Source organism: Thalia democratica, chromosome 5 (genome assembly GCF_965202585.1).
Source record: "Thalia democratica chromosome 5, ktThaDemo2.hap1.1, whole genome shotgun sequence".
Lineage (NCBI taxonomy): Eukaryota > Metazoa > Chordata > Thaliacea > Salpida > Salpidae > Thalia > Thalia democratica.
Window position 1 is genome coordinate 41,290,150 of NC_139169.1, and position 72,089 is coordinate 41,362,238.

Sequence of the window (72,089 nt, forward strand, 5' to 3'; positions counted from 1 at the left end):
TCACCCTGACCAAACTGAGGCTTTAGATGTTGGGTCACCAACATCGGTAGCCCACAATGGCGTCCTTTTAAGTAGTGAGAACTACCAATCTTTGAACCAACAGTTAAATAAGTCAGAATTTGAAAAAAATAATCAACATTCTTATATGGGTAATTACAGTCAGCACACTATACATGAAAATGTGCAGGCCAATAGACATAAGCAGTCTTTAGATTATGAAAGTTCACTAGAGGTGGAAAACTTGGATATAGAGGAGCTTACAAAACTAGTAGCCCAAGCTAGAATTTTAGAAAAGAAAGCCACCTTAAAAAGGGAATTGAATTCAATTTATAATAGATTAGATAAAGGTCAAAATAAATCACAAAATAAGATAAGTTACATTGGTAGTAGTCCTGTATATAATTCTTCCCACACTGTAGGGGCTACATATAACAGCAGTTTGAAACAAAGGACTTTAGAAAATTGCAAACTTTTTTCCCAGATTGAGGCCATAGGGGACCCTGTCATTGAATTAAGATTTTTTGAGGATAGGTGTAGTACTTATGGCATTACTGATGATACTGAGAAGTTTGAAATACTTCAAAGAATCTGGCCACGTCCTGATATTATAGATTTTTTTGAAGCTTATGATGAGGACAGAACATACTTTAATCTTTTCAAGTTTTTAGAAGGCAAAGGAAGTAAATTGCCAAAAATCTTAGGAGCCCATCCAACATGGGAAGGGCCAGTAAAATTCCAAAATTTATACTTGTCAGCAAAAAAGTGGGCAAAATCAAATGAGCAAGATAGAATTAAGTATTTCATGTATGTTCATGCTCCTGATAAATTAAAAAAGAAAATTAAGGAAAATTTTGGGTTAAAGTATGAGGAATTTTTAAGGCACACAGAATCTATATGTGAGATAGAAGAACAGAGAATTGTTGAGCATTCCAAAAACATTTCATATGAACCTCACAAACCATACCATGGTAGGTACAGAAGTAAGAGTCACAATAATGTAGGTTGGCAGCAAAACCAAAATCTGTTTCATAATAACCACAGTAGTAACCAGCCTAATCAAGAGCACTATAGGCTGGGAGACAACCAATGTACAAATAATGGCAGAGACCACTATAACAACAAACAAAATGAAGGCTATCTAAACCAAAATTTTACCAAAGTACATGGAAAAAATGATAGAACAGTAAAACACTGTAATTTTGCAACCACAAAAACTCCTTTAGTTTATTCAGTCAGAAAGGCACAAAAATTTAAACCTCAAGCTCCAAGAAAAATTATAAAATATGGAGTAACAGGCCGAGTTGTGTGGTTTAATGTCAAAAAGGGATATGGATTTATTCATTGTGATAATAAGGACAGTGATGTTTTTGTTCATCACACTGAAATTACTAAAAACAACCCTAATAAGTTTTTAAGGTCACTTGCTCAAGGTGAGGCTGTTCAGTTTGATGTTATAATGAGTGAAAGAAATTTACCACAGGCTGTGAACGTAACAGGTCCTAATAAAAAACCAGTTAAAGGTTCCAAATATGTCCAAGACAGGTGGCCAAGCTATAACCAGAAGGTTTACAGGCAACAGAGGCCTCAACAAAAATGTTATTTTGTCAATGACTATTATAAAGTAAGAGAAAAACAGCAAAGAGAAAAGCAAAACTGTTATGAGATAAAACACAACCACCAATTAACCCACCAGGGTCAAGCAACTGATGATAGACAATTTGCAAAAGAAAGCACCCAAACTAATTGTCCAAATGATTCATTAAAAATTAGCTCAACAGGCTATCAACCTATTAGCAATGAACAAGAACAGGTTGAACCTCAGAGTGAAATTCTAAAATTAATTTCAGAAAAAGATGAGTTGATTAAAGAAGGCTTAAAAATTGAAGAAAATGTTGAAAGTATTAAACTTAAAATTGACAAATTAAGAAATAAAGTATTAGATAGGCTGACTTAAAACTCTTTGTATTCTAGGGTTAAGTTAGGCATGATAGTTAAGTGATGTATCTGTATGACTAGACAAATGTTTTATTCTTTTTTTTTGTGAAAATATTTTGATCTTAAAACCCATTGATACTATATTGCTAAAGATTTTTTTTTCAGTTTAAAATTTTAATTAAGAGTTGTTTATCTATTTATAGTAAAAATAATATTTGGAATTGTAACCGTAAATTTATTGATATTTCATTTTATTTGTTGTGCAAATACTATTATGTTGATACCATTTTTTTTTTACCATGTTGTCTAAGATTTTTTTTACTGAGTTAGTTATTCTGATAAAACTTATGTTATTATATAATTTTTTTTTTTATTATGTGAAAACCAAATACTTAATTTTACTCTCTCCTATTAATATTCTACTTAAGTTTGATTTTTAAATCAGTTCATGACTATTTTGAATTTATTTGTTCTTTACACTGTTCCTTTTATTTTGTTTTTTTGCTGTTTACCAATTAGATTTAGGTGAACATCACCTTAGAATTCTTCTAGCAGGAGGCAAGCAGAGGATAGAGTGATAATCCTCTTCAAAAAAAAGGACTACAGAAGATAGTGTAATGAATACGTGCATTATTCATTATTCAAAGTTGAGCTCAGAGAATATTTTGAGTTTGACACGCTTCATTGCACTAGCCAATAAGAATCATCTGACGTGTTTCAAACTAATTCTGATGCAACTAAATATCAGAATTAGTTTGAAACACGTCAGATGATTCTTATTGGCTAGTGCAATGAAGCGTGTCAAACTCAAAATATTCTCTGAGCTCAACTTTGAATAATGAATAATGCACGTATTCATTACAAAGTTCTTACTTTACTAATTTTTATATTTTAAATACCTTGGCAGTTTATGTTTATTTGTGTGACAACATTTTTTAATACAGTTTAGATGTCATACAATAGGAGACCAAGTTGTTAAAAAAGTAAATAGCCACAATCATGAAGTTGATGTTATTGAAAACTTACGAGATGCAGTGATACAAAACATAAAAACTAATGCATGTTAGTCTTTAGCATTTTTTTTTACTAAATAAGTTATAAACCTTTTTGTTAATATTGCTATAGCTTTAGACATTGAGCTTAACATATCCTTATTTTTGAGTTTTTGATATATATAGTTAAGAAAATTGAAAAATGTATTGAACATAAAAGATGAGACAAGGTTTACCTAAAAAATAATAATTTTAAATTTATTACATGAAGTTAACAATTCAACATAAACATTATCATAGGTATTAGTTATTATGTTGAAAATGTTTCTTTCATTCAAGCACAAGTTTATTTAAGCTTTTTAGCTATGAAAATAAAAGTTTCAATAGAAGTTCTTTTATATAAAGAATGTATAAGAGAGTTTTTATTTTGTTTGTTTATTTATGAACATGCTAGTTAAGATTTAAAAATATATGTTCTGTTCATTACTTCAATGTTACTTCAAACTTTAGTACTAGTTCCTAGTGCAAGTCCAAAAGGACTTGTAAGTTCAGCTATTAATGGAATTCCGCTGTCAATTAAAGGCTCATTACCAAAAGAAAAGTGTTTGAAAAGAGCGGCAATGTAAGTAAAGTTTATTTTTTTAGTACAGATTTCAACCTGCTTAAATTAATATCTTTAGGACTTACAGTTGTTATTTTAGCAAAGTGTGTGATTTTTATGTAATATAGAAATAAAGCTTATAGGTTTCAGGTTATACTAGTCTATATACTTTAGATGTAGGGCTTATATTTTTTAAAGTTATATTTTTCTATTTATTTTGTATTTTCATAGAACTAAAGATCATTTTAGTATAGGTCTTAACTTATACCAGTCAATATCCTTTAGATGTAGAGTTTTTATTTTATTAAAGATTATGAGTTTTTGTATTTCTTAAAGGAACCAAACAAAGGGATTGCTAAAATTTTTAAGTGTAAGCTTTTTTAGAACTCTAATAAAAATTTCAGACGTAGAAGAAAATCACATAATCTTCATTAACCAATTGCAGATAAAGTAGAAGATATCGAAATCCCAGAAAACATATAAGTATATAAAGGTAATAATACCACTGAACAGCTTCTGCTTGGGGACAGTGGGAATGTCCCAAACAGAATATTGATTTTTGGAAGGTAAATTTATAATTTTTTGTTTAGTATAACTAAAGTATAGTTTGCTATTTAACTACTAATATCCTGTAACAGAGAAACTTTACTTGATATTCTAATTGAAAGTGAATGCTTGTTTATCGATGGAACCTTTAAGCTTTCTCCGCTAAACTTTTAACAAGTTGCTGACGCCATAGGGAAGAAGAGAGAACTGGCGGTACCTGTACTGTATTGCTTGTTGCAAGTTAGACTACTTTCAACAATTTTTAATTGTAAAAAATAAAACTAGTTTTAATAAGTGAAATTTTAGTTAAATAACTTTATTATAAAAAAGTAAATAGATACTACTTTAAAAGAATCTTTTTATATTAAAAAAAATGCCAATAACACTTTAGAACAAATGGGAACGAACATACATTGCAATGTTTCAAATGATCAAAAGCATTATTCACGGGATCCAACCACCGGCCGTTTCCTGCGATTTTGAGCTCGCATTAATAAATGCTGTAAAAGTAAGTCGTATTAACTAAAAGTTTATCGTAAGACATTTAGCTATACGTTAATATGTATACTTCAGATCGAGTTCCCAAGCTGTAGTGTTAGAGGGTGTCTCTTTCATTAAAGTCAAATTGTTTTAAGAAAATTGCAAAGGTCTGGTCTACAATCAAGGTTACTATTTTCTTTACCAAAACAAGAATTATTTTATTTATAATATGTACTTCAAAAGAGTAGTTTTATATCTGTACTTGCTGTCATTAAAGGAATATTTATGCCGTTTAATTATTGTACATATACTTATAACTAGTTTATGTATTTTTTAGGTTTCAAACAGATTCTAAGTTTGCTAAAGATGCGAAAATGATTCTCTCATTGGCATTTCTACCAACAGAGAAGGTAATCAACGGACTAGAAGCTCTTTTTGCAAATGTTTCTGAAGAACTAGTCACAGTCTTGGAATGGTTCCGTTACTATTATGTTGAAGGTTAAGAACATCTTAATTAATTTTTGTACTAATGTTTTGTACACTTCAACTTATTACCTAAAATTATTTTTTAGTACGTTTAAATTAAACTATAGTAAAGTATGTTTATTAATAATCTAATTGTAATACTTGTAATTTAAATTTAAGCTTTAAGGTTTTACAGCTTTAAGGTGATATTGATAAAAGGTTTAATGACGTTTTTGAAGTAATCGTCCCGAAGTGAATTATTGATCCCTTCGAAGCAGATCTTTTTGAAGTAGACGTTGACTTACAGGAAACCTTGAACTTTAAGTAAATTTTTCCGAAGAACGATATGAAAGCTTTTGGACTCAACAAAAACTAAGGGAAAAGTATCCCATCATTTGGGAGGAAATTATTTTGTTGTTTAAAGCTTTTCATTCTAGCTGGGTTGTTGAGAAAGATTTCAGTTCAGTTATCAACATCTTGAGCAAAAGATCTAATCTAGATACACTTAGTAATATAGAGGTAACTTGAGGCTTTATTTGACGGATTCAGAACCAGGTGTAGAAAAATTTGCAAGCAGTTGATAATGACAAAAAATTTTTTGTTTATATAATATATTTTTGAGTCAAATTGAAGTTTTACGACTGAACATGTGAAAATTGTTGGAATTCTAGATCTTTTTAGTGATTTTTGTTCGAAATTCCAGGTTTTTTATTCCTAAATTGTCAAATTCCAGGTTTTTCCAGGTAAAGTGGCAACCTTGTAAAATAAACAGCTATATTTAACAGGTACGTAAAGCTGTTGAAGAGCTTAAAAACAAGCAAAACTGACATTGTAAGCACAGAAAACTCTGTTATTAGATCTTTGGAGACAGCTGAGGAAAATTGTGGAATGCAATTACTTAACAGAGATGCATTAAAACAAATAAGTAGATCGAGAAGAAAGCTGGAAATGATCTTCCCAAACCAACCAACTTGCAAGAATTGGTATTGCCGGAGTCTTTAACTAGGTTAGATGACGGTACCAACTTTCTTCTGCATGATTCTGTAAATGAAGTTGATGGCTCAAGGATAATTATTTTTTCGACTCAGAAAAACGTTGATTTGCTTGCTAGGTGCAAAAAGTTAATGTCTGATAGTACATTTAGTACAAAGAACAGCAATGTAAGGTAATAGTATTGAGACTGAGTGCTTGTTTTGAAAGACCCTCGAATGCTACTGATGTATTGTTTTGTTTCTTTTTTTGATGTTACTGTAGCTTTATAAATAATGTTATTGAAAAGGAAACAAAGCAATACATCAGTAGCATCCGAGGGTCTTTCAAAGCAATTAGAACTGGAGGGTTTTTCATAAAAAGATTTAGGTACTTGTCATCAGCAGCAAAATCAATGTTCTGAAATTATAACTCAAAGAAAAAGCTTAAATCTTATTTAATCATGGCTAGTTAAACAACAGTAAGAAACAAACTGGAAATGTTTTTTTTTAAATGAAAATAAAAAACTTGAACATAAAAAATTTGAATATAAAGTATAGTAATTTGAAACTTCAATTAAGTAAAAAAGAAATAGAAATTTATTCATCTCACTTGAAAGCGCTTAAGATAGATATTGATTGAAGACTTCAATTATATGTTCTAAAATGCTTTTAGAGTAAAATATAAAAATAACACAACTGTCATATGCTTTTTTCTCTTTTTAGGTTTTTTTTTTAAACAAGTTGTTTGGTCCATTAAAACTTTAAACTGCAAACTTTAAATTTAAAACCGTGCCAGAGAAATGGAGTCAAAAGAATTTAAGTAAAGCTTCTAAAACTTTTATTGTTGCAGAGGGGAGAGCAAGTACTTTAGAAAATCAATAAAACTCGCTTGAAAACACTTAATTGCAATTTTCTTATTTCCATATATTAATTTTTTGTTAATTTAGTAAACTATCAGAAAAAAAATGATATACAAATATTCATTGCTCTCTTTTAAATTATTCTTAAATAAATCATTGCATGTACTGCAAAGGGTGCAAGAACAAGTAAAATATTTTAGAGGTGCGGGGCGTCAAAAGATTGGGAACCACTGATTTTAGTGTTTAAAATCTTTTTATTAAAAGAGAAGTTTTTAATCTTCATTTGCATTTTTCTTAGCAGATGATACGCCTTTTTGAAAGTTTACTTACTGTAATAGTTTTAAGATATTTAGTTAAAGATGAGATCAAACAAAAACTTTAGGGTAGTTTTTAGCCAAAAAAATGGAGAGCTTAATGAATTTTAGATGGTTAACTTATTTAGTTTAATTTCAGGTAATAATTTAAATAAATTAGTTTGTCAAACATATGATGAAGCATTAGTCAAGTCTTGAAAACATCATAGCATACAGACTGGATTGAAAAAAATGTTAAGACTTATTTTATTCATTGACATCCTCAACATGCAAATTTTTTTGCATCTAATGCTTGTTATTGTATTTAAGATGCCCATACGTTTTTTAATAGGGAAGGTTAAACTTTTTTCAAAACCACCTGAAAGATGAATTTTTACAAAAGTAATCAATAAAAATTTAAGAATCAAATGTTTTTCAAGTTGCTTATGTTACAAGGTTCGATTATTGAGCTTTCATATTTTATACTTTTTTTGCAACTTTATTGCGGCAGCATCCTTCTAAGTTATCGATAAATGAAAGTTCTATATTAATCAACAAGGTCTGGAGTGATAAAGATCTACTTTTACAAGAAATTTACAGCTCCTACTGGGGAAGGCACAAAACTTATCATCGTATGAAAGACATCTATCAAATATAACACATCATAACAAAAATAAAAACAGCCCTAATAAAAAGATAGAATATAAAAAAGGACATAGGTTCTGTATTTCAGCTTTTGACTAAAATAACCTTTAGAACAGGAAAAAATTTCAAGCACTGTTCCATTTATTTATTTATTTTAAAATAACCCAGAATTTTTGAGAATAATTGACTTGGTTTTGAATGAACTTTAAACTGAGAATTTTCTTTGAAGACACAGTTTAAAAAGCTTCTCAATTTAAAAAAAATGGTTAAGAATAATGAACTGAAGTTTTCACAAAATTTAATCATCATAAAATTTTTGTAAACAGTCAATAAATTTCATTATTATTTAAACTTCATCATACACTACAACCAAAATAAAACAAAAAACTTCATTGACAAATTTAATTCTTAAATACAACTATTTAGAAGTTCTCACAAAAATTAAATGAATAAATCTTTAAATCTTGTTGAAGATGCAATTGATAATATAATGGTTAGACTTAGTCAGAATTTAGAACTGCTGGTTCAACAGCTTAATTTAGATGGATATAATAACAATGATTGTATTACATTGTACAAGTTGATTTTTATAATAGTTGTGAGCAGTTTTACAAATGATTTTTCTTTTTATATATACTGATATATTACTAATTTAGTTGCAATGAATGTGACTCAATTCTCTTTTAAATTAAAATTTTAAAAAATTTAAATTTTATAAAAGTCAGGAGAATCATTGCTTATTAAAATTAGTGCTAAAAATAAAAAGTACAACAGTAGAATGAAATTAAAAACTATTTAAGATTTATCAATACTGACTTGTAAACATCAGGGTGGCCACTGGTTTCTTCCAGATTTTTGAAAGTACACGTTTTTGGATAAAGTTGTGAACCTACTTTAAATGTGTTTTTTATTAAAAAATGTTGATGATGACAGAATTAGTAACTACTTAACATGTAAAGATTGCTTTAAATTCAAGGTTTTCTAGTTTTTTTAGTGATTTTTGTTCAAAATTCCAGGTTTTTCCACTATTCTAAGTTAAGAGGCGACCCTGATACATGTTTTAAAAAGGTAAATTGTATTTTTTGACAATATAAGTAAACATCAATAAAAACATTGGCGAAAGTCAGCAGAGCAGAAGCCTGGGCTTTGTATGCTGTGAGACAAGCTCAAGTTTAACATAAGGAGTTGATCATACCAATTCGATCATCAGACTACAAGTTATTGGTAGACTGAGACAGGTTTGAAAAACATTTGTAGATTGTGACTGACTGATGAGTTCTAATCAGGACGAAACCGGTCTTAGTCTACAAAAAGCTTGTGGTTTGATGATCAATTTGCTGTGATTTGTATGATCAACCCTTATATAAGTAAACATGTTATAAAAAATACTCTTTTGTAATTGATTTAAGGAAACTAGTTTTTCTCAAACTTGAAGTTTTTACAAATACCTTAAACCAAAAAATCAAACCTAAAGAAGTTTTGGAAATATATTCAATTTGTAAAACTTAATTAACGTTTAAGAAATACTAGGCCACAAAAATCTGACATAACCTATGTAACACATAATAACTAAAGATATGAAATAAATATTTCTAACCTTTTTATTTTAACTGAAAATAATTTACACCCTTATATGAGCTGGGAAAGTTTTTTTTTAATGGTTTAAAAATAATAACTCTCAATTATTTGCATCCTCTTGATTTGGTTAAGTTAATTTTATTGAAAATTTAAAGCAAAAAATCTTAAATTTAGTTGTATAATAAATGTTTCTAACCCATGTATTGTAACTCTCATTGCTTTGATGATACTTGTCAAGCTGCCTTAGAAGTTTGTCTTAACAGTACCTCTAATTTACCTCGGCTTCTGCTTCTGATTTGGGACACATTGCTTCAATTTTGTTTCTTTTAACAAGAAGGAAAAGGAGGGGTATCTGTCGCAAGGATTTTTTAATATTTAACTTTTTTTGTTTTTGTCTATTAAAATTTAGTTTTGGCTGGTTTTTATTTTCAGTTTTATAAAATGTGCTACTACAGAATTTTTAAATATTGCAAGGAAAATATCTTATGAATATAAATATTCACAAAGTTTAAACTCTTTGAATCAAAAAAACTTTCCTGGATGACCTTAATCATACTGAGGTGTTTTCAAGTCTTTATGAAAAAATTATTATTATCAAAACAAATTTATATCAATTTTTTTATATAAAATTGATTATAAAATAATGTAACAATGATACTAAATTAATAATAATCATTCAACACTTAGAAAAAAAATAATTATTAAAAAAACTTAAAACTATCCTGAGACAGCTTAACTTTAAAGTTAATAATCAAGATATCTTGAGTATTTTTAGTGTGTGGCAGCCCTGTATTTATCTTTAAAACATTAGCAGGTAGATTTTTGGCAATTTAATTATAACAGTTACAGTTTGCTCTTTTCTTAAGAAACCCATTATACTCTGCAACCTTATCTGGTTTTCTATTTTTTGAATAAACTGTAAAAAAATCATTATAGCTCAGTCAAAACTCTTAAAAAGTTATTTAACTCCTCCACTTATGAACTTGACAAAATTTTAAAAAACTGAAATTTGTAATAAACAAATAATGCTAATGTTATTTAGCATAGTTTTAAAGTTAATGATTATATGTTAACAAAATTCTTTGTTGTGAGAACTGATTTTTTTTTCAGAATTCAGGACATAGTACAATTGAACTTCTAAATCTTCAATTTTTTTATAAATAACCACATAAAGGGTTGTTGTGTAATTTTTGATTGTTTAAAACATTAAGTAAAATATGTCATTAACCGTTTATAATCAGTCTTAATAGAAATTTACAAAATTTAGAAGGTTTTTGAGCTCTAATTTTAGTAAAATTATCAAACTTTGGTTAACTTCTATTTCTAATAAAAATAAGGAAAAAATTATCTGCGGTCATAGTTTTGAACTGAGGTTGCAACAAATTAGATTTTAAAAAATAATTAAAACTTTTTATACTGTTTTTCACCACGTTTTTCAAATTTCAATCACCAACCAAAAAAACATAATTTATAGGGATTTCTAGGGATTTTCTCATTTTTTCAATTTTTTCTGCGGACTTTTAGGGATATTTCAGAATATTGTAAATTTCTAAGGATTTATAGGGAATAATAGGGATTTATAGAGAAGTAGGAACCCTCGTAATAATGTTTTTTTTTTATAATGTAGTAAACAGGTTTGCCAAATGTTTTTGGAAAATTTTCTCCAGGTTTTTAAAATTTCCTCCAGGTTTTAATAAGTACACATTTTTGGGTCTATTTTAGTTTAGAGTTAGGTTTAAGGTAAGAAACTGTTTTAAATAGTATAAAAATATTGATAAGATAATGTAAAGCTATTTTAAATGTGTTTTTTTATTCGAAAAAATGTTGATGATGAGAAAAAATTTTAATCTATATGAAAGAATTTTGTGTCAAATCAAAATTTTACTACTGAATATGTTAAAATTGGTAAAACTTTCAGGTTTTTTTCAAAATTTTCTCAAATTCCAGGTTTTCCATGATTTTTTATCCTAAACTATCAAATTATAGGTTTTTCCAGATTTCCAGGTTTTTTGGCAACCCTGAGTAAAAGACTTCAATCAGAAAGAGCTTTAACAATTAAAATCATCACTGTAATAAAAAAATGTTTTAATAGTAAATTTTAAGAACTTGGAGCAAAATTTTTGAGATTATAAATTAAAGTAATAAAAACTTGAATTCAAAAAATTATTTTAATAAACTGAATCTTGAATTAAAACCCTTAAACGATTCTAACTTATCTTGAACTATTCGAAATTCTTAAACTGACTTAGATAGCTTGATTTTCCAAAGTTCTTAGCATCCTTGTTTCAATTTTTTGATTTTTTATATATTTATCAGAAACTAAGGGCATAAGGGGGTAAATTGCCTTTTTCATAATCTAGTCTTATTTTTTTTAGTTTTAACTACCAGTTACTGATATGAATTTTTAAAACTGGAAAAAAAAATAGATATAGCCTGTCAAAGTTGGAGACTACAATAGGTTCCTTATGGGAGGCACAAACTAAACAGCAAACAACAAGAAATCACTAAAAATATATCTCCTCTTAGGTTTTTTGAGATAACTACCTCAAATTTTCAGGAAATGTTACTTGCCATATTCAGAAAATTCTGTCAAAAAAACTTTTTTTTTGTTTATTTGTTATGTATATTCTTTTATTTTTTAAATTTATAAAATTCCTTGCAACAGAATTTTTTAACTATTGCAAGGAACATTTCCTGAAAATTTGAGGTAGTTATCTCCAAAAACCTAGGAGGAGATATTTTTTTAGTGAAATAGTTTATTTTTGCTCTTTTAGTTTGCGCCTCCCATTAGAAACCAAATGTTGCCTGTGACTTTGACTGGCTATATCTTAAATTAAAAATTATTTCAAACATTCAAACTTTCAAACTCTGTAGCATATTTTAGCTTAGTAAAACCTTTTTAAAATAAGATCAAATTGTGAAAAAAGTGATTTACCCCTTATGCCCTTAAAACCATTAAATGGCAAGTTAAAATACCACAAGTTTTGTGTGCACTGAGTAAGGAGACCCTGTAGAACTTTTTTTGACTTGTACATTGCAAGATTAAAACCCTTTAGTCGTAAATATTCAAAAAAATATAATCTATATTACTTACTGGACTTAAATACAGGGTTGCCAAATGCTTTTGGCAAAAATTCTTCAGGTTTTAAAAATTTTCTTGAAGAGATACTGTAAAGCTACTTTATATGTATTTTCTGTTATAAAATGTGGGTGTTAACAAAAAAAATTATCTATATGATATATTTTTTTTTGTGTCAAATCCAAATTTTATGATTTAGCATGTAAGAATTGTTTATAATTCCAGGTTCATCCAGATTATTTTTCAAAAATTCTCAAATTCCAGGTTTTTACAGGTTATTGCAGGTTTTTCCAGGTTCAGAAGTTTTTTGACAATCCTGTAAAATAATTACTACATGCAAAAGGAAGAATTTTAAAAATCAACATTTAATCATTGAAGTATAAAACATCATGGAAGTATAAAACATCATTAAATTATAAAACATCATAAAATTATCTCCATTTTTACTTTGATAATGTTTTAGTAGGATTTAGAAAAACTAAAAGTTTAATTTTACTACCCCTCTAACATTTAATAATAATGGTAATCATTTTATTCATGACAACAAAATATAATTGTCTTCTCAATTTGATTAGTTTGTTGCAGATCATTTATTTAGCTATTAAAATTAGTTATAAATTGAGAAGTAAAAAGATAGAATACTTAACACGTAGTAATTTAAAATATAAAAATGTATCACAATATTGATAAACTGACCTATATCGAGATGGTGGTTTTCTTCTGGGCAATATGCATTAGTGTAATGACTAATGAGCAGTGTATGCTGGACTAAACTGGAAAAGAATGGATTTCTTGGTGATACCAAATATACTTTTTAAACTTTTTTATTAAAAACCATAAAAGTACATGATCATAGCCTTTTTAATAACAAATTGAAAAAAAAAAGTTTTAATGTAGATGTAAATTTTTCTTTTACTAACAATAGCTTTTGATAAAAATAGAAAACTTACTAGAAAAGCTTTTTACTAAAACTTTTAAATCAGAATACTTTTTTACTTTTACGAAAAAGAATATTTATAAAGTTTTTATGAGGATTTTTTGAAGTAAATGTTATGTATATTTTTAAAACACTATTGAATAAAAATATTCTTGTTAATTAAAATATTCTAAAAGAAAAGTTTTATAACACATTTTCTTAAGTTTGTTTTCATTTTTAGTAACTTTATCTCATGTATTAATTAATTTAAAAAACATTAGGAATAGTTTATTATAGCATTTAGTTAAATACTATTCGAAAGTAGATAAAAAGGGAGCTCAACAATAACTCCGTGTCGTTTATGATTATAACAACGAGTTCCAGTCCGAATTCTGTCCAGTCGACGTTATCAAAAACAAGTCAGAAATTTTATCGTTCTGACGAGATGAATCTACGCGGTTGTTGGGAATATTTCTATTTGCATATTGACATTTACAAATTTTATTTTATATAAAATAATCTTTATCATAATTAGAGCTTGATTTTTTTTACTGTTTAGAAACGGATAGGTGTCAAAATTGCACAGCGCACAATTGTTACTTTAGCACGTGCGTCTTTTTTGCACTATTTTGCACAAGTAAATCCTGAACCAGACGTCAAAAGGTATTTAACTGGTGTGCGGCTCGATAACTGAAAGGTTTCTTCGTACACCAGGTCTTTAAACAAACTATTTGTCGTTCATTAAACACAGCGTCATTTTAACAAATTGAGTCAGAATTATAACTTTTTTTATTCAACGGATTTTTAAAAGTAAGTGTAAGTACGCTCTAAATTTCTTGAATGCTTAAGCTTAAATTGTAATACTGGTAAAAGATTAATGAATAATTAAAAACTTTAGTAATTTTACTCAGTTTCAAATTGTATTTAATGACTAATTTATTTAGTTGTACTTCTATATGCAATAAACAAAGATAAGCTTACAGTTATATTGTTTGTTTTTCTTTTTCGAATATATATTTATGCAGTGTAAAATTCTTGGTTAAAAATTACTTTAATATTTTTAAATATTCAGTAAAAAATTTCACAAGCAATTACTCAAAGTTAAAAAAAAACTAACAAATACGTATTTATTTGTTAAAATGCTTTGTTTTATTGATTATAAACAAATTTTATTAAATTAAAAACAATTAAGTAGTAATAATACTACTACTACATATAAACGGAATATTATACCTAGTGTGGTAATCACTTACTATACATGAAATATACTATAGTATTGTAACACAGTTTTGCAAGTAGAATTGTTTATAAAAACTATCGGCGCTATGCTCAATCTCGTTTTTCCCTCTTCGGAGCGGTCATTACTACATCATAGATAGAACCCTTTTGAACTGAGACTTTTGTAATTTTTTTATAATTGACGCTGTGGTGCCGTGCCATTCTAACTCGTTCTTGTAAATAAAAAAATAAGTTTTTGCTTATAAACTAATTAGTTTGAAATCAATTGTAAAAAAAAGCGAAGATCACTTTTAGTTGTAATCCGAAACGATTGGTGTAGCTTTAAAAGAACTCAATACTTTTATTTAAATTTTCTTGCTCTTATACTTTTGGTTAAGTTTTACCTAAAAGTAAAATATTGACTTGAACAATTAAATAAAAAAGTAATTACAGTTTAAACTATGTTTATTTTATATCAGACTAAAAACTTTTTTAACAACTTTAATAACAAATTTAACGTTTTTAAAACAATTTTAAATGTATGAAATTCTTAGTTACATTATAAATCATAACAATAGTTTATTGAAAACTATTCATTTATTAGACACTCAATTTTAAATTTCATGTGTACATTAATAAACTTTTTAATTTAAATTATTCATTATTTCTTAAAAATAACAGCTTATACTATGTTTTTATTGACTTTTGGATATAGTTTTAGTTTTATAAACTTTAGTAATATTTCAGAAATTTATTAAATAGATCTTTTTCTTCTTAATTTATGTGTTGAAACTTAAAGTAAACAATTAACATATGCGAAATTCCAAGCATGTCTAAAATATTCGATACATTAGGTATTTATACATATAATCTAAAACCAAATGAACCCAAACACAATAGTTGTTTCTAGAAAGTTGGTGCTGAGTGAGGCACTGCTGACTTTTAGTTTTAGGTAAGAAAAGAAGAATGAACTGAATTTAAAAAAGAAGTAAGAATAATTTTATATGACAGAATTGTATTTTATATACGTCCTTTAGATATATTTCTCTTTTTTTCTGTACAGTTTTATCTTAAAACCTAATGTATTATCGATCTTACATTTATGCTACAAGTAGTATACGTAAATCTAATAAAAACAAAATAATGTATTGTTATAATAAGTCGACTAATGTTTAAAATTTTTAGTTTTAACACTTTTATGGCTGTTAAACTTAGAAAATCTTTATACAGCTTAATATGTAGATACTATAAATTTTCTTGACTTTTGCACGCTTTTGTTTATTTCAAAATCGTTTTAAATAAAATGTTTCAGAAAAAGTCGTTGTATAAAATTATAAGTATTAAGATGTACGGTAATGCATGTGTGTAAAACTTTAGTTAACAATAAAAAGGTTTATTTATATACAAAAGTTGAATTTAATTGATTTTTTTTTCCTCTTTTGTACGTTCTTTTATTTGTATATAGATTATTTAACGTTTATTGTTAATTCATTGTTTCATAGCTGTTTAAACAAGGTTGTTAGCTAATTAGTCAAAATTTTACTAGACTAAGTTTATTTTGTCTATTTACAACGTTTTAAAATTTTATTTTAATTTTATAAAATCATTCTGGTAAATATTTTAATTTTTGAAAAGTTGTTCGTGCATTTAAAAAACATTGACTTTAATCAGTAAGTAAATGTTTCGTAAACTAATGCTAATAAGTTTGAATATTATTTAAAATCCGTATTATTTTTTAATAAGTTGCATGGTGTTTCTTATTAACAAATAGTATTCTTTTTGAAACGCTGTTCTGAAAAACATTTATACTCCAAATCAAAAAGAAAGAATTAAAGATTTAAAAAAAATATATATTCTTATTTTCAATAAACTACAATCGATTATTTTTAAGTTAGTTCGATGACTTATGGCAAATCCTAAAAAAAGAGTTTTATTCTTCAAGTTTCAAGAAAAATTTAAGGTTTAAAACGAATTTTTACATCATGTGCAATTCAACAAAATGTTCATAGTATATATTTTTAGCTTATTTAGTTTTTATCAATTATGGTCTTAATTAGGAGTAGGAAAGCTATATATGTCTTTTCTGGAAGTACTAAAAAAAATTTGTGATAAAAATTTTCAACAGATGTGCTCTTGACTTAATAATTAGTGCTTTATTATTGCATTTTTTATGACATAAACAGTTTTAAATAGTAGTATTAGTTCAGTATAAAAATACTATTAATGAAAAACTTTTGGCATTTTACTTATAAAGGGATGTAGACTTATGGTCAAAGCAAAATCACTTGGAAATTTAGGACTAGATATTGATATTGTTTACTCTTTAACAACATTTGGTAACGATTTTCTTTTTACTTTGCTTTATTGCAAATTAAGAAAGATTTTAATGCTTTTAAAATTTTAGAAATTCGATAGTTAACTATTAAGATAGGCAGTTCAATTAACATAAAATTAATATTTTTTAATTGCTTTAAAATTATTTTAGTTTAAGGTTAGCATAATAATTTTTTACATTATTTATGTTCTCTTAGGAAATACATAAAGATAAAAAATGATATGTACTATAGTAATAAAATCTACACTTTATATATAACAAATCAAAACAGCTTTACCGTAAAAAATTTTTCGAAATAAATGTAAAAACATATTTATTGAGTCATGCATCCAAATTAAACAGTATTTTAAAAATCAAATAGCTAAATTACCGAAGAAGTTGTAAAAAAAAAATTTTTTTTGCTTTAAAAATTTTTATTTATATCTTCCATAACTTTCAATGTGGACACTACTAATGTTTCACAAAAATCTGCTACTTTTTCATCTTGTGTCTTGTCTCATTTTAACAAAATTTGTAGACATCTTTTTTCAAAAATCTGATGAGCGTATTAATATTGCAATCTACACGCCCCGCTTGCTGTACAAAGGTATTTTTCATGAAGTAAGATGATAAAAAAATACGAAATACTACTTCATAGCACAACGACAAACTAATGAGCTAAAAACTAATTTAACATAAAAAATTTAATCAAGAAAATTTGAGAAAATATCAATCAAGCTTTTTTGAAAAGCCTGAAAAGGTTTTAACTGGCAAGTGTTGATCAGTGAAGTTTTAAATTATGTTCAACGTATCCTGGATTTTCGTGTTTAGAATGAGCTTAGCATAATGAATATTTTCTGTTGAATGACCTTACTAGATTTTTTCTGCATAAATACTTTCAAATACAGGCAATTGTTATGTTTTCAAAAGTTAATTTCGAATTTTAAACTTAGCAGATTTAATAAAATACTTTTTTTTAAATCAGATGAACAAATGAAAAACGCAACATATTAAAAAAACTTAAGTTGTTAAGTTGTTTTTTTACTTTAAAATACAAAAACTTATTTACATCCTCAGATTTACTCTTAGCTCTCTTTATCACAACTGATTCTATTGATTGATTTATGCTAAATTAGAATTTACTTTTTAAATAATCCTTACAAAAGTTCCTAAACAGTACCAAATTATAAACAATTAAAATAGTTCGGTATTTTTAAATATTCTGATAAGGTTTTAATTTCACTTAATAAAAATTGCCATGTTTTGAAGCAAAAAACCTTAAGTGACCAAAACCATCTCTGCATTGGGACAAGCTCAGTTTTAACCCAAATCAATTCCCACCCAAATCAATTCCCATCCTAATCAATTCCCACCCGATCAATACAAAGTAAATAAGTAGAATAAAGAATTAAAACACTGACCAAGGATTAAGGGTAATTTCTGCAAAGGTAGGGTAATAGTAATGTTGTTAAGGTTATCACAGGAACAAATATATAATCAGAGAAACTGGTGCGTACTTGTAATACTTTTATAACTATTTTGTAATTGTAGGACTTCTAATAAAGAGATTAGTTTAGTTAATATGGAAAAAAAAGTTTAAGTATATGCTTTTAAATGTTTATGAAGTTATAACTGTTTTTATTTGTAAACTTGGAATCCGTATAACTCGATTGTCAGGTAATACTAGAAGCAACGTAACTTTTTCAGCTGCATGACATTGTGTTTTTTAAGTTAATTAGTTATATTTGAGTAAATAAATTTAAAGTAATTTAGTAAGTAAAAGCTTAAAACGTTAAATTTTTAAATCGTAAAACATAACCACACAGTAATTTAATAGAAAAACAATTATTTTACTTACTAAGTCATATACTGTGTTCAAAATATATTTTATAGTATCAAGTATCAAAGTTGAGTTTGATAAAATTCAAAGCAAAAGTTAGAAAAACAAAAAAAAATTGTTAATTATGTTTTTATTTATTAATTAAGAAATTAAAGGTAAGGTTTAGTACTAATTAAGGTTAACTTAAAAAAAATTTCAATGTTCGCTAACATAGTTTAACATTAATTTTGTTAAATCTTATAAATAACTATATCAGGAAAGGGCACATATTCATAAAAGTTTACGCTTATTTAAAATACTTTTGTATATTGCAAGTAGTTTAAAAAAATTATAACCATTTTGTAGAAAATGTCTATTTAAACAAATTTAGCTTGTTTACTTATCCAAGTTTTATTATTTTATATCATTTTAGCACTACTACTAGTAAACATTGGCAGTATTATGGCCTGTTTCTAAATAATCTGTGACTCAAAATTTAACAGAACAATTTAAGGTTTTTTAAAGTAAAATTTATTTTTATTAAAAAAAGTTCTATAGACTACTGATCATGTAACTACTTGCTTCTATTACTTGTTATTTTCTACTTTTATTTTAAACAGTTCTCTTTTCTAAAAAAATACAAGTAATTAATTAAAAAAGCAAAAAAAAAGCCATAGTCTAAAAAAAGTATTGATTTAATGTTTTGTTAAAGCTTGTTAATTACACAAATAAATTAATTATTTGTGTTTACTATATAACAAAAACCCTTTTTAATTTGAATTAAAGTCACCTATTGTGTACCTTTCTCCTTGAACCAGGTTATACGGCTGGTGCGCAGTTAAAAGCAGCTTCAAACTTTTTGCTCGAATTAATGATCTTTTATAGGCTCAGTTAACATAGTAATTATATAATTATATATATACTAGTTACTATATAATTATATAATATAATTATAGTTTATATACTAGTTACTTCTTTAAACTTAATTTTTATCTATATCAAAAACAAAATTTTACAAAATATTAATTAGTTTCGTGGCAATTTTAAGTACTTTTTGTTTTTATGTTATGTTAATAGTATTTTATATAAAACTTATTTTCTAATGAGCTTCATTATGTTGCAAAAATTAAACACAAAAAGTATATAATTCATTTATAAAAACTGTGCTCAGTATGGTTTAAACAGCTATTTTAACTTGCCTTATAAAAAAATCTAGAACATTTAAAGTTTTAACTACTCTAGTCTATTACTTTTGTTTTAATATTATGTCAATAATCTTTTATTTAATACTAAGTTTTTTAGTAAGCTTCGTTTAGTATTTGTTTTATATAGTGTTCAAAAGCAAATGCTGCAAATTGTTTTAGAAAAGCAATTTTTATTTAGTAGTGATTCTTTAGTTTTAGCATACAATTTCTAAATTTTGTACCGTTTTGGTTTAAATTGCTAATGATATAAATTTTTTGAGTGAAAATAAAAAGTTATATCTTGTATAAGTTGTCTAAGTAGCTTTTTACCTTCAATTTATGTTTTTAAGTTTGATAGAATTGACTAAGGTATAACATATCATTGTAGCTGTTGTAGGATTAAAGTATATTGCTTAAAGTTACTTAAAGTATGTAAACTAAATAAGCTTTATTTTGAAAAGTCTGATTAGCACTATTTTGTAATTTATACTCGTTTAATGATAAACGTAAGCAAAAACACTGGCGATTGTAAAAATATAGCATTTATTAGAAGTCAACAAAGTATATTCATTAAAAGTATACAATAAAATTACGCTTAATATTACACTATAAAATGATTAAGTATTGACTTAACTTCAGCCAATATAAGTTATTATGGATAAAAAAATCATAGAAAAATCAATTATTAAAGAAAAAGATACAAAACAAAAGTTAATTATTGTCTTTCTTTGATGTCTAAATTTATTTTAATTCAGTTTAAGTTGGAGCTAAAAATAAGAAATAAGACAATTAAAACTAAAAAAAAAACGGTTATTAAAATATAGAAAGTAGAACTAAGTTTAAACATGCACAGCTAATTAGAGGCGATGTCAGAAAAGTTCAGACGAACAAAAACTATGAAAAATTAGAAACTTTTATTTCATCGCAAATGTAAATGAAACAAATGTGGTATTGTTATCAATTAGTAACACCAAATCAAACTTACTCTTTAATGAGTTTTCATATTTTTTTTGTATCTTGATTCTTTTTATCTTTAGACAAGTTTCTTTCTACTTGGTAGTAGCTATATATTGTCTGAAGAAAAATAACTCAAATATATTTTATTTTATTTTCACATATTGTGAATGCTTATTGAGTTTAAAATGTGTCGCTCTATTATCTTGATAAAACGACTTTTTGTAAGCTATAATAAAAAAAAATTAAAGTAGTTTGTGTTTTCTATTTTCAAATATGGTAAACGAAACTATTTTTTACCCATGTATATATCTAACATTAACTTTTGTTTACTTGGAAGCGATGTTTAATCAGAAAGCTTAGAAACCCTAACTTTTTAAGGCTTAATCTTTTATATATTTTTAAATAGGAAATAGTTCTATTCAAACAACTATATTTTAGTTGTAAATCTGTAACAGGTGTTATCAGTCAATTTCAAATAAATTAATCAAGGTCTATTTTTTATTTTTAACTTAGTTTAAACTATACTGCAAACACTTAAATATTAATTTATAGACTTTTATCTTCGATCAATTGATAGGCTTTAAGGTAAAACAAATATCTTATAACCAAAAAACTTTTAAAAGTAATTTAAAACATAAAAAATTAGTTAAAAATACTTAAAACACTCCACAGTATTTACAAAAACTGATGAATAATATTTTGATTATAAATTAACTTCTTATAATTTTCATAGTCATTAATGGTCTTTTTAAACATTGCGTTGCCAACAACTAAATTGTTTAACTATGTTTGCAGGTTACTTTGAAAATAATTACTGATACCGAAAGTTTTACCGAATTAGTAACAATAACATAAGTCAGTTTATGAATAGTACTTACTAAGAACTAATTTTAAATAAAGAATGAACTCGTTTACTAAACTGTTCGAAAATGTTTTATATGTCTATCAAATGCTATAAATGTATTGTCAGCTCCCAACTTGGTATTGTTTAAGCTTTAAAAGCTAGGTTGAGTCAAAAATAAAAGTTTGTTTATTCAACAACAAACTTGAAATTATTAAACTCGTTTCAAGTGACTTCAAACTGCTGTATAACTTGTCTTTTAAACAATGTTATCTGACAACAAGTTACTTAAACAAATTTTATAATAAAAAATGATTTTGTACAACACTAAAATACTAAATAAGCAACAAGCTAATTACAAAGTTTTCAAACATAAAATTTTGTTTTTAATTAAAACAGCTTAAAATGTGTTCGTTAGTATAAAATTTAGAGAAAAACATTTAGTATTTTTTACCAAAACAAAAAATAAATTCTTTATTTCATACAAAAATAAATATTTTTTATTAGCGCGTTTGAAAAGTTCTTAATAGTAAATAAAATTTTAAGCAAATGTTTAGAAACTTATTTCATAAAAACTATCAAAACAAAAATGAAGTACTCACACCAAAAACAAGTTTCCACTAATTAATGATTTTAAACAACCTAATTAATAGCTCAAACAAATTATTCAAAAAAAAATACTTTTTTGAATTTTAAACAATTCTAAAAAGTTATAACACGTCAGTTTTATAAAAAAACAAGTATATTTTAATTCAAAAAAAAGTTCACAAAAGAATTTAACTTATACAAAAAGTAAAATTTCTAAAACCGTAATGCATTTAAAATATTTGTTTTACGAGTTTTGACTAACATATTTAAGTTATTACATCTTTATTCTTTCTAAAATTTCAAGTTTTTGTTAATCATTTAAATATGTTAAACTTAAATCATTAGAAATTATAACTAATGTAGCTATCTTTTTAAACAATATTTGTAAAAATGAAATTATACTTCTTTTTGCTTTTAACTATTAGTTCTATTTAATTTGTTTCGTTTTGAAACTTTCATCTTATTTTTGAGAAAACCTTCGTTAAAATTTCAGATTATTTTCTAACGTCTTTAATGTTAACGTTTGTTAATTAAAGTTACTTATTAAAGTACGTTTTGTCACATTGGACTCAAAACTGGAAGCTAAAAAAAAAAACCAATTTCCTATAAAGAACTAGTTATCAAAAAGTCCTGAAACTCTTAGACTTAATTTTTTTAATAATTTTATAAATTTCTATATAGAAATTACTTTTTATAATAAAAAGAACAATTGAAAAATTAAGCATAAAGTTATTTAATTAAAACTTAAATAATTTTAAAATGAAATTTATTAAAGTCGAGTATAAAATTTTGCATTTTTCTTAGCCTGGAAATTAGGTTTTAGTAATATTAACAACTATAAGTTTTATAATGCAGACTTTAATTATGCATGTTACAACTTTTAGGAACAAAAAAATCCTTCAAATTTACTTGTTTGTTAGTGTAGATAAAAATATTGCTCTAATATGTAAGGAACAAAGCAAATAAACCTGAATAAGCAATACTAAATAAATTCAGATTATTTTTGATCTAGTAAAAAGTTTTTATTGATAAAACATTTTGATAAATATTTTTTCAACTGTTAATTTAAACTTTTAAGTATTGAAAGTTTTCACAATCTTTCAAACTCATAATAACTTAGTCTCAATTCAGCACAATTTGGCTAACTATTAATCAGTAAACTTTATAGGTTTTAAAACTTTGATTAAAATTAAAAAGAAACATATACAATAAAGTAAATTTTAAATAAACTTAAACTATGTTTGAAAGTATTATTGTAAATAAATTTAAACTAACAGGTTTTGAGCAACATAAAATTTGTGAGGTAACTATCGTACTGATTAGGTAAAGTATAAATTCTGAAAATAACACAACTGAGTCCAACCAGAACAAAACTGTATACCATCCCTAAAAAATAATTTTTCTTAAATCTTTTTTTAGATAATTTTTAGAAAGTAGTTTAATTATCTCTCTTTAAGATAACTAAGCTAACAATAAATACAATAAAAAGAAAAAAATATTCATTAATTAATTTTTAACGTTAGTTTATTGATATATATTTAGAAATTTCTTTGAACACATTAAGGTACATTAAAAAGTGTAAATAATTTGCTTTAAATTGGTTTATTTTTTAATCAACGTTTATATATTTTTATTGTTTATTGAACAAAAATAAAGCGCTCAAATATTTGGTTCAAGGACCTGGTGTACGAAAAAACCTTTCAGTTATCAAGTCATACACCAGGATACAGTTTAAAGTCATGTCCAGGTTTTAAAGAAAACAAAATAAAACTGAATAAAAACTAACTGAATTTTGTGTTTAATAGTGAACTATGAATCTTGTTTAGAACAAGAAAAAATATATAACTTTAAATTAACTTTTAAAAGGAGATAAACAACACTAATAGCAAACGTGTGGATATTTGATTTATAGCTTACAACCTCTAAAAAGAAAGTAAAATGTAATACGCTGAAAGATTTTTACAAAAAACAAATTGTGCTAAAAATGTAATTTTTTATTTATTTGATAATTTAAGTTGAAAAATAAAATATTTTACATTTAAATACTTAAATAAACTATTATAATTTTTTTTGAGAATTCAAAAGAAGCGATTTTTACAATAACTGAACTTAACTTTTATAAATGAAAATATGAAGATAAGTACTATAAAACTTATGCTTTCAAAAAAAAACCAATAATAATTTTAACAATAATGATATTAACAACAACAAATTTATTTCCATTAAATCAATAAAAAAAAGAAAAAAAAGATTTTCTTTTTTTGAACACTTGTCTAAGTCTTAACTGTAATAATAGAAAGAAAACAACATTTGCAAACATAAAAAAGAAGAATTTTCTTTGATTTGCTCAAAAAGAGATTTTTTAACATAAATTTGCTTGAAACAGTTATCTCAGCTTACTTTTTAAACACTTTATTTTTTGTTAAAATATAAACATCTATAACTATTCTTTTTATATTTGCATGCAGAAAAAAAAAGATATCTGACAAACCGATTTTTTTTCTAATTAAACTATCAAACATAAATGTACATTAAAAACATGAAATAAAGTATTTTTTTTTAATTTGTTTGTGTAAGTATACTTTTTTTTTGTGCCAAGAAATAAGAGTTAAGAAACCTTTTAGTAGTAAATAAAGTACAGTAGACTACCGCTTAAGTACGCACTTTTTTTGGTACGCACCTCGCCTTAAGTACGCACTTATTCAGAAAGACAAAAAAAAAATTCTAATTTTTTTTATGTTTCTGTACAATTTATTTATCAAAATAAAGGATGTTATATTAGAACTTCCAAGAAATTCCAGATTTTTGCCTAAATTTTCAATCATCAAGTTTTTCCATTATCTTATGTTTCCAGGTAGAATGGCCAACCAGCTGAGTTAGCTTGAGACTTTCACAACTTTTAAACTAGGGTGAGTAATCCTGAGTAGTCTAAGTGGCCTGAGATTGTGACAGCCCTGTTATTAAATGTTTTTAAACTAAATACTTATGTAGTGGTTGCAGAAAAGTGAAAAAAATAATGATATTTGAGCTGTAACGCTATAAAACAAATAAATCTAGATGACAAAGTTAAAAAACCTACAAATACAAATAGTTAAGTCATAATTTAATTTAAATGTACACACCTTGATGTTTTGAAAATGTTTGGTAAACAAAATGTAAATTGGTACTTTCTAACAAAACAAAATATGGAAAATATGGCTTAAGATTCTTTTTTATATCATTGACTGACATTGACTTTCTATATTAAATGTATGTATAATTATGTAGAAACTTTTTATAGAAAAAATTAATCATTTTAAATTTTTTAAAAAAATTTTGCAGGTTAGAATTATGTATTAAATTTTATTTAAAATAAAAAGACTTGTTTATTTGGCTTAATTATTAGGATGCTAGTTGTAAGAAAGAAAACAAACAAAAAAATTTCATATTATACCATGTCGTCAAAAAGTACGCACTACCCGTGCTAAGTACGCACTTTTTGGTCAGGTTCAATTTGCGTACTTAAGCGGTAGTGTACTGTATAAGAACATATACATATTGTAAAGCTTAAGTGCAACTATAGCCAGATTTCTCTTATTTACAAATTAATTTTAGTGATAAGCAAAATACTTGTTATACTGAGTCTAATTCTGGAATTTTAAATACTACTGAAGCTTTTCGTAAAAAAAAAACTTTTAACTTATATTTTATTTATTTAACATCATTAAGTGGTTTTGGTTTAAAGTATAATTTCAAAACTGATTACATCGTTTTTACGGTTATTACGTCTTAAAAAAATCTGCAAAAAGTTAAAAAACTTACTAATACTTAGAATATTTTTTTAAATAAAAGTTTTTAGTAGCTTACTTTTTTAAGAAAATAGTAGTTTGGGTTTGAGTATACTTGAACAAGTGAAATGATCAGCATTGTTGTCAAAAAACTAAATCCTAAAGTTCCTAAAACAGCTAATACAAGGTGAGTTGTGATCTGTAAAAGTAGTTGCAATTTTCTAGTTTTTGCCAAACATATTTAGTATCTAGTAAGTATTACAACTTTTTTAGCCAAAAATTTTCAACAAAAAAGTAGTTTAAAAGACTTAAAGATAACCTTTTGAACCATTAGAATGCTTTTAATTTAAATTATCGTTTTTAATCCAACTGCTTAAAACTTTGTTAGTTTACATACAAAATAAATTGATTTTTTTTTTAGAGTGCTTTCTTTAGTTTTTCATAAATTATATAAAAAGAAGCTGTTTAAATCACTATATTAAGTATATATAGTAATCATGATTACATTTAATTTTATACTATTGGTCATAAGCATAATTATAAAAGTTTTCAATTTAAAAGACACAAGGAGACAAATTTTTGAGAACTTATATAACAGAATTTAAATACACAACAGTTTTTAAAGCTGTAATTTGATCATGACAACTAAACCAGACTTTCAATTTTATAATCTAAACTTTAAAAATTAAACACAATTTCGCTTAAATATATATTTTGTTGCGAATTATTTTTCTCCATAAAAAAATACTTTTAGTCCATTGTTTTGTTTTTGTATTTAATAACTTTAATATATTTTCTTATATCTGAGTTTTGAAAATTTTAAACTGAAGAGGTCTACTGGACGAATTATTGTATTATAAATTCATATTTTAAGTAAAATCTCAAAAAATATTATCATTTGCAAAGTTTGAACTCATAGTACATATTTGTTTTTGTAATTGAAAACTAGTTTATACAGTTCATACGTTATAAAGTTTAAAAACAAAAACAATCAAATTTTGTAGAAAATTTTCATATAAAAAAGTAATATTGTTTCTAAGTTTTAATAAAACGAAAACTAATTTTTAATAATTTTTTTTAGAAATTTTAACTTTGATTTAAGAAACTGAAACTCTTAGTTTTTAGTTTATTTACATTATCAAAATAATTAAAAAGCTAATTAAAATTATAGTTTTTAAAAATATACTATATTTAAAAATGGACATACTTTTGTCGTTAATGGAAATTTTAAATTTGTATGAAATCGTCTTAAATTATTATATTTTTATTGTACAACTTACACACTTTTAATATAAAAATTTTACTAAATCAAAATCGAAGTTTTTAACACAATATAAAAATTTTTCATAGTCTATTTACACTGATTTTTATTTCAAATTAAATTTGCTTTACTAGCAACTCAAAAGTTTTTTAATGCATACTAAAGTGTAATAAACACAAAAACTTAAATATATTACCTAGGCTTGTTTAGTTAAAAGTAAACAAAGAAAAGCTCACATTAAAAAAACAGTCTAAACTTTTTTTTTCTCTTCAAAAGCTTTTGATTTACAGTAACAAAAAGATATAAAAAAAAGTTATTTTAAGTCAGTTTCCGACTAAGAATGGATAAATTGATGTAATCAACTTTAACTTTTTATAATTTTGAACTTTTTTTATATGTAAGTCTTTCAAATTTATTTGTAAAAAGTTCATAGAATAAAAAAAAGGTTGTTTTTTAAATATTATTTTTGACAGTTTACTACTAACTTCATTTCTCATTAATAAAATTACCTTGCATTTAGACAAAGTTTTCTTTTCTCTACTGACAAGAACACCTGTTAAAACCATCTGTAATAAAAAAAATCCTTAATCTGTGCAAATTTAATAACTAAAGGTTAAAATTTTACACTTTTTATAAAAATAAGTCGAACATTACATTGCGAATTTGAATATTAGTGTTATATAAATAAATGAACAAAAAGCATTTTGCTTTAGAGAAATACTTTAAAGTTTTTTTTTAATTCTTTTTTATTCAGATAAACATGTTTGTAAGTTTTGTTTTGCAGATTCAAAACTAAACATTTTTCAAAAACAATAGCGTATTTTTAGTCTTCATTGAAAAAAACTATAGGTAATGATTTCATCCAAAAATATGAACTAATAAAATTAAATAAAAAAGTTATATGTTGAAATCAGTTTACTAATAAGTAAGATTAATACAAAACTTTAGATAGCTTACTTTTTATTTTTTTTAATTTTTCAACATTCTGTAGGTACTATTTTTACTAACGTATAATCCAAGACTGATTTGAATAATATCACCAAAAATGAATGGGTCGAATATTAATCTAAGAACACCAAGAAAAACATCAATAAATCCAACTACTGTTTGCAATTTCTGTAAAAATTTACAATATATGTTGAGCTTAATTGAAAAGATTTTTTATTTAAACATTTTAAGTGCATTCGTAACTTGACAGTATACAAATCAACACAACGAAAATTTTTTGTAAAGTATTGTTCTGAAACTTGACAGCTTTGATTTTTTAAACATCTTCACTGTTCTAAAAATATTGTTCAAATGCTGCTTTCGTTTGTTAGTTTTTTGAGTATCCAAACTAGCTGTTTAAACATAGCTTTATCATGAGTTAAGTTAACATTTAAAGTTTAACAGTTTGTAATACTCTAGTTTTTATAGTATATACTTTTGTATTTACAAAACTTTGTATGTAAAATAGAATAAAATATGATTTCCCATTTCGTTTTCACAATGTTTTAAAATATTTTAAACATCTAAATTAAATCAAAACTTTTTTAGAACTGAAAATATGCCACAAATACTTTTTGAAATCAAAAAAAGTCATACGACGGCCGTTGCCTTTATAAATACAACCTTAACGTAATTTCAGAGAAATATAAAGTAACTAATTGCTTTTCAGTTAACATATCTATTTTTTTTTTCTGCAAAATAAGGCTTGCTTTCCAAGTGTATTAATGTGCATAAACATACAATTTATCAGCAGAATTAGTATAACTTTTAAAAACGATAAAATTGTCTATTTTTATGCTTATTTAAAAATTTGATGTATACAAACTAATATAATAAAAAACTTATTAAACAAACCCCAATCTTGATAAGAACATTAACTCTTTTTGATTTTCTATTGCTTGCAGAGTTTGTAAAACTTTTAACAGTTGCCATCGTTTTAGAACTTTAAACTAAAATATTTTTAGTTGCTAGATTTTTAACAAACTTTTTTTGTAAATAATAAAAGTAGTTATATCTTTGGTGGTAGCTTATAAGCGCAAGTTTTATTTTATTATAGAAATATATACACAAATTTTAATTTTTTCGTTAATCAAATGATTTCTAACGAAAATTTAGTAATTACAAGTTTCTACTTTCATATTAGTATATTTACATTTTACTTTATACAAATTAAATAGTCTGTTTTGTATAAATAACTTTTGTAGTTTTTTTTTTGATAAAAAGCACTTAAGAAAATATAGCAAATTTTAAACAAGCCTTAAACTCATAAAAACAACTTAAATGCTTCATTCTAACTAAACCAATGTTTTGTTATAATTATGATTCTCTTTTAAGCGTGTTTTTTTTTTCACTAAAGTATAATAATAATAGTTTCATTTTTGTTACATATACTACTAAATAGGATAACAACTTTTTTGCAAACTTGTTACATATATTGTTTTGTTCTAAAATGCGTTTGAGTTGATTTTGAAACGTTGTAATAAGTATATGTATAAACAAGGAATATATAGTATGTTCTAAGTTAATTACCAAAGTTTAAACTAAATCTTTTTTTTAACTTTAAGTAATAAAAGTTTTCACTAAACGGTGAGCTACAAACTAATTTAACATAAAGTTTACTGCTGCAAAACACAACTGAATTTTGTAAACTAAATAAAGATTTCCAAAAAATGTCTGAATAATGATTTGCATCAGTAAAAAAACTACAATTTTAAATTTTTCTAATGTTTTTATATAAGCTGATTTTATATTTGGTCTGTTGAATAACACTTTGCAAATAATTTTTTTTTTATGATATTGTAATTTGCTTTAAATTAAACAATTGGAAGGAGATTACTTATATTTTATTTTCACAGTTTATTATAAACAAAACTATGTTTCACTCTTATATTTAGATATAAGAGATCATCAATTGTTGAAAAAATTCTGAAAAAACTTTTTGATCAAATAAATAGAAGGTGTATAAAAATAGAAGTAAAACAAAATAAAACTAATGTTGAAAAACTTATTGTTTAAATATTTTTTATTACTAATTAGCAACTAATAATATTTATACTAAAATTTGTACCCTTTTTTGATTCAGTTACCCATAGGATGAAATTATATTAATTGTTAAGTTTCAGAAACAGTAAAACTAATATAAACTTAAAGCTTTTGTTAACTTTAACTTTTGTTAGATACTGAAAAAAAAAACAGTTTATTCAAAATAACCATATGTATAAATAATACGGAGGCGAAATATAAAAAGGAGAGATTATATTAAAGCGAAAAAAAAAAGTTTGTTTGATATAAAACTATTAAATTATTAGTTTCTTTATCGAATGTAATCAAATTATATTGTTGACGTTTATAGCTTATTAAAGTCAACAAATATTCACAAGCGGTGATGAAAATAATAAGTTTGTTTTATACCTTGTTCTTGTAAAACTGAAAGTTTTTTTTTGTTCATTTTTAAACTATTTGTCTAAGTCTTATTTTATTTATACTATTTTTTGTAAAAACACTTTAGTTGAAAACAGTACTTCCAGAAGCTCTTAATTGATTTTCTTCTAACAAATATAAACTGATTTATACATAGTTAACTATTAAACTCTTAAAAACTCAATGAATTAGAATCTTATATCATATAGAATAAGTTATCGTTTTTCAAACGCTTTTGAAACTTTTGGTATTATAGTTTTTGAATCAAATGCTATTTATTTACGACAAAAAACCTTCAATAATACATATAAAAAGAGGATACTAATTATATATTGTCAGCAAAAATAAACTGTATATTAAAAAATTAATCTGAAACTTACATCTAAGTAACTATCAACACTGTTTTCTTAAGTTATAGAAACTAAAGTCTAAACAGTTCTAAAAACTAAATATATCCTTAACCAAAAATAAATTCATTTGAGTCAAAAACTATAGTACCAGAAGTTTCTAAAGCGTTGGAAAAACGATAACTTATTCTATATGATATAAGATTCTAATTCATGGAGTTTCTAAGAGTTTAATATAACTTTTAAAGGAATTCATTGTTTAGCAGCATGTACTTAATAACTTAAACATACATTTAAAAAAAAATCATGAAAAAAAAGAAAACTTTTTATCAACAGCACGGTTTTGTGAAGGTATTAGGCCAAAATGTTACTGTTTCCATGTAAACAAGAGACGGAATATAGGTTTATATTCACAAACAAAGATTTCTATATTTCTGTTCTTGTTTTAATAATTTCTTGTTTCTGTGAAAATTTTTTGGTACACTCAAACTTAAACACCAACTGTTTTACTTACTTTTTAAACTGTCTACTTACTTATTAAATAAAAAATAGTTTAATTTCGAAAGGTTTGTGAAAATGAAACAAAAAAGAAAATAAGTTATTTAAATTTACCACATATGTTTTTGTGTCAAAACTTTATTCCGACTAACGGCGTTTCACCGCTCTCAGATAAAATTAAGAACAGATCTAAATTTATTTGAGAGTAGTGAAACGCCGTAAGTCGGAATAAAGTTTTAACACAAAAACATCTGTGGTATATATTCCGATGAGCTTAGCTTATCAGATCTCCAGGATTTAACGCCTTTTAACGTTACATCATGTTTAAATTTATATATTCTAAGTTGCAAATGGTATAAAGCAAACAACTTAATTTCGTGGACATAAAACGTTACTGAAAAGATAGAGCTCATGACTCTTATTTTCTATGAAGCTGGTAAGATGGACTTTGGTAAAAAAAGCTGTTATATAACAAGTAACAAAGTTGTTTAGCTTAAAGATATTTATACCGATTCAGTTTATCAAACTAGCAGACATAAAAGTTTATATAAATTACAATAAAGTATTAGTTTAGTTTGTTTAACATAAAGTTTTTCATAACCAAAGACAACCCATAAATATAATTTAATATTTATAAAACTTTCATAAAAGGTGTAAAACAAATACTATTGAAATGAAAAAATATATTTCAATAAAAAATGATGAAGTTTATTATATAGAAGATTACATAAAGTGTTTAATAAACGTAAATTTGTTTTATAAAGAATAATAAAGACTTCTACTTCTAAACAAAATCCTCAACCTCATGAAACTAAAATAAATTTAATGACTTAATTGTAGTTTTAAAGAAAAACGTATCACATATTATTATACTGTAGTGTAACAAAACTATTTTAAAAATATAATATGTTGTGTTCAATTTCTTTGTGAAAAAACTAAACAATTATAAAAATGTTTTACTATGTTTCTAATTGTAGAAATGTTTAGACTTCAACGTTTTAAAATAGAAAATGATAAATAAGGAAAGAAATCAAAGCGACTAGTAGTGCTAAGCTAGCATATGATTGCTTTTTAATTTTATGAAAAGTTGGATGAGTGTCAACAAGATCTTGATTTTGAGATGCTTTTTTGTTTTTGTATGGAAACTCCATATCTGGAACTGGTTTTCCTAAAAACTCACAAATTGGTTTCCAACCATCTTCTAAATTCACTACTAAAAGCTTGTCTTTTGGGCAGTTCTGTAAATTGCTTTTAGTTATGACATATATTGGATATAAATTCTTATTTTACCGTTTAGTTTAAGGAATAAGCAAAAACTATGAATTATTATAAGAACTAAAGCAATTTAACTATTTTTTTTTTGCCTTAATTTTAGAAGAGTTAACTTATAAAATATTTTAATGTGCAAAACTAGTCATAAATTATTACAAACTCATGATACAGTAATGTCTTTTTTTGATTATTGTTACGAAATTCTTAATAACCTATTTGTTATAACATATATTTTTTCAAACTTAAAAATTATTTTACTCTTCAAACTTAAACATTAACTCAATGGTTAAAGCACTTTTTAAATACTCGAAAGTGATCAACTAGCTTTTCAATTAACTTTATAAAATCTAGCAAAAACAAATAGCAATATGTTTACCATCATAACATCTGCATTATGTCTTCTGTACGAGCTTTTAAGATGAGTTTCACTTGTGTTCGACTTACATAATATGCCCCCTTCGTAAGATAAACCAAACATGACTTTATCTGTTTAAATTTTGTACAATATAATGAATGAAAATTTTGAAAATGATTTGTGTTTTACGTATAATTAACTCATTTTCGGTACAAGAACATAGCTGACAAAAAATACTATGCAAATATTACTAACTACTGTTTTATGTTTGTTTTTTCCTTTAATGTTTTAAGTTTTTTATTTTTCAAATGAAATAATGTTGATTGGAGTGTTTTTAAATGTTTCTTAAAGGCTTAAGCTTATGTATAAAAAATTTTATTCATAAATATAACAAAAACAAATCAAGTTAATTAAAATACTTTTAACTGTTTTAAAGCAGTGCTTTTAGATAAAAATAATTTTATAATAAATTTTTCTTGTGTATGTCAACAACTTTAAAGCTTAATGTTTAATAATAAGTTTATGAAAAGGCTAAACTATTTTTAAAGCCATTATTTTTAATATTAGTTTACTTAAATCAACAAACTCAAAACTTTTTGCATATATTTTAAAAAGGGTAGACGAATAAAACATTTTAAGATAAAAAAATGCTTATTCAAAAACTTGTTTTGGAGCTAATAATAAAGGAAAATAATTTAGCAAAATGAAAAATGTTTATAAGTGACTTTGTAGCTAAAAAGAAATATTTTAGACGCTATAAATTAGTTTAAAATATTTACAAAGTTTTTGTATGTAAGGTTTTAGAAAGTAGTATCTAATATCTCAATAAAAGATTAATTACCTTTAAAACTACTAAGCTTTCATCTTTCATAAATTTATTTTTTACCTAAAGTTTTCTGATTTAAAAATTTAAATTAAAACTGTTAATTTAAAACAAGTATAAAATTTAAACTTTAATTGTTATGATATGTTTCTAAAATTTATAATAAACAAGGTAGTGAAACAAAATTTTAAACGAAAATAAAAGTTATAAGTTGTCAAAAAAACTATTTTCTAGTATGCTGTTACTTGTTTGTTTAACTGTAAAACGTTCGGTAAACATACAAGTAACAGCACATGGAAAAATATTTTTAACAATTTTTAACAACTATTTTAAATTTTTTAAAGTTTTAAACAGCTAAAGTAGAACTAAAAAGCTTTAGGTATATAATCTTATAAAAGATTAAGTGTTAGTGATTTCAAGTCGCAAAAACTTTTTTAATACATACAGCGAAATCCTTTCTTACTGATGAATTAACGAAGATCTTAAAAAATGACAGTGATAATAATTTGGTCTAAAGCGTATAAGCATTACAGAGTAAGAGAACTTTTATGTATAAAATATTAAAGCTTTAACAAAGTTTAAACTTAGTTCTGAAACTTGTATAGTTAATAAACATTAATTTTGAGATTTACAAGAAACTATGTCATAGATATTATATAACAATTTGAAAGGTAGTCTAATAGAATTTTAGAAATTTACGTACCAAGTATTAAAATAAAAAAAATTTAATGATCACTTACGCGCTGCATTGATAAAACCTCCAACTTTGCGGAATTCGGGTGAGAAGATAGTGAAGAATGAAAAGTCGTATCTCTGATTAGAGTCGACTTGCCTCTTGAAACTTTTGTACCAAACATCTTCACTTTCGCGCACTCCCATAAGTACCTGAGGTATTAGAAACCTTATTTTAATAAGTAGAGTAAATAATTTTTTTCAATAATCTTAAAACTAATATGCTTGTAAAAAAATTATAACATTTTAGTATGTTTCAAAATCTCTTGTAAGTTTAGTGAAAAAATTAAAACTAAGAACTAAATTCAAAAACCCTTTGCAACTTAATTTCACTACATTTTTAGTTTTGTATGAAATTATCAAGTACCTTTTCGGCTAATCACTTATCGAAATTAAATTGAAGTTGTTAGGAATTACTTTTAATCATACATGACGACTTTATAAAATGTTAAAACAAACAAGGTTTTAAAACAAAGTTAATACGAAAACATTAAAAAAAATTATCAATAAATTTATTCACTCGTTTGCTGTTACATGTATGTTTAAGCGTTAGGAATTTGGTAAACACACGTTGGAGCCTATCTTTATATTAACTTTTGTTTGAATAGCCTGTTTGTTGTAGACGTATAAAAGTACGTCACAAACAACTAAAATTTAGATTTTTATAACTCTTTTTAACAACAGTTAAAACTTGAAACTAATTTTTGAAAAGGGCTAAAATACAGTGGAAAATCTTTAAGTCCGGGCTCGACAGCCTTTTATATTTCGCAGGCCAATTTTTCTAGATAAAGTTTTTTGCGAGCAGCAGTTATCTTAATGTAATTGCAGTATTTAATATAAATACAAATATAATTTATTTATATATTAAAACACTATTTTAAAATAAAAATGTGACAAAATAAGCAGAGAAAAAGCATTTATAAATAATAAATTAAGAGCCTAGTTGTAAATTTTTACAATAAATACATTTTTTAATTGTTTTAAAAATGAAATTTTTAGCTAAAACGTAGCGGACCGCAGATTTTTTTCCCTGGGCCGAAGTTAGCCGGCCCCTGCTTTATGTGGTATCAAATAATTTGATAAACTATTATAAATTGAAAGTTATTATTTAATACAATAAAATGTTTTTCGTCGATAGAATTAAGAATTTAATAGTATTAAAGATTTTTTTCCGAGAGCTTTAAAACGAAAATGATACATGATAAAAACTTGTATTAATTATATTTCAAATTTTTATCGTATCATTTTTCTTAAAGGGTATAAAAAACATCAATGACTAAAAACACAACTTTTTGATTCATTCTAGAGTTACAAAACTTTAAGCTATAACAAAAGTTTAAAAGAATAAAAAATACTTTAACTGCTCTAAAGATTTAAATCAAATGAATAACCTTAGCGTCGGGAAAAGCCTCTAGTATTTCTTTCCAGTAAAAACAAGCCGGAGTGTCTGTAACAGCTTCCACGTCTTTGAACATCTTCCTGAATTCTTCAACTGCACAACATCTTCCTTGCATCACATCCATCCATCCCTGATAGTTTTCAGTGTAGCTCTCCGTGATGTCCTGGCACGTGTATCCCAGAGTTTTAAGAGCTTCGGAAATTGTTGTTGTTCCGCATTTGGGGAATCCCGCGTATATTACCTTCATTTCAGATTTTTGAAACGTTTTTTTTTTTAATTATTTTAAAATAGCTATAAAACGGTAGATTTATAAAGTTATATTTTAGCTCTGCGTCAAATACTTTTAGTTTAGGAGTTAAAAAAATTTTATACTTAATTTTTATTTTAGATAATGAAATTGAACGCTGCTTTTTACAAGTGAGCAAATTTTGATTAAAAAATTGTTGTATAATTTATAATATACATTATACATTCTCAACAACCAACAAGTAAATACACAAAGGAAATACAAAAGAATAAAACATTATGACAACTTTTTAATAAAAAAGTTTTTTTTCTAAAACAACGAAAAAACTGATTCAGTTTAAAACCAATTTTAACATTTAGAAAAGTGGGCATATTTCATAAGTCTGTGCACATTAGAGTTTAGCATATTAAAAACAAAGTTTATCAAGAGTTAATTATTTTTGTTAGGATAATGAATTTAAAACTTTTCTTAAAATACCAAAAAATAGTATTTAAAATAATAAAACAATTTACTTATGTTCGTTAACATCTGTACTTATTTCAAAAACCAGTAGACAGAAAAAAAATTAACTTTTAGCTAGAATAATATTATTTAGGTATTCAAAAACTTTTTAAATACATAAAATATTTTTTTAGTTTTAAATAACCAAGTCTTTTTTAAAAGTATATTTTATATATTACTGAATAAGTCTCAAGCTGCTTTAGTTTTATTCTTTTATTTTACTAATAATAATTAGTAGTTTAAAAAAAATTTCAAACATATTAAAAACAAAAACTCTACTAAATAATTCATAACGAGATAAAAACTAAATTAATAAAAAGTTTATGAACTTTTTATTTCTGGCATCTTCTAGTTTATTATTAACTGGTTACTAACCAGTGGCTAGTCATCACTGTTAACTGTGATAAAATTATTTAAGTAACAGATGATGCAACAAACCAAAAGTAAACTGCGTAATAAAAATAGGATAACAGTTTTTTTTTGTTTAACAGAGTATTCTGAGTTCAAAAAGTTAGAAAAAATGTTTTTAAGTTAAATTAAAACAAAGAAGTAGGAAGCATAACATTCAAACATTAACAACAACTAAGCTTAAAATTTTATAATTTTAAAACTACTAAAACTGCGTTTAAACAACTAAAGCTGTATAATAATATTTAAAGCATGTTTACAGCCTAAAGCGCAACGTAACTTTTTAGTGGCTTTAAACAAAATACTTTAAAAAAAGATGTAACTGTCTACTTAAATGTTACAGTAATTACATTCAATAATGTATAACTAAACCTAAAAATAAACTTATCAAACACTTTGAAGAACAAGTAGTATAAGTTATTTATTAAGTTCACATAAAGTATAGGTTAAAAAAAATAAAGTAAGATGCTCTCACATATTTATGCTTTACTTTTAAAATTTAGTAAAATAAAAAACTTTATACGTCAAATAGTTTAATCACTTTGTCATTAAAGATGAAACCACATCATGGTATTAATTTTTAAATTCAAGAAAAACTAACTAAAAAACTTTAAATAAAGAGTATTAACAGAGATTTATCACTAAAAAGATATAATAGAAAGATAAGAAACCTGCCCTTACAACCGAAGCATTTTTTCAACGAAAAAAAAACATAAAATAAAAACAAACAAAACTGAATAAAAAAAACTTAACACGTATTGTATACATAAGTATTTTTAAAACAGGCTAATTTAAATTAGCTTGCTATTTTACGTCGTAACTGTAAATTTGAATTAAAAAAAAAACGTTTGCTAAGTTTATTTTCTTTTTTCTTTGATGATTTCGTGTTGAATGTAACACCAACCGGCTAGTACTTGTATATATATATATTTTAATAAAAAGCAAACAACTACTGACAATGTTTGCAGACAACGTTATGCCGGCTTTTGTAAAAGCAAACAACGCGGCATAACATTGTCAGCAAACATCAGTAATTGTTACTTTTTGTATATAAAAGTTATATATAACAAGTACTAATCGGTTGTTGTTACATTCAATACATAATTATTGATCATGTTAATTACATAAATTAAAATTCGTTGTTAAATCTAACACAAAATTTAGTTTTTAGAAGGTTTTAGTTTAAGAATATTTTCAAAGCATCTACCTAAAACAATTCTTAATGCAACTATTTTTTTTATATAACTCATACGTTTTTAAACTAAGTTTATAATATTTTAAGACGTACACCATCAGAATATTATTGTTGTTAGTATCTTAAGATATTATACTTATAAGTTTTTCATGTGTTCAGCTTAAAAATTTCTTTTAGCACTAGAAATAAAATATAAAATAAAAATAGGGGACTTTGTATAAAAGAAGAGTTTAAGCCACTTTAATTTTTATTTACATGAGTATAATTTACAGTTGACTGATTTAAAAAAGGCAAAAAAAAATTATACGTTCGAAAACTGTATATCTATTAATAATATTCATTTTAATTTTCGAGGTAAGTATTATAGAAATAAAAGGTTACACAAAACATTGAGCTTAAGACTATTAAAGCCAATTTCTAATGAAATTTTACTAAGAAATACTTTGGTGATAAAAGAAGCTGATAAAGATTAACAAAGTTAATTAGGTTAAAAATTTTAATATTAATTTAGTTTATCAACTAACAAAATTTACATATTTTTGGAAATATCAAAAAACTATTTTTTGAGTTCGTTTTTCTTAAATATTTTGCTCAAAAAGAAGTGGTCATTCGGCTATCTTCAGCAAAACTGAGGTGTTACAACTTGACTGCATCGCACGACCATCAACAAGTGACAATGCAGATCGCAAATTGTCAAATGAACTGTTACTGATGCGGTGCAGTCTAATGCGTACTTAAATATACTGACGTAATTATAAGTTAATATTTATATAGCTTTGAAACAAAAACTATATGAAAAAAAAAATTATGTAAAAAATATTATCTTTTTTAAGAACAAAAAGTATAACGACTACAAAAAATATTTAATAAATTTTTAAATTAATAAAAATATTAGTAACAGCTTTTACTTTTAACAAAACACTAAAAATATATGCTGTCAATTAATTAAGATTTTAAAGAGTTTATAAGCAGAACTTATTATACTGTAATGAATCGAAGTAATGTTTAATTTTTGTTATGGTCAGTTTAACTTTTTGTGAAGATATTCAATGTTAAAAATACAACATACAATTTATTTTATTTCAAAAACTTTTCACTGCAACCTTCTACAATATATAGTTGTAAATAAGGAAAGAAATCAACGCGACTAGTAGTGCTAAGCTAGCATAAGATTGCTTTTTAATTTTATGAAAAGTTGGATGAAAGTCAACAAGATCTTGATTTTGAGATGCTTTTTTGTTTTTGTATAGAAACTCTATATCTGGAACTGGTTTTCCTAAAAACTCAAAAACTGGTTTTCAACCATCTTATAAGTTTACAACTAAAAGCTTGTCTTTTGAGCAGTTCTGTAATTTTCAATAAGTTGTGACAAGTATTAGATAAAAATTTGTTAGTTTACCGTAAAATAAAACATTTTAAAGTATAAGCAGTAAACTTTTTGAACTAACATCATGACTAGAACCAAACTTTTCAGAAGTATTTAAAAAAAAAAGTAGTTGAATATAGAATATGGCACATTTAAGTCACAATAATGTCTTTTTTAATTTTGCAGGGGTCGGCAAACTGCGGTCCGTAAAGAAAACATCTTTACGCAAGATACTTCACAGCAAAAAACGTATTTTTTAACAATTAGATATTTTTTTATTGTAAAGAATTAAATTTAGGCGGTTTAATTTATAAATATTCTTTATAAGGGCTCTAGTATTGCTTAGTTAACTCGTTTTTGTTTTAAATAAGTACTTTCGCATTAATTACTAGAACTATTTTTAAATAACTGCGGTCCGCGAAGATTTTTTATACAGTGCGGCCCGCGAGCAACTGTTTCTAGAAAAAAAAAAATCCGCGACTTAGATAAAGCTGCCGTCCTCTGGATTGTTGTTATAAAAATATTTATATTGAGCAAATCAAACTTAAATAAACACAGTATAAAAGAGAAATTGGTCGTGAAATAACTACTTGTTGTTTGATTTAATATGAACCAGTTAAGAATTTACTCAGTTTAAAACTAAATAAATTTATATAATAAATAATATTAAGTTTAAAAACTGATTAGCCACCGTAAAACTTAAAATTTCTAACCATAAGTCTAACTTTTTGAAATCATTGTATCATTGTTTTGTTTTTAATAAATAGGAAGCAGGGATTAAAAACTTAATTTCGTTTGTACCGCAGATGAAAATAAAAATAGAACATACTACAAAACTTTCAGAAAATTGCTCAAAATTTATGGTTGTAATTAATGGCGCACGAAAAAATCCTTCTTGTTATCGAGTCGCACACCACGCATACCTTTTAACGTTTTGTCCAGATAGCTTGTTTTAACCTGATTAACAACAGATAAACGTATTTTATTAAGAACCACATTCGGGTTACTAAAATAAATCATTTAATTTATGTTTTAGTCTAAATTAGGGGTTGCGAATGTTTCCAGTCGGCGAGCCAAACTGGAAAGTTTATTTCTTGCGTGAGGGACTGTCTGTGTCCCATAAATTTAAATTCTTAAAAAATTTTTTAACAAGCCATATCTAAAAAAGTCATATATATTACAATAAAAACGGTGTTAAGTTAACCTTATTAACTATCTAAAAACGATATTTTTCTTTTCGCAAAACAACTTATATTTTTTGAGAAGTGAATATATTAAATTTAGAATAAAATAATTTTTAGTAAGCTCTAAAATTCATTTTCTATAGTTTTAATGCAAATTTGTTTTACCATCATAATCTTAATAGCTAAATCTATAACTGCTTTTTTATTCTTTTCAAATATAAACTGTTTTTAAAGTGTGGCCTCTTTAAAACATTTTTCAAGAATTTGAATTGTCTGAATTTGAATTATCTTGTTACCCTTAATGGAACCAAACATTTTAAATAAGTTTAAATCACAAAAACTAATCAATTACCAATTATATACTTAGTTTTACTATATCAATCAAGTGTAAGTTTAAAATATCTTGTAAGTTTTTCCATACAACTTTTTAAAATCTTCATTTCAAACACCACAATATCTTATGTAAGTTTTAGAATTTAGTTAAGCGGATCAGATATACATGCTTTGGGTATTCTTATTATGGTAAACCATTAAATTAGCTGTACTGTTAAAAACAAATTATAAAAAAAAATGTTAAATGCATACAACAAAAGTAGTACAAAAAACAAATAATCATAATCGTTAAAAAATTGTAAGTTTGGAGTTAAAAGTTTTAATGAAGCTTTTTGAATTGTAAAATACAACTATGTTAAGTTTACTTTATTTGATTAAATAACGATTCAAATTTGGACAATTAAAACTCCAAAACTTTAAATTCTTAAGAGATGTTTAAAGGGCAAAAAACAAGAATTAGAATATATAAAAAAAAAGTGTTTGTAAGTCTCGTTAATAAATTTATGTCAGTAAAAAAATTTAAAAAATAAGTTTGTTTAAAGAAAATTGTAAAAATTATTCAAAAATGCTATATTTAAAAAATCATTTTCGCCATCACTCAAAAAACACTTTTAATTTTGCTAAATGAAAAAAATGGTTTGTAGTTTTTGATAAGACCTGAGTACTTATGAAATAAATATATATTATTTTGTAAATTTCGGTCCTTTAATTTTTTCTGAAAAACTTGAATTCCCCGATTTGAATAGTGGTGCACTTCAAATGGCTTGATTATATGTATTTAAAAATATTTTTGATAAACATTATTGTTTATTGAACGAAAAAAATAGCGCTCAAATATTTGGTCCAAGGACTTGGTGTACAAAAAAATCTTTCGGTTATCGAGTCATACACCAGGATACAGTTTAAAGCAGGGTTTCCCAAACTCATTTTATAAATCGCCCCCTTTTCAGAAATTCGAAAAATAATCGCCCCCCCACGATTTTACAAAGTAGTTTTACTCTTGAGTAGAAACTTTTGAGCCGAAAAAGTTGTGTTCGAAATGTAATTTAGTCTGGTACTTCTTATGCACGCACTTTTGGGCTGTGTTCAAAGTAATTTACAGGGCTTGAGAAAATAATTTACATTTGTTTTCTTATAAACCCAGTTAAGTGTATTAAAATACTTAATTACTAAAAAGCCTTGTGTAATTTGTAATTAATCTTGTTTAGATATGAACTGTTTTAAAACTAATGAAACTTTTAGGGTAGTGGTGGACAACTTTTGTAGTCAGCAATTCATATATACTAAAAAATCTTTTCTAGTTTCAACTCGTTTAAAAAATGTAATTGCTGGCTGCATAATTCGAAAATTAACATATAAGAAAATTAAAAAACTCGAGCAAAATTGTAATAAAATTAATTAGTATTATTCTGATCTAGGAAATACTATTGTGAACTGAAAACCAAATTGAAAGTGTATTTCAAAATACTAAGTTTCAAAAAACTAAATTTTGATTCTTTTGCACAATTAGTTTCCAAGTTACTTAGCATGTCGATATTTGACTGGATCTTAACCGTACGTTACCCATCTGAAATCTTAATTTAAACCTGACATTATAATAATCTCTCATATAACGAATTTCGGACATTTAGAAGTTAATACTAAGTAACTTGTTTAAGCCGCACAAAGTACTAAAATTATTTTATAAATAGGCTTATTCTAAAATTACTATACCAGAGATTAGGAAACTATAAAAAATAAACAGTTTATATTACACATAATAAAATAAATAATAAAACATAATTTATGATCTAGTTTGAGAAAGTTTGACCGACTGGTTGATTATCTCACATGAAAAGTGGTTTCATCAACAGCTTCAGTTAATGAAGTAAAGTTATTAATTTTAATGCTAAGATATGTTATAAGCAAGTTACTTGTAAAGTAAAAAAAATAATTTTAAACTTTATAAACTACATGTTTTGTAAAAGAATATCATTAAAAAGTATTTGACTTGGAATAACCTTTAGGAAACTAAACCTTAATTTTAACAATTTATTTTTTTTATATATATTCAAAAAAAAATCAAAAGTTTTACAGTTAATTCTGTGAACAGAAAGCAATCGATAAAATTCTTTTAATTAGCTTAAAGTCTTGTTTTGTAACTACAGCAGTCTTTTTAATGGCTTATTTAATACTGTTTTAAATTTTTTTTTTAGTCATTAGCCTATGATAATTTACCACAAGAAAATAGTGAAAAACTAAAAGCTAGTGTTGAACTATTAAAATAAACAACACATTCTAATTGCTAACATATAAAAAATTAAGATAAAACAAAAAACATATTTATTAATAATTTAAAATTCCTTAATGTATGGGTTTTTTAACGATAATAAATCTAGTTAGAAAATAAAATTGAGTTTAAGAATCTTTTAAATGAAAAATTTGAATTAATTTCAAAAATAGACCTCAAATCTATACTATTTTAAAACAAAAAAAACTTAAAATAAAAACTTTAATGGTCATCAAAATTTATTCATTTATACAGATTAAACAAGTAATAACAAGAAAAATTCAAACAAACACTTTAATCACTATGCTATAAAAACTTTTAATGTAATGTAAAACGACAAATATAAACTACAAAATTAACCAGGTCAAAATAAAACTAATATCAAATTTAAAACATAGATGATTTAATAAATACAGTAGAATTCCGCTTGAGTTGGCACTTTGAACGAAATCAAAATGTGCAAACTCAAAAATTATTACCTTTTTTTTTACAAAATGATAAATTTAAATATATTATATGCAATAACGTTATGCATAAACATAAAACCAACTAAAACATAAAACAAACATTCATTAAAAAATAGATCTATATAAGATATTAAATATCATGTATTTTTTGTTTTATTAATACGTAGTTAGTAATAGACTTTATTTAAGTTAAATTTTAGAAAATATAAATTTGCACTTTTTTTTTTGGGTAAAAAGTGCGTACTCAAGAGGAAGTCTACCGTAATTAATATTTATAAGGCATTATGCGAATCTGTTGTAGAATAAATAACTTAATAAAATTTTATTATAAAAAGACTCCTTAAATACAATACAAACCAGGTTAAATAAAAAGTATTTTGAAAGATTAAATAAAACAAAAAAAAATTCATAAAATAATGTCTGCTACTGAAGTCTAATATCATGTGAAGGATGAGGTTCATGACTGCTTGCAAGTTTTTCTTATCTGATTCTTAATCAGTAATAAAAAGCCTCCTTTACAAATATCTAGATTAGATCTCTTGCTCAAGATGTTGATAACTGATCTGAAAGCTTTCTCAACAACATAGCTAAAAGTAAAAACTATAAACAACAATCTATATTCCTCTCAAATGATTGGATACTTTTGCCTTAGTTTTTGTTGAGTCCAAAAGCTTTTATTTCGTTCTTTGGAAAAATTCACTTTTAGTTCAAAGTCAGTCACTTTTCAAAATACAATTGGAAATATCATGAGGTAATATAACTATCACCTCATGATATTTCCAATTGTTTTTTGAAAAGTCACTAAGTTAAAATAAGAAATAAAGTTATACAGGGTTGCCAATTTACCTAGGAACTTAATAATATATAACATAGATTTTTATGAACGATTTATGATCCTAAATAACATATACGTCAGGTTTAAAAATGGTGAGAGGGATTCCGATCGTCTATGATCTATGTAATTGTTAAATAAGAAAATATATGAATGAAAATATGTAATTTACTTGAAAGTAGGAGTCATAAGCACTTGATTTTTGTCTCTATATTTTACATGAATAAAATAAAGATTTTTTGTTTAAGTTTTACCTCAGATTTAAATATTTATTAGCAAGCTAAAATTAGTAAAATAGCAATTTAAAAATTGAAAATTTTATGACAGCCCAAAATTTCAAAATCGCCCCCTTTTCGCCCCCTTACTAGTTATCGCCCACCCTTTCGCCCCCTTACTAATTATCACCCCCCGACTTTCTAAAATCGCCCCCAGGGGGGCGATATCGCCCACTTTGGGAAACCCTGGTTTAAAGTCATGTTCAGGACATTGTTAAGTAAGTTCATTTAAAATTATGGTATTAGTATCAAGTTATAAAAAAAACTTTACTTTAAAATAAAGTTATAGATTATTTTTAATTAAACTGGTTGTTGAAAACCTTGTACTTTCAAAATTTTAAGATAATTTTTAAGTTGTAAAAATCGTTAAATAAAACATTTAAAAAAGCTAACATTAAAAATAGTATAAAGATTAAAACAAACTTATTGTTTTAATTAAATTTAAAAAAATGTCTTTAAACTTTACACAAACCTTTAATTCTAAAAATAATCAGTTCTTTAGGAAAATTAGATGTTTGTGTAAGTCTTATTTTACTAATTTGAGTTTTTATGTTTAATTTATTTGTAGTTTAATAAATTTGTGGACACAAGAAGATTGAATTATATATATTAGTTAATATTCGTCGGCTTTTAAAGAATAATTACTTTATTAAACTTATTTTTAAGCAAGTTAAGAAATATTTTCTATTTGATTTGGCTTTTACTATTTTTTATTTCATAAACTGCCCTGATTAAGTTAAAATATCTTGTTTGTAAACATTAAAGTTAGTTTTAGCTTAGTAATTTGTAAATATTCAAAACTTGTGCCAAACATCTAATTCAAGCAAATAATATACAGTTTTGTAATTAATTCTTGAATAGAAGGGCTTATTTTTAGTTCTTAAAACAAATAAAGTTTCTTTTTTTAGTGTTTAAATTAACAATTTACTTGTCCTAACTTCCAAGGTGTCTCAAATAAATTACCTAATAAACTAAAAGTATTTTACTTGAATACAGACCTAATTTGATGTATTTATTATAATTCTAACTCTTAAGAACCTTAAGATTTCATTGAAAAAAAAATCAGTACTACATAGTCTACAAAAGTTCTACGTTTTGATTGAATCATGATTTAAATGTTCAGTCTTTTTCTTTTAAAAATATTACAGGATTGTTTTGCCTAATAACCCTGATATTATCAAAATTTTAGCTTTGTCATTTTACTGGTTAAAATTTTAGAATCTATTTTTAACAAATTGTTTAGTTTCTTTAGCCTTTTTTACCAAAATAGTTGTCAATATTGCCTTATTATAACCTGTTGGTAAGGAATGACTTTTGAAACTCCCTGAGGAACATTGCAAGATCAAAACAAAGTGATCGAAACATATACAGAAAAAATTAGAAAAGTGCCTGAATTTGTCCAAAAAGTGCTTTTCAGTTGCAAGTGAATCAGATAAAATTTCTTTATTTAATTATATGATTATTGTAGCCTTTATAAAAAACTAAAAAATAAAATTTTCATCACAAAAAAACATTAATAATGAAAGTTTTTTATTGTTTTCTTTTATAATAAAATTTTTATATTTTAATTTTTTTAAAATTTGTAATGATAGATTTTTCTAAATATTGCAAGGATCATTTCCTAAAATTTTAATCTCAAAAAACAAATGATAAGGTAAATTTTAGTGATTTATATTTATTAGCTGTTTTAGTTTGCGCCTCCCTATAAGTAACCTATTTTACTCTCCATGCTATATCTTGAAAATATTTTGATTTTAAAAATTCTATAAAAAGCAGTTTGTAGCTCACTTAAAACTGTACAAAATAAGATCAAGTTGTGAAGGGTTTGCCAAACATTAAAAAAAGGCCCCCTATAAAGAAATAAAAAAAGCTATGGCCCCCTCCAACATCATTCCTCAAAAAGCTACCATTAAAAACGCCTAAGACTTTTTTGCACTTCATTATTAACTCTAAAATATCTAGTGTAAGTTTCAAATTATGGCCTTGTGGCCCCCTAAATTTTTTCCATAGTATCTAGTACAGTGCATATTCACTGATCCGGACACGTTTGGCACAATCTTTCTGTAAAAATGTTCGGATAAGTAAAAAAAAATTAATTTTTTCATATAGTGATATAACTGCCCCATATAATGCAATGCATAATAGAAGTGTTATAATAAAAACAAATACATAGTAAACGTGAGAAATGTATAATAAAATGATAAATAATAAAAGCTAAATTTTAGGTTAATTAATTCATTTTTTTAAAGTAGATAAACATCAGACTTACTAACCCTTTGCAACAATGTACGTTTTTTGAGGGTCAAGCAAGTAAAATTTATCATTTGTAATTCCAACTGCCCTAACTATTAATTGAAAAAATTGTTTAAAAGAAAATATAAATTAAAAAAATTAAATGATTAAATTAAAAATATCTTAACTGACTTACTACATGCTTACAGATTAATGATAACTAAGCTAGTTTTGAACAAAGATAGAATGTAATCTTTAGTAGTATTATTACGTCATAATTTTAGATAAAACTGTAGAATTTATAAAATCTATAAAAAATTTCTAACAGCATAGGAGCTTAAATATTTGTATCATACAAAAATATTAGAGTTTAATATTGAAATTTTTTTGAATATTCTTCTGACTGAAACTGTCCGGATAAGTGAGCGCCCGAATAAGTGAAGTCCGGATAAGTGAATAAGCATTGTATAAGTTTCAAAACTACCATTCAAAACACTTAAGACCTTTTTTTGCTCTTCATCATCAACTCCATAAGATCTAGTGTAAGTCTCAAATTATGACCTGAAAAGTTACTTGGAATGAAAAATGATATAAACCAACTGGAAGCATTGCTATTAAAGCCATGGGGTAGTCAATTTTTTTTTAGGAAATGTAACATTTTCTTTTATGTAAAAGCTTAAATTGTGTACAATAAAGTACTTTTTGATACACTTTTGAGATAAAGTCATTTAAGTAAAAATGTTTCCAGCATAAATAATATACCTTATAATACGAATTTCCTTAGAGTTTTGAAAATATATTAAACGTGTTTTTCCTTTACTTCATAAGCAATTGTCCTCAATTTTTCAGAGAATGTTCATTGTGTTATAAGAAAAAAAAATTGTGAGAATTTAAATAGTGTATAAATATATATCTATATGATTATCAGGCAACTCATTAAAGTTGCTTTTTTTAATCAAATATGCAAATAATTACATTCAAATGTGCATATTTTAGCTACTCAAGGCTAATTTTACTATACATTTTATCACAAAAGTTTAATTTAGTTACATATTCCCTATGAATCCACTGAAAGAGAAAAAACTGTTGGAACAACACCTTATTGGTTGAGACTGCTCATGTTGAAGTAGACAGTTGCCTTAACATCAGTAAGCTTTCCAAAACTGGCAATAAGTTGTGCTTTTTGTTAGTAGTAGACTGGGAAGGTCTTAAGCAGACCAAACAAAATAATAAAATTGTCAGAATTGTATTTAGTTTTTTACTATTGTGTTTGCTGTATTTTAATGGTGCATTGTTAACAAGCTAGCTAAATAGTATCATACCTAGTTTGTTCAAAATACAAGAGGTCCACTTATATTTACAAGTTGATCTTATTGTTTTTAGTTTTTAAAGTTATCTGATACTTCTACATTTGTAAAGAATTTGTATAAGTTTAAAAAAAGTAGGGTGCTTAAGTATTAAGTTAAAGATTTTTTATGCAATGTTCACACTAATAGAAGAAAAAACTTTATAATTAAAAATCTATCTTTGTCACTATTTTATATTTACATTTACAAATCTATCAGTTTGTTGTTAAGTTATTTTAAATGTTTTTATTAAAATTTTTTATTAAAAAAGTTATTTTTTTTTCACTTCAACATTTAAACTTGAAGACCATATTTAAAGAATATATTCTGAAAATTAATATTTTTAAAGCTATAAATACTTGATACAGATCATTATTTATAAAATACAGTTATATTTTAATAAAGTTTACATTGTTTCTTGCATTGACCTTAAGGGCGTAGGAACATTTATTCACAATTTGATCACTTTTTTCACAATTTGATCTTATTTTGTTGATTTTCAACTCGGCTACAAGTTGCTTTTACAGATTAAAAAAATGAAATTGAGATGTATTTAGTCAAAATCAAAGACTACAATAGGGTTCTTATGGGAGGTACAAACTAAAAAGGCAAAAAAAATATTTTACTAGAAATCTGTCTTCTCCTACATTTTTTGAGATAATTACCTCAAACTTTCAGTAAAATCTCCTTGCAATATTTAGAAATTTTTTACGTTACAAAGTTCAATAAATAAAAAATTGTGACAAAAAAGAGATATTTTTTTATACAAATTTTTACATACAATTTTTTCTAAATAAGATTAGATTTTTGTAAATATTACTAGGAAAACTTCCTGAAAATTTAAGGTAAATATCTCAAAAATTCTAGTAGGAAATATATTTTTAGTGGTTTCTATTTATTTGCCGTTTTAGTTTGTGACCCCATTTAGAAACCTATTGTAGTCCCCAACTTTCACCAGCTATATCTTAAAAATTGTTATTAATTTTAAAAGATCTGTAAAAAGTAATTTGTAGTTTATTTAAAACTCAACAAAAAACTCAGATCAAATTGTTGACAAATTAACTCTCCCTCTATGCCTTTATTTTATACTTGTTAAAACTAAATATTCTTATCATTTAGTTGAAATCTTGTTTCTTATAAAACATTACTTATAGTTTGTTTTTATTTTTCTAGCGTCTGTTTTTTAGCACATATAATAAGTTTGGTCTGTTTTTTTAAATATTCTAAATGTTTTTTTTTAGCTTAAAAAATGATTCAAAATAGTTACTAAAGTATCAACATTTGAAAATGAGAGTTTGCCTAAATGACAATTTTAATGATTTTTTGTTTAAAATATAACAACTGCTAATAAAAAAACGTAATATTCTGTTTGACTCTTTTGCTACACTTTGTTTCAGCTTTCCCGCACTTGGTGTCAATAAAGAGTTACTTGAGCAGTTCCGTGAGTGTTATTTTTAAAACAATAAAAGCTTTTCTACTTAGTGTATCATATAACAGATAAGTTAGCACGTTTGTACTTCCTTTGTAGCAAAGATAAATTGAAGAATTACATACTAGTTTGTGAAAAAAGTTTCTTTGCAGCAATTTTTACTCAGTAAACTGGTAGAAATTTTTATAAATAATAATGTCATAACAGCTTATAGTTATATGTTTTAAATGATAATTGATGTAGCATTTTCGAAATATCTTTAAAACATATTTAGACTAGATCATAAGTTGAATATTTTGTTGAGTAAAAGTTAGTTTAAATGATATTTTAAAATCTGTTTATTGATTTATGATAAATGTTTTTTAATTTGAATTACAATGTTAATTTTCATTTGGTAAAATATTAATTGTAGCAATTGTTTAATTAAGTTATATTACGCCTTGAAAAGAAAAGGTTCTCAGTTGAGTTTATATTCAATTAAGTTTATAATCAATATATAAATTATATTTAAATTAAACTTTATAATCACTCAGAATGCTTTGTTAGTTTTAAATGCATCAACATATTATATTGTATATGATTTTTGTTTTCAGCAAATTTAAATAAGTAAACTGTTGAAAGAAATAAAAAAATAAAATCAAAAAATAAATCTGCTGACATGAGCTGGGCTAAAGAAGAATGGAAGGAAGGACTTACTCCGAACGTCCTCAACAAAATCCATTCTCTGGAAGATCAGAATGTGCAGCTTAAAAGCGATTTGAAGCAGAAGCAGTTTAACTGTGATAGTTTGCAGGCTTCCGTAGATAAATACGTTAGTTTTTTAACTTAGTTATTTTCAATTTTATTATCATTGTATGTTTGTTTTGTAGTTGAATAAGAGAGCAATGCTTTGCAACATAATTGCAAAATAAGCTATGTATTCAACTTACACCTAACTTTCAGAAGCAACAATTATCAACAAATAGAAGTCAAAACGATGTCTTGACAAGGCAGGTTGAAAATTTAGAGGAAACATGTGAAAAATTTCAACTAAAAGTAAGTTAATTTGTACTATATATGTCTTTTAAAACTGTTTTTATAGAATTTATTTATACTTTATTGATTACTTAAAAATGTATATTTAAAAATTTATGTACTTTTTTTTTAACTTGATTAAATAACTTCATTTTATAAATGATAGTCTTAATTTGAATATAATTATTTTTGTGTAATAAATAATTACAACTAAATTAAAATAAGGACATCTGTCTCATTGAAATTCAAAATTTTTGTTTTTGTCTATTCTAAAAAAGGTTTTAGATTAACCACCAAACTTTATAGATAGAAAAATTTCAATCAGAAGATAGTATGTTGAAGAAGAAAGCCTTAAAGTTACAGCAACAGTTATTGAACAGCCAGAATGTGCTAAATAAAGATGCAGAAAATGTATGTTTTGCATTAAATTTCAAATTGTTTTTAAAGATAATAAAGTTGTAGTTTGATTTAATAGTTTGACTAGTGAATTTATAATTTGAAGACTGAATGTAAAATTCAATAAGTTTATAATGTTAAAATATATAAGTTGTCTTCAATTTACGTTTACTAACTTTTGAATAAATTTTTATGATGAGTTGAAATAAAATATATAAACAGCATTAGCTACTTTTAAATATTTAATAAAAAAATGTTTTCCAAATTCAATATATTATGTTAAAAAGATGATAATACTCTTTTACACAAACAAATTAAATTTTAATATTATGTGTAAAAGAAATAAATTAATCGAGTAAAGTTTCAAACAATCATACGTAGATAATTATACAGCACATATAACTAAAAGAGAAGTCGTTTGTTGTAATTGTGTAACTAGTTTTGCTTCAGCACTTAAAATTTAAGCAATATAGATTTTTACTAAGTAAAAAACTACCTACTGGCTCATACACAGCATTAACAATAGAGTTATCTATGAAACTTTTTGACTGCAGTTTCCTGTGCACAACCGCTCAAATTTCTCATCACGCTTCAGCTCTTAATAAGTTTGCTGTAAAATTGCGCGCACGTGCTTTTTATACAGATCAAAGAAGGGTCAAAAATAGTAAAAAAAAAGTTTTGATTAAAATAACATTTTTTTGTAAAGTTAAATTTTTTTTCGTCTAGCCTTTGAATTAAAGTAAATAATATATTAAGCACTCTAAAAGTAGTTGTTTTGAAAGTAGTTTAATGAATATAATAAAATTATACAAAAGAAAGTAAGTTTATATGTGTCATGGTACATAATTTAGTAAAAAGGTCATTATTAAAATCCTTGTAAAAAAGCTAAAAAAATCCTTATCAGTAATAATTAATAAAAACTAAAAATACTCATAAGAAAAATGCAAAGCCACCTTGTAGGTTTGAAGCAGTTTTTATAAAGGTAATAATGCTTAAATTTAATATTGTATGTGAAAGTATTGAACATTTAGTTAATCCTTGAAAAAGGTTTTCTTAACATTTTTACATAATTAACTTATTATATATTTATTATTAACTAATTATTAACTTATTTATTATTTATTATATTATATTAACTTATTTTATTAATAACTTATTATATTATTAACTAATTAAGTAACAGCTCTAAATTAATTTGAAATCACTTATGCAGTTTTAATCTAAGTTTTTGATGCTGTGTATAAAAATTAAGGTGTAACATATATTTGGTTTGTACGAAATAAACTTTGTTATGTTAAATAGTTTTGAAATGTTTTTTTATTTATCAATGCCTGAACATAGATAAAATTTTATATTTGATGCGTGAAACTCACCTTTCGTTAACTTTTTTAAGATGTAACGGTTAAGAATTTTGAGATAATAAATTAAAATTTTTAATTTGCATTTAAAGCATCACCAAAAACTTGTAATAAAACTTATTGAATTGTTATCTAATTAAGTGTTTAGCCTCTTTAAATACTTAAACTGTTTAAATTTTTAAAATAAAAAGACTGCTTTATTTCTCACTGCTTATAAGCATATAAACTAACAAGTTGAAAAAATTTTTCAACTACTAAACTTTTAATAGCAACTACGAAATGAAACTTAAAATGAAATACCAAGCTGTTAGCTTATACTCAGTTTATTATTTTTGAAACGTTTGTCTTCAAAAACATATTTAATGAAACTTTAAATTTTAAATCCAAATTTAATTGGAAATTTATGTTTTTACACTGCTACCTTTCTAAAAATTTTTGATTTGCATAAAAAATTTGTGTTCATTCAATTTTATACAGTACTAAGTATTTTTCGTGAATTAAATAATAATTATTAGGTTGTTTTTGGTTTTGATAACTAGCATAAATTTTTTTTTTTTTTGTAAATGTATTTTGGAAAAGTTAATTTTGTCAACAGTTATTATTTTGTCTTTAAGAGCTAACACAATTTTTTCACAGTTAAGTTCAATGTTAAACGTGGTCAATACAGAAGCTAAAGTTAAACAAGATACAAAAAGTAAGTGATTATAACAAGGTTTTATCAATGCTTTAAAAGTAACTTATGATTAAATTAAAAAAAAAGATAGAAGCTCGTTTAATTTTTTTTTTACCTTAAGTGTAGTTTACACTTTTCAAAGAAATTAAAAGGCTACTTTAGATTTAGAATTAAAATAACTTATTTAAAATCCTTTTGCAATTTTGTTTAAGTTTATAACTTATTTCAAATTAATGCTAAATTTTAATGATTTTTGTAACTTCTTGTTGTTTTTATATGTACATTCTACATGTTTCACAAAAAATATAAGCTATTTACAAAACTGGCTTGTTTTAATCGGAGTTTGTAAATTGTATATTTTAAATGTTAATCTGAAAATACTCTTAATAAAAGAATACTTTATAGTGTTGATTTTAAAGTAAATACATTTTATTTGTTAAATAGATAGTTTAAATAGGTGTTACTGATACATTAACTGCTTTTTATTTAACAACTTTATTACTTTGAACTAAAAAATAACTTCATCCACGTTAGTAGGAAAAATTTTAATAAAATAATGGTCTAAAAATACAGTTAAGTTATTTAAAAACCATAAAGAAAGATATTTGAGCGGTAAGCTGTTGTATGATTACTACTGTATTATGACGCAATAGAACGATCAATATATATATACTATAATTATCGTTTCAAACGTGTCTCCGTAGCGCAATGGATAGCGCGCTGGACTTCTAATCCAGAGGTTCCGGGTTCGAGTCCCGGCGGAGATGCGTAGGGTAGCATGGCCGAGCGGTCTAAGGCGCTGGATTAAGGCTCCAGTCTCTTCGGAGGCGTGGGTTCGAATCCCACTGCTGCCATTACTTTTTGAACAAATTTTAATTATATAATTTTATATTAAGAAGCTAGTGTATAACGAATTAAAAAAACTTTGCGAACTTAACTTTACACGAGCAATTTATCTCTTAACCTTAAGCCTATAAACGTTAAGTTCTAAAAATTATCCATTTGAGCATAAACTTAACTCATTTATATTTTAATCAGCATTTATAACCTTCATTTTTTTTAATTTACACGTACTCTATATGCACACGTTTGCAAGTTTAAACGTAACAAGTTAAAAGTGCTACGATTAAAAACATTTACCTTTTAAACAGGCAAGTTAAAAATGAACGGCTATTATTTTAGAAACTAAAAAAATGATTTTAAAAATCATACTTTCTGCTAATAAAAGGTAGATTTAGATTATTAAGTTAAATTTAGTACATTTCTTATGTACAAGTTTACAAAAACTCTTATTGTAGTTAGAGTTAAATTTTTAAATTATAAACACGGTTGGTGTAGAAAATTATAGAAGAAATTGTATATGTACATTACAATTATGTATGGTAACATATACTTTTTGTAATTGATGTTTATTTTTTTTTATAGTGATATAAGTGCTTTCAATCAATTTTTGGTTTCTCTAGTTTGTTTTGTATTAATTAGATGGTTTGTTTATACTATTGAAAAATTAAAACAGATCAACAGAACAGTATGCCAACACACAATATTGATCTCAAAGAAGAAAACAAAGTATATTTTCAATTTTCATTTAGTAACTTTTAAATTTTAAATTTACGTCTTTAATAAATGTATTTTTAACTATTTCAAAATGTCTTAATTTTTTGTTTGTTTGAATACTTTATGATTATTATTCTGGTTTATTACACAGTAACTTTATTGCAGTTAAACATAACACAAGACCAAGCTGGTGATTGTGTCAATCCAAAACTCTTCACCTATCATCAGAAGTAAAACATTTGTTGTTTCCGCTAACTAAATTGATTTTCTTTTCGTGATGTTTTAAAAGTTTTCAGTCAGTGTAACGCTTAAAAATTTTACTGTTCTATATAACATTAACATATTAAAAACAAACAAATCTTATTGATCATTAATTTAACTCGCAGTTCGTTCAGAATTATTATAATTAAAAAAAGTTACAAAAATGCTTCTCAATTTAAATTTAATTTGTGAAAAATTACCTTGTCTTTAACTTGTATAATTAATTTTTCGCAAACTACATTTACTTTTATAAATGTTTTTATAAAAATTTGTTAAGGTGTTCTTTAAAGTTAACAAATAATAACACTTTTGGATCAAACGTATTAATGAAAACGTAACAAAATTTTAGCAAGCAGCAAACTGAGGCGTGTGAGGGGAGCATTTCAGTTGAGAAACTTGAAAAAGAACTGAAAAGTTTTCAACAGCGTCTCACTCACTCCCAACAAGTGAATGAAAAGTTCACCCGACAAATTGAGCTGCTAAACAAGGAAAAAATTGTAAGTTTGAAATTTTGTATTGTTTTAATTTATTTAAACAAGCTGCTGTTATTAGAGCGAGTTATATTTTAAAGTTACATAAATTAATCAATAATAAGTCTCAAAAGTAGCAACATTTAAAGCTTTTTTGTAAATATTGTTAGTTAAGGTTAGTGTTTTATATAAGTTTAATACTTTGTTTAGATTTATATGATTTTGTAAACCGGTATTAATGGTATCAAATATTTAAGAAAGTTGCGAGCTAGTTTTTAGGATGTTGTTTCTTATAAATCTTTATTTTTTAGGCACTTTAAGCTATAATCTTAAATCAATATCTTCTGAATATTTGTTAATTATAATTAATGAAGTTTAAGTTTAAAATAATAAAGCGTTCTTTGATATTATATAGCCCAGGCGTTGGCAGCCTAATTAGTAGCATAACAATTTTGAAAGTATTACTGAACCTATTTTGGGCTTAGTTTATCGAAAAAATTGTGGGACATATTAATTTAAAAATATATCATTCAAACTAAAACAAAACGATTTAAAAGCAAAATTGTAATGAATTTAGATAATTGAAGTTTTAATTATGGCCAACTGGATGCAGTTTTTCAATCCCTAATACAGCTAGTCAACCATAAAGTCAAAACCTTTCACTTTTAATATATTTAGTTTTTTACATTTAAAGGAACTAGTTCGGGAGAAAGGCGAAATACTAGAACAACTTCAAACGAGCGAGTTGAAGTTTGAACAGATGGAAGCATCTAACAGCAAACTGGACAACAAAATGAAAAATATGCAGGATAATTTGGACAATTTGAAAGCTGTACTGACGTCTCGTGACAAGGAGTTAAATTGTTTGAACTGCAAACTTGATGATTACGGTTAGTATATGTTTATGCATATATGTTTACTACACTTACTTGTTTCTAGTTTATTTATAAGTTAATTTATTAAAAAAATCAAATATTTAAAACGAAATACAGCCAGACAGTTTTTAAAAATATTAGTTGAAAAACTGTGTTTTATTTGTTAAAGTTTAGAAAAAAACTATTAAAAAATTTAAAAGCTTAAAATTTCATTTTTCCAAAATTTTAAGTTTATCTTTATCGTAAGACGTGCAAAAAACATTCTAGTTTATTTAATATTTTTTCTATAACTTAATGAATTCTACCGTATTTGTTGTTTCCATCTAACAAACATTTTTAAATTGATTGTGTTATTTGTTAGTCTCTTCTTATGTGAAATTTTCGTAGCGTTCACCTAAAATTGTCATATTCTCACTTGTATTTGAAACTGAATAAAACTTGTTGTTTTTTTTATCTTTATGAATTCCCTTTTAAAGGTTTTGTGGTGAAATTTAGTATATTATTAGTATTACTATAGATGTCTTTAACCAAAATTTATCTTACCTCAATGAATAATTTTCTTTGATTAGATATGAATGTATAATAGTTTTTTGAGTATTTGTAGCAGTTATCTTTCAAACAGATGTGAAACATCAGAAAATTCAACAAGAACTAGAAGAAACTCTTAAACAAAATAAAATCCTCAATAGTCGCTTGGATGAAAAAGTTAGTTTTCAATTAAAAAAATGTATTTTCTGTTTGTATTGTGCATTATGGTTCACAATAATTATTAATTTGAATTTAGCAATAAATAATAAAAACGACAGGGTTTTTAAGTTTATGTCTTCTTAATGTAGTAATACTTTTTTCTTGCTAAAATAATTATATTATTCGAATAAAAAGTTAAAGTTTATGTAAGTTAAATTAATTAACCAGATAAAGAAAAAGTCTAAAAGTATTAAAATTCAAAAACAAGTAGTACTTTTCTTTGCTTAATTAAGAAATGAATATTTTAGACCACATACTACTAATATGCTTGTTATCTGTTCTTTACAAAGTTTAGCTTATTTATACTCTTAGGAATCTGTAAACTCCGGTCAAGAATTGCAGGAGTCTTGTCAGAAGTTAGCTCAAAAAGTATTCGATTTGCAAGAAAAATTTAACGATTCAAATTCATCGTTAGTTTAGTAGCGAAGTTGTTATTTTAAACAATTTATTACAGTTTTTATTGCTATAAAATTTGTTTTAGAAAATGAATGAATTTTTAATTTATATTTTGCTTTTTTGATTAAAAAAGAACCAAGCATCTTTTTCCCTTAATTAAACTTTAATTTAAAATTAACTACTTATGCGAACTATGTTATCAATTTCCTTAAACTATCAATTCAAAAAAAAGTTACCTATTATTTATATAATTATTGTTTGAAAACATTTTAACTTGACTCGTACTACAAATAGTAAATATGTTAATTTATTCCAAATTTTAATTCAACAGAAATCATTGGTTTTTCATCAACTTAAAATATTAATTTATACGTCTTCGTAAAAGTGTTAATAATTGTTTTTTAAGCTATAAAACATTTAAAATAAGTAAAATCCTTTTTATATCCTGTTTATAAATACCCAACTTTTCCAACTCAATAAAAATATTTCCAATTTTAGCTAAGGTCTTAAATATAAAAGTCTGATAATTGTGGATTGCCACTATTTCGTTGAACCATTAAATAAATGCATCCAACATATTTTTTTATATAGCACTGAAAGCAACGGGTCAGGAAATTCTTTGTTACCATGGTGCCAGGACACCGTCAACAGGATGCTTGTTGCTATGGAAACTGTGAGGGATGGTTTCAGGTCGCTGAAAAATACTGAAACAGCAGAATTGAGCGAGTTGAAAGAGCTTTGCGATAAATTTCAAAAGGAGAAATTACAGGTTGTTTCAGAGTTGGAAAATCTGAAAAACTGCAATTCAGACTTGAACTCGTCAATTCAGGTTGATTGTGTAGTTTTAATTATGAATTCTATGAAAGTATAAAATATGTAGTCTTTGCACGTAGGAAGACTCTCGACTTGAAAAAAACTAAAAAAAAAAATATTTTACTTAAGTTTGTATTTATAAAAAAAAAACTGTCTAATTATCATTATTACTAAAACCGTTAAACTAGACTTATAAAATAATTTAGCAGTTGCTACATAGTTTAAAAACCAAAAATTAATTTTTAACTCAGAATTTACTACAGCGTAAGAGGTAGCTCAAGCAAGTTTTACTGCCAAGTAATTAAGTAGTGTACTATGATTTGGTATTAGACCAGTGATTGTAAACAAACTTTAATTTAACAGCAGTAAATGATAAATTTTTGTTTAATTAATCACAGCAAATAATAAAAATAGTTTTTGTAAAGTTATTTAACTGCAGGGTTTTGAAAGCGAAACTGAAGTTCACTTAGGAACTTTGGAACTTCTTCAACACGAACGCGAAGAAATTCTTGAAGAACAGAACAGGCTGAATCAGGTAATAAGTTGAAAATGAAGTTAATCAACTAGATGATTGTGTATAGAAAAATAAATAAAAAACTTCTATGCAGTATAAGTAAACATATTAAGCTGCTTATATTTTTAGACTGCGTTAGAAAGTTTTTATAGGTATGAACAAAAAATATCAAGTTAGTATTTTGTATACCGGTAAATTAAAAATTATTTATTTTAGCATTATTCGTACAACACAATGCATAACCTATATAACTAAATTTTAAATTTTGTTAGGACAAATTTCAAAAAGGATCTTGTACTTTATTCGACATTAGTATTTAGTTTTTTTTTCTAGCTAGTATAATTATACAAAATATCATATACTTTTTTTTTTAATATATAAAATATGCTATTTAAATTGAGTTTTAATAATTTATAAATTTTGAAACTTTGTTTATTTATAACCTAATAGTAAAAATATTAAACATAGTAAATAATATTAAAGCATAAAAAAAAACAAAAAAAAAAACTACTAGGTAATTAGTATCAAAGATAACGAAATCACGAAACTTAAAAAAGAAATTTTGGACCTGCAAGCGATGAGTGGAGAATTTTTAAAGATTTCGTCGTTAATCATAGAAGATGAAAATATTGATAGTGATCTTCCCAAAAAAATATTATCTAAAGACAGTTCTAACTGCGACTTCAGAAAAGAGCTAGAAATTTTACTGCAGGAAGTTAGATTGTAAAATTTCTTAATGAAAAAAAAAGTTGTAAATTAAACATAATTGCTTAAATGTATTTTTTGCAACTTAATCAATTTAATTACTATAAAAAAAAGTTGAAACAATTTTTAAAAGCTAACTATCTTTTTCTTAAATTTAAATGAATTATATTATAAGTATAAATAAGTGTTTTCTATCTAATCTACTCCATAGTAATTTTATGTATAGTATTTGTTTTCACACTAGCAGTATTATATTTGATTTTATTATTTTACAATTATAACAAACATAGTAATAAAAAACTACAAGAATGACCAAAAGCTTGTTTTTAATTCAATCAATTATTTAACTTATAATATGTTCTAATTAATTGTAGTTTTTCACAGCTTTTGAAAAGTTTGTTGTGTAATAAAACTGTCCATCTTAACTAGGTCGGTGACGTGGTAAAAGTAAAAAAGTCGAAGTCGTTTTCCAATGCTCCAAAAGACGAAACTGAAAAGATTTTCAAGGAAAGAATAGTTTTGTTGGAGCAGACCGTCCACCAGAAAGAGATGGTGATAAAAGACCTCCTGGATGAAATCAACGCTTTCAGAAGCGACTGCAAGACTTCAGACAATTCATCTGACAATGTATCTGTAGATTCGTGCAAGGTAATTTTGAATTATGTGTGTAAATTTAAATCTAGCTATGGAGTATAAAAATAAATAATTTCGTTATAATTTTTTATGTTGATCTGTAATCAATTTGTTTGTTTGTAAAGATAATTTTGACTTATTGATTACATAAACAAAGTTCTATTTTAACTTAATTGAATTTATGTTTGAAATAATTTACTAGATTATAACAATTGAAAGAGTTATTTAGTTTTTACTTTAAAATGAGAATCTTGTAAAAAATATTTGTTAGAAGAAAATACATTGTAAGATGTAATTTTTGAAGCTGTTATAATACAACTGTTTGTCACATAGCAGGAAGACGTTCTGCAAGATGTCAACGACAAGTTCGAATCAGCACACAACGCAGCCATGGCCGACAAAGAAAACCGGCTGTTTGAAGCTGAAAGCGAGAAAATAAAAGTGATGGAGTGTCTCAAGCAAGCGCAGCTTCAACTGAAATTGAAAACTGAAGAATTCGAATCTGCAAGGAAGTTGTTGTGCGATCTGACGCAAGTTGAAAACAACGACGTTCCTCTGAAGCAGTTGGTTGAAGAAATGTCCTTCCAGAACGAAAATGAGTTGAATTTGCTTAGAGTTGAGCTGGAACGCGCCAAAAAGCTGCTCGAAGAAGTCCATGACGAAAAGCAGAGCCTCAAAAACATCTTGGACCTCAACAACTTGGATTCGAACCCATTTTCAAAAGTCCTTTCTCCGATGCCAAGCGGGTCTCATGAAGTTTCAGACAAGACTTTTGATAAAGATTTTGAAGGTAACTTGAGTTGATTTAAGTAATTAGCCTAAAGTTTAATCTATAAATATACGTAGCTGTAGTAACGAATGTTGAAGTTTTTTTTACGTGACGAATAATCTTACACTTAATAAGTAAATTTTAAAGTTTACTTTTCTTGTTTTCGATACAATCAAATTTGCAACAGGAATCACGGATTTTTTCACGAAGTACATCGACGGCAGCAACCGATCGGCGCCCGACTTGTTCGAAAAAGTCACCAAGCTGAAGAGTGCGGTGAGGCAGGCGATGACGGTGAAGGAGGACATGATACTGAAGCTGCGCGGCAACATGGAGAGCGGCGAGACCCCGCTGAACGAACAGAAGGAAGCCGATTGCGACGAAGTGTTCCTGCCCGCCTTGGAATCTCTGCCCGAAACATCGCCAGGTTTTTAATAGATGTGATTTGCATTTGATTAGTTAACTGTTTTTATATATGTTAAATATATATTTTAGCAATATTATGTTGAATGTGTATACTTATTTTAAAAAGTACTTGGATTGAAACGATACAAACGTTATAATTTTTTTTGTTTTAGTAGCTCAACATCAGAAAGGTCACGGCGAAACACAGTTGGAGGGAATGAGTTCGGGAAAAGAAGATTTGAACAGTTTGGTGAGCGAGCTCAAACACGACAACGACCAGCTTCAAACCGCTCTCAACGAGTCCCAGTTGAGCAAAGAGGCGGTTGTTAGAAATTACGAGAAAGTAATCAGCGAAAAGGAGCAAATTTTCAGCAGATTGTTGGAAAAGTTGAATGAAAAGGATTGCAGAGCTGAAAAAATGCAAGAATTTGTGCAGAATTTGAAAGAAAGTTACGAAGAAGCTGTTTTTGAACAAGATGAAAATATAGTCCAACTGATGGTATGTTTTATTTTGAAATGTAATTGGTTTTGGGTGATCACATATCTGAAATAAAACAAATATATTATTAAGACTAAGTAAGAATTTGTATTTATAACAAATTGAAATAATAAATAATAATAAACAAATAATTGTTGAAATATTATAATATCTAAAATAACTTGTTTTGTAATTTATAGCCTACATAGCAGCGGTCTTAAACTTTCTTCATGCTTTACCCTTCTTAAGAAAGTTATTACCAAATTTACCCCTTTCTGGATGGAAGAACCGAATTTACCCCCTGTATACAAAATAGTGTATAATTTGGAGTAAAAAAAGTTTTTTTAATTTTAGCTTATTGAATATAAAAAATCGTAAAGTTTAAAAAGTTTATTTTAATTAAGAATTTTTTTTAGTTAAATAATATTTTATAAATCAAAAAGACAATTATTAAACATTAGTTTACATAAGTTGTAATAAAGAAAATTTACTCCCTAAAACAAAGGAATTTACCTCTAGGGGTAAATTTACCCTAGGTTATGAATCGCTGCTATATATTATAAAATAAAAAACAATTTACGCAGTACTTTTCATTAATGAAGTAACATATTTTTTTCTGTCTTAATCAAACACAGTTCAACGGAGTTCTGTGAAAAATAATAAGTACTGCTTCGTTAGGACCTGTATTAACAAATCATTAGTTTATAATTTTGAATATTAATTAGTATTTATATAGTTTTAATATGCGAACTAAAACTTTCCTCATAGATCTAATGAATATCTCTTTAGATTTATTCTAAATCGTTGTGTTTGTAATGTTTTCAGGCTATAACTGTTTTATTTTTATTTGTTCATAATAGTATATTTGTATCCTGTTTTTAGTTATATTTTCATGGCATACAATGATTATGTTTATATTTTAAATATACTTTATAGTTATTGTTATTTATTGGATTTCTTATATATTAATTTTTGAACTATTCTAATCAATTCTCAATAGTTATATACTAATTACTTTACGAATTTTTAATAATAGTTATTTATGTGTGGTGTATGATCATTTACTAAGAAATGATGTTTTAAAGTTTTACAGTAAGCTGATACAATGAAAAAAAAAAATTTTTATTTCAACAAATATGTAACATAAATCTGTAAGTATATAAGTACTTTTTAACTCTACGCAAATTCTTTGTTTAAAAAAGACATGTATAAAAGATAACTTTAATTTTTTTTTTTTTATAATCCTATAATTGTTACCTGATGCTATATTACAGGTTGAAAAAGAAAATGTGAAAGCTGATTTCATGCAGAAAACCGAAAGAATGAAAATTGATAGCGAACAACTCAAACAAGATTACAAAGAAGAAATAAGTAACATTGATAGAGCAGTAAAAGAGACTGAAGTATTGATTAAAAACGCAGTTATAGCTGAAAGCGGCAGCAAAAAATTACTGCTGGAAAAAGATGCAATCATAGAAAAATACAAAAATCAGGTAATGAATAAAGAAAACGAGTTAAACGAAACTATAAGCAAAAATGAGGAAATAGCATCAAAGCACCAAAAAGAACTGCTGGCAGTGGAAAAACAATTGAAATGTTGTGTCGAGGAAAAAGATGAGCTTGAAAATTTGCTGGGCCAGAATAAGTTAGAAGTTGACAGACTCAAATGCTGTCTTACTGAAAAAGAAAGTTTGATTAAAAATAATCAAGAAAATGAAAGCTTGTTTTTTGAAAAACAAAAAGAGTATCAAAGTGATATTGAAAATAGAAATACTTTTACAAAGGATCTAGAAATTACAATCAAAGAAAAAGAAAGTGCTCTAAGTGACGCCATCAACGAAAAAGAAAATTCATTAAAAGATCTTGAACTAACAAGCAAAGAGGTTGTATCTTTGAAAAATAAGCTTGAAAAATGTGCTTTGGAAATTCACGATCTGCATAAAATTTTGAATAAAAAAGACAGTGAAATCCTAGAAATCACAGAAGAGTGTCAAAACGCAGCTCTCAAAGAAAAACGCTCAAAAGAAGAACTTGAAAACAGAGACGCGTCAATTGAAAAAATCAAGCTTCTTCTTGCCGAGAAACAGTTTGAGTTGAAGAAAATGTCAAAAGAAAAGGAGGAGTGTTCGGAAAAACACGACGAGAGCGCCAGAATCAGCGAGAAGCTTCAAGCTGCAGTGAAAGAAAAGAAGAAGGAGCTCGTAGAGTACCAGAAAGCCGTGCTGGAAGAACGAGAGAAGCTGGCAGTGGCAGTGGAAGAAAGAGATCAAAAGTTGAATGAAAGTCAGCAAAAACTTTTTGAGCTGGAAGCAGCTTTGGTGCAGAAAGGAAAAGACATTTCTAGTAGTGTTGAGGAGGAAAAGAAACTTCGAGGCTTACTGGATCAGAATAAATCGGAGGTTGAGAATCTTAAAAATAGCCTGGCTGATAAAGAAGTCGAGCTCATCAACAGCAAACAAGAGCAAGAAAGCCTGCATTTGGTGAAACGAAAGGAGTATGAAAATGTTATCGCAAACTATTGCTCGATATTAAAAGATTTGGAAGGCAGAATAGAAGAAAAAGAAAGTTCTTTAATAAATGCCCAAATTAGGTTAGAAGAGTTAAACATTGAATGCGAAAAAATTAAATCTGAAGCTGATCAAAACATGCGAGAAAAAGCTCAGGCTATTGCAAGCCTTGAGGAAGCTGTTCTAGTTAAAGAAGAGCTAATCAAAACTAGTGTGCAAGATTTGAAAGACTTTGTTTTGAAGCACAACGAATTGATCGAAAAGAAAGAAAATGATCTTGAAACACTTCAAACTGAAAAAGACAATATTGTCAAAAAATATGAAAATATTTTAAGCAAGAATTTAAAAGATTTCGACTTAAAACTGCAGGAAAAAGAAAACCTTGCCACAACATACAAGAAGTCTAATGAGGAGAAAAACTACATTATTAAAGAAAAAAATATCGAAATAAATAACTTGAAAACTTCAGTCGATTCAAAACAAAATGAACTCGAGTGTGCCTTAAGCAAAACAAAAGAACTAGTTTCAGCAAACAAAATTTCAATAGCAGATAAAGAGGCTGAAATTGTCAAGCTTATATTAGAAAAGTCAGAGTTAGCTAAAAGTAATAACAAGGAATTGAAAAAGTTTAAAGATCAAATTTTGTCGCTTGAACATGAGAAGAAGAACTTGACTGCAAAGTTTGAACTAGAAATTGACAGTAAAGATAGCCAGTTGAAAGATCTGGTGAATGAGATTGAAATGTCTGTCACCACTTCTCGCAAGTCTATTGAAAAAGTCAATATGGACCACACTGTCGTATTGCAGTGTAAACAAAAAGAATTTGATGATTTAAAAGAACTTCTGACTAATCTAGAAGATGAGTTCAGCGCCCTAAAAAGAGAAAATAAGCAATTGATTGCGGAACACAGTAAAGTTCTTGCAGAAAAAGTACAGTGTTATGAGTCAGCTATTGCAGAAAAGGACAAAATGGTTGTAGAAATCAAAGATTCTTTTTGTATAACCGAAGAAGAACTGAACAAAAATCTCAAAGAAGCAGTTACAAGTCTGGAATTAGCATCTAAAGAAGTTAGAAGTTTTGAAATCAAAATCGAAGAAAAAGAGGTTAATAAATTACTCATTGGTTTTTTTCACAATATGATTACTAGCTTATTTTGTAAACTTATAAGTTTATTTGTATTTTAAACCTATTGTTAGATAGTTTTAAAATTCTAGCAAAATATTTTTATGTTCAGGTTATTCTCGCCAAGTTGCAAGTATCCCTAAAAGAAAAAGAAGACTTAATCACAGACATGAAGGCTGATAATGAAGATATGGTTAAAAATTACGAAGATTCGTTATTAGAGAAAGAAGAAGCTTTGAATTCCTTTCTTACTGACATTGAAAAGTTGAATTTAAACTGCCAGGAACTTAATGATGTTATCAATGCTTATGATGATGATTTAAACGACAAGGAGCAACAACTTTCTAAAGTTTGTTTTTACTAATGTTACATGTAAATGTCCATTTTGTACATAAAGCTTTTGTGATATAAGTAAAACTCATTATGATTTAATTATTTTTTAATATGTCTGAACAAAATATCTCATGCATAAAATGAAAACATTGTTGTTTAAGTTTGTTGTTTTTTCATCTCTTACTAGCTTTATTACACTTTATGTTTGTTAGGTACATAAAAAGCTAATTAATAATTTTTTGGTAATCTGTTTTTAATTACCTTGTAGATTGATGTTCAAATCTAAAAGCAAATGTGTTGTTATCTACTATTTATATTGTATAAGTTTTTAAAAGTACTTTAGTTTTTTATCAGTTATGTAAATCAAGGATATTATTAAGTATAACTTGGATATATTTTTTGAACCCAAAGTTTTTGACAGTTAATAGTTTAATTTCAACATATAAATATGTAACAAAGTTAGCTAAAATGAGTTAGTTAGAAACGTTTAGTAATAATTTAATTTTCTCAAATGTAAAGCTTATTTTGTGACAAAATAATTTTTAATATGCCTTATGATAATCAGAGCTTTTAAACTAAATGTTTATAAGTTCATGTTTTAAACCGAATAATAATGAATATTTATATGAAAAGGCAATAAAAGCAAAAGAGTCACTCAGTCAGGAGTACGCGGAGTACGTTGACGAAAAAGAAGAAATAATCTCTAAACTTGACCAGCATCTCCTTGAAAAGGAAGACCAGCTCAAAAAAGTTCTTAAAGAAAAGCAAGAAGCTCTGTTCGACAGAGAAGAAACCGTTTCAAAGTACGAGGAAATATTGTTGGAAAAACAGCAAGCGTTCAAGGCTCAGTTGAAAGAAAAAGATGAAATTTGTGAGTTGATGGCTCTTGACAAGTCGAATCTGAACGAAAGCTTTCAAGAGATTATCGCTGAGAAGGAACATTCTCTTAAAACTACAGTTACTGAAAAAGAGACTGTGACTAACCAGCTCACCTGTGAGATTGCAGCTCAATCGGAGAAAATTAACATTTTAGTAAATGAACTAAACCAAGTCAAGAAGTGTTTGGAAGTTCGGATTGCTGAAAAAGAAAGCTTAAATCAGAAGTTGTGTTTGGAAGTTGAAGAACTAAAAGTAAAGCATTCAGCGAACATCAAGTCAAAAGAAGATGCTCTCCACGAAGCCATGCTCACCATGGAACGCAACAAAACTGTGTTCGAAAACTCTATAAAGTCGAAAGATGCCAGAATCGAGTCTATGGTGTCCAAAAGCGAGAAATTAACAGCGAATCTTGCTAAAATCGCTGAAGAGAACACTGTTTTGGAGCAGGAATCCGAGAAATACCAGAAGCTGATGGCTAAAAAGGACGAAACTGTAGAAAACACCTTGAACGAGCTAAGAGGTCTCAACGAAGAAGTTGAAATTGTTTTGGCTGAAAAAGAAAGGCAGGAAATTTTAATATTGGAGGACAAAGCGATGATGGCAAAGTTTGAAAAGCAATTAGCTGAGAAAGAAGACTTGCTACAGTCCTTTATGGCTGAAAAAGAGGAACTTACCAAGGAATTCAGTGAAAGTTTAAAGAAAAAGCAAAAAGTAATAACTGCTTTATCTGATGAAACTGAAAGTTTGAAGGCTGAGCTTCACAAAACAGCAGAAGTATTTAAAGTAGCTCTTAAAAAGGCTTCAAATAGAACCGAGATAGCAGATAAAAAACTCAAAGATGCTGTTCAACAACTTGAGAGTAATGTCAGAAAAATGGAAAATGAAAAACTTTGTCTTCAAAAAGATGTAGAAGAGCTAATTTTAAACAGCAATTTTGGTGATGAGCCTCAAAATGTCGATGAAATTTCAAGAAAGTTCTTTGAGCTTGTTGGTCAAATAGTAAACATACCAGAAAGCGATTCTTCTGAAAATGATGTTACATCTAATGCTAGTCAAACATCTTATGAAGAATCTCAATCTGTAATAGAGAGCTCCATTATTAATTCTGAGTCTGATGTTAGCCGCATAAACGTAACAAATAAAGCAGAGCTTTGCAAACTTACATCTGCTGAAAGTCAAGTTTATTCTGAAGATATACATTTAGAAACAGAAGTTTCAAGTTTTGATTTAGATACACGATTAGTATCTGCTAATAACAACACTACAATGGAGTCCGAGCTTAGTCGTTTCAAATCTTTTGCCCTTCAAAGCAGAAACGTCGTGCAAATATTTCGCGCAGTCATCAAGCAAAAAGATGAGATTTTGAAAAATAACAAGGAAACCCTTAAAGAAAAGGACGAAACAGTCTCCAACACTCTGGACGAGGTAAAAAGCAGAATGGAAAAAGTCTTAGAGGAAAAAGAACGACAGAAAATAATGATTGTGGAAGACAAAGAACGATTGGTAGATTACGAATGCAAACTGCGTGAGAAAGACGATCTGATTGAAAAATTGGAGCTTTCTGAAAACTCCAAGGAACTAGAGCTTGCTTCTATTTTGGCTGAGAAGAAAGAACTGATGGCTCAACTCATAAAATCAATGAAAGACCTAGAGAGTTTTAAAATAGGGAGAGAAGAAAGCTCTCAAGTTTACACTGAATCAGTGACAAATACTTTAACGGCCACGTCTGAGGTGGGTTTTTCGGAAAACCCACAGCTAGACGCTTTGAAGCTGGCATTCACTAAATGGCAAGATTGCGACGCCATGGACCTCTTTCTTTCTCTCAGCAATTATTTCCAGAACCAGTTCAGCGAATTGTGTCAAAATGAATGTCACGAATTTGAAAGTTTTAAAGATTTTGCTGCTTTCATAATGGACTTTTCAGAGAGTTTCTCTCTTCACGAGCTCTGCAATAACTTCAAAAACCAGGCAAATCTTCAGGTAAGCTCCAGGGAAGATATATCCTCTTCTAAAGAACTTCATATCATGGAAACTACTAGCAACGAAATTCACGACATCTCAGAGTGCTTTAGTTTTCTCGACTGTCATTCGTCAACGACCGACGGTAATTTCAGCCAATCAGAAGGCGCGAAGTCGAGAAGGAAGGAGAAAATGGCGAGGCTGAGCGCTCAAACGGTCATCTGTGAAGTGATAGACATCGACCACAGTAGTGTCGATGAAGGGGAATACCGAGAGGCACCCCTGCCGTCGTACGGTGGTAACTCTCCCAAACAAGTGGTAGAAGAAGATTTCGTGAGGACTTGCGTGCAGAGATGCTCGTCTATGTTGGAATCCGGATGTGACGTCATAAGCGAGTTGAAAATACCGAAGAAGCTGAGCTCTATTTGCTCCGCGTCGGACTGCTCTTCGAGAGATTCCTTCAAAATGGCACTGACCGGTTTCGAAGTGGCGCCCGCAACCGAAGTAGAAAAGTGTTGTGAAATACCGCGGGCGAGCGGAGTGACGACCCAGAGCTTCCAAACCGCCGCCTCCGCCCTCAACAATTCCTCACGTCAAAACGAGTCGCAGATCTGCAGCCCTGAAACGTCTGGTATGGTGACTGCTTGCAATATTGAGAGAACTTTTGTGGGGGAGCAAATAAATTTGGAGGGGCTGAAGTACGGAATAGAAGGGGAAATCAGCGCCATAATGCTAGAAATAAACCGCCTTCATCAATCAGTGAGCGAAGAAATCGTCTCAAAGGCCGATGAGACTTTTGTTAAGGCCGCAATGGAACTTCAGAATTTTGAACTCTTACTGCAGGCTTTCGTGTCTAAAAAGTCGCAAGACTTTTGTGATTTCAACCAAGAAGAAGCTGATATGAAGAGAAAGTTTTCTGAAGTTAAAAGAATTTTAGTACAAAACATTGACAATAAAGTTTACACCAAACAGCGGTTAAATGAAATCGTCAGGGATTTGAAGGTTCGTTCAAACGAAGTTCTTGGTAAGATCTGCACTTTTTACAAGAACTACGCTAACTCTCTCAAATCCGATTTGAATCAGAGCCAGTTCGAGAGAGAAAGGTTCGAAGATCTGGTTACGAATGACGCTGTGAAAATTAAGAATTTAAACAGAAAAGTTGAAGTGCTCAATGAGAACCAACAAAACAACGAATGTGTTATCAGGTAATTATCCTTTTTGACGTTTCAAAAATGCTAAAAATAATTTATTCAAAGCTTCATTTGTATTTAACAAATAGTTTAGATTTTATTTAGAAAATTATTTTTCTTAATCTTGTTATGATCTTATACTGAAAAATTTAATTGCTTAACCTTTATGTTTTGTTAATTTTTAGTTTCGTGCAAAAATGATTATGTTTAAATATTCAAACTTTATTACAACCTACAAACTACAGATATTTAAAATCTGAATTAAACAAAACTGAGGGAGAGTTGAAAGAACTGGATGAAAATTGCACTACTCTGTACGGGCAGCTGGATGATTTCAGAATCACTGCTGAAAATGCCAACCAAATGTTGCTGCAAAACGAACTGGATGCATTGGAAGAAGAAGAACAACAAGATGATGAAGAAATTACAGCAGGTTTTTATCTTCATTTATAATTATTTTACTTTTTAAGCTATTGATAATTTTATAATATAAAACTAAGTGTAAGGGTTAAAGTTGCAGCAAACTAGTTATTTTAAACGAGTTTTAGATAATATACTATAAAAAAAATGTCGCTTATAAAATTCACTCTAGTTTTAACAGAATCTACCAATAAAATTTTATTTAACAGTGATAACTTCAGAAGTAGAAACGGAATCAAAAGAAGTCACCGAACTCAAGCAGAAATACGATGACGCGGTTAAAGAAATGAACGAAGCGTTACAACGGCTGAACTCTTTGAAGACAGAGAAAGATGAACTTTGCGACGTGATAAACGAGAAGAACGCGCTGCTGCAACAAGCTCGAGACCTCAACAGAAAAATGAAGGAAAATTTCGACGTGGAAATCGAGAGTTTGAGTGAGGAGAAGGAGAAATTGAAGTCGAAGCTCGTAGCTAATTTTCAGCGACAGAGGAATTACGACTCGTCGTTCCGGCAGTTTGACGAAAAAATGATGAACTTAGAAGGTTGTTTGGGATTATTGTTGTCAATGCACTTGAAACTATTTTAAGTACTTAAATTTACCTAGGTTTTTAGAAAAAAGTTGTCGGCTATGACTAAGTTTATAAAAAATAAATAAGATGTTATTAAAAGCTAAGCTAAATTTAGTTATAAGCACTATGTAAAATTTTATTCAATAACTAACAGCAATTTGCGAGCACTACGTTCAAGACAATGCAGTTCTCCGGCACCAAGTCGAAACACTCAACTCCGAAATTTCATCACTGCAGGAACGTTTATTCCTCATAGAGGAACAACTCATTGCCGCAGAAGACAAAATCGAAAAGTTATCAGCAGATAAAAACAAGGCTGTTGAAATTAACGAGGACAAAACAAAGCAGCTGAAAAGATTGTCAGTTGAACTGAATTGCAGCAGAAAGTTTGTAAGTAGTCTGCAAGATCAAGTTGAAAATTTACAAACAGAAGTTGCGGAATTGAACAACATCGATAGAAAAAATACAGAAGTTCAGACGAATGAAGTAAGTGTAGTTCAACCGTGCGACATGAAAATATTCGAGGAAATAAAAGATAGCATTTCCAAAACAACCCAAATGGCGTCTGAAGAACTTGACAGGTTCAGATCTGTGAATGAAGACCTAACGAGCGTAGATAAAAAGTTTCTTTCAAATAGGAAAATGCACATAGAAGGGCTGGTGCAAAGTCAACAGAGAGACATAAACAATCTCCCTCAAAACAAAGAATTCAGTGATAATTTGTTCTACGCTGTAAGCAAGAAACTGTCGCATCTTCATTTTAATCTGATGAAATTACGTTTGGTCTTGACAACTTCACACTTACACATCGTTG

The 72,089-nt window shown here is 26.3% G+C and overlaps 1 protein-coding gene and 2 non-coding genes across 3 annotated transcripts; 2 read left to right on the forward strand and 1 right to left on the reverse strand.

Annotated features, from left to right (window-relative positions):
* Positions 1–9,634: 9,634 nt before the first annotated feature.
* LOC145836537 (uncharacterized) lies at positions 9,635–36,391 on the reverse strand. Its single transcript, XM_082944332.1, has 5 exons — positions 36,137–36,391; positions 34,754–34,898; positions 33,212–33,321; positions 32,667–32,801; positions 9,635–9,718 (listed from the first exon to the last, which is right to left on the reverse strand). The coding sequence occupies exons 1-5, from the start codon at positions 36,389–36,391 to the stop codon at positions 9,635–9,637; spliced, it is 729 nt and encodes a 242-aa protein (XP_082800458.1).
* A 17,972-nt stretch (positions 36,392–54,363) lies between these two features.
* On the forward strand, positions 54,364–54,436 carry Trnar-ucu (transfer RNA arginine (anticodon UCU)). The gene has a single exon. It is a non-coding gene; the product is annotated as a tRNA-Arg (tRNA).
* Positions 54,437–54,441: 5 nt separating this feature from the next.
* Positions 54,442–54,523, forward strand: Trnal-aag (transfer RNA leucine (anticodon AAG)). Its single transcript has one exon. It is a non-coding gene; the product is annotated as a tRNA-Leu (tRNA).
* The last annotated feature ends 17,566 nt before the right edge of the window (positions 54,524–72,089 follow it).

What these genes read in the sequence shown, in the direction of transcription:
- LOC145836537 (XM_082944332.1), bottom strand. Translation starts at nt 36,391, where the DNA reads ATGAAGGTAATATACGCGGGATTCCCCAAATGCGGAACAACAACAATT. An exon ending in AGGCTTTTCCCGACGCTAAG is followed by an intron (nt 34,899 to 36,136) that starts GTTATTCATTTG and finishes CTAATACCTCAG; the next exon opens with GTACTTATGGGAGTGCGCGA. An exon ending in ATAATGCAGATGTTATGATG is followed by an intron (nt 32,802 to 33,211) that starts GTAAACATATTG and finishes AGCAATTTACAG; the next exon opens with AACTGCCCAAAAGACAAGCT.